This window comes from Stenella coeruleoalba (assembly GCF_951394435.1).
Source record: "Stenella coeruleoalba genome assembly, chromosome: 8".
In the NCBI taxonomy this organism is placed as follows: Eukaryota; Metazoa; Chordata; class Mammalia; order Artiodactyla; family Delphinidae; genus Stenella; species Stenella coeruleoalba.
In genome coordinates this window covers 88,466,045-88,538,133 of record NC_137154.1, presented here as the reverse complement: position 1 = coordinate 88,538,133, position 72,089 = coordinate 88,466,045, and positions in this window count along the sequence as shown.

Genomic DNA, 72,089 nt, shown 5'->3' with positions numbered 1-72,089 from the left:
AAGATCCCGTGTGCTGCAATGAAGAGCCAATGCAGCCAAATAAATAAATATTTACAGAGCACCTAGTATGTGCTAGGCTCTGGGATTTTGGAGTGAACAAAACAGGCAAAAGCCCCACACTTGGGGAAAGTATTTATATTATTTTGGGTAAGACAGACAGCAAACAAGAAAAACCAGCCCCTCTTTCACCTGAAAGAAAAGAACACAGGCTTCAGACTTAGACAAACCTAAGTCCACATTTTTGTTACCCGTTATGAGACTTTGAGACAAAAACTAAACCTCTCTGAGCCTCAGTGTCCCCATCTATAAAATGGGGATGCTACCTCTCAGGGTTGTTGGAAGAGAAAGAATGTATCCAGGCTCCCAAGGGGAGTTACACAGATGCAAAGTGGGTTTTTTTTTTCTTTTTTGATAATCCAGAAAGGAAATACAAAGTCAATCAAAATTTCAAAAACCCACAAGGTTGCCCACTCTCACCACTATTATTCAACATTGTTTTGGAAGTTTTAGCCACAGCAATCAGAGAAGAAAAGGAAATAAAAGGAATCCAAATTGGAAAAGAAGAAGTAAAGCTGTCACTGTTTGCAGATGACATGATCCTATACATAGAGAACCCTAAAGATGCTACCAGAAAACTACTAGAGCTAATCAATGAATTTGGTAAAGTGGCAGGATACAAAATTAATGCACAGAAATATCTGGCATTCCTATATACTAATGATGAAAAATCTGAAAGTGAAATCAAGAAAACACTCCCATTTACCATTGCAACAAAAAGAATAAAATATCTAGGAATAAACCTACCTAAGGAGACAAAAGACCTGTATGCAGAAAATTATAAGACACTGATGAAAGAAATTAAAGATGATATAAATCGATGGAGAGATATACCATGTTCTTGGATTGGAAGAATCAACATTGTGAAAATGACTCTACTACCCAAAGCAATCTATAGATTCAATGCAATCCCTATCAAACTACCACTGGCATTTTTCACAGAACTAGAACAAAAAATTTCACAATTTGTATGGAAACACAAAAGACCCCAAATAGCCAAAGCAATCTTGAGAACGAAAGAAGGAACTGGAGGAATCAGGCTCCCTGACTTCAGACTATACTACAAAGCTACAGTCATCAAGACGGTATGGTACTGGCACAAAAACAGAAAGATAGATCAATGGAACAGGATAGAAAGCCCAGAGATAAACCCATGCACATATGGACACCTTATCTTTGATAAAGGTGGCAGTAATGTACAATGGAGAAAGGACAGCCTCTTCAATAAGTGGTGCTGGGAAAACTGGACAGGTACATGTAAAAGTATGAGATTAGATCACTCCCTAACACCATACACAAAAATAAGCTCAAAATGGATTAAAGACCTAAATGTAAGGCCAGAAACTATCAAACTCTTAGAGGAAAACATAGGCAGAACACTCTATGACATAAATCAAAGCAAGATCCTTTCTGACCCACCTCCTAGAGTAATGGAAATAAAAACAAAAATAAACAAATGGGACCTAATGAAACTTCAAAGCTTTTGCACAGCAAAGGAAACCATAAACAAGACCAAAAGACAACCCTCAGAATGGGAGAAAATATTTGCAAATGAAGCAACTGACAAAGGATTAATCTCCAAAATTTACAAGCAGCTCATGCAGCTCAATAACAAGAAAACAAACAACCCAATCCAAAAATGGGCAGAAGACCTAAATAGACATTTCTCCAAAGAAGATATACAGACTGCCAACAAACACATGAAAGAATGCTCAACATCATTAATCATTAGAGAAATGCAAATCAAAACTACAATGAGATATCATCTCACACCAGTCAGAATGGCCATCATCAAAAAATCTAGAAACAATAAATGCTGGAGAGGGTGTGGAGAAAAGGGAACACTCTTGCACTGCTGGTGGGAATGTGAATTGGTTCAGCCACTATGGAGAACAGTATGGAGGTTCCTTAAAAAACTACAAATAGAACTACCATATGACCCAGCAATCCCACTACTGGGCATATACCCTGAGAAAACCAAAATTCAAAAAGAGTCATGTACCAAAATGTTCATTGCAGCTCTATTTACAATAGCCCGGAGATGGAAACAACCTAAGTGCCCGTCATCGGATGAATGGATAAAGAAGATGTGGCACATATATACAATGGAATATTACTCAGCCATAAAAAGAAACGAAATTGAGCTATTTGTAATGAGGTGGATAGATCTAGAGTCTGTCATACAGAGTGAAGTAAGTCAGAAAGAAAAAGACAAATACCGTATGCTAACACATATATATGGAATTTAAGAAAAAAATGTCATGAAGAACCTAGGGGTAAAGCAGGAATAAAGATGCAGACCTCTTAGAGAACAGACTTGAGGTTATGGGGAGGGGGAAGGGTGAGCTGTGACAGGGCGAGAGAGAGTCATGGGCATATACACAGTAACAAACGCAGTAAGGTAGATAGCTAGTGGGAAGCAGCCGCATGGCACAGGGATATTGGCTCGGTGCTTTGTGACAGCCTGGAGGGGTGGGATGGGGAGGGTGGGAGGGAGGGAGAGGCAACAGGGAAGACATATGGGAACATATGTTTATGTATGACTGATTCACTTTGTTATAAAGCAGAAACTAACACACCATTGTAAAGCAATTATACCCCAATAAAGATGTTAAAAAAAAAAAAAATTAAAAAAAAAAAAAATTTCAAAAACCCAATAGGAGGAGCTTTTAACAGTATAAATGTCAAACTACTTCTCTTTAGTATGAGACAAAAAAGGGAAGAAAAAATTCCAGATTAAAAGACACTTGAAAGGAAAAATAAAAGATACTTGAGAGATATTTTAGACTTTGAGCATTATGGTGCCGATAACTTTGAAAGTCAGCAGAACGAGCCTTCATTCAAGAAAGACTTCAGTTCCTAAAATGTGTATGGGAAAACACTTGCAACAAGGGGCCTATAGCCAAACAAATAGTAGGAACACAGCACATTACAGCTCTCTCTTAGAAAGTCACAATGCATGATAGTGTGACGAGTGCCCTAAGAAGTCCTCTGCAAGAAGACCTGTTCAACCCACAGTTTCCCAACTCACTTCATCATGGAATCTTCCACTCACTCTTGGCCCTATCCCACCTGACCATCCCCGTCCTCACAATTCTTCTGAGCTAGTGCTCAGCAGAACACACTTTAGAAAATGCTGAATTAGAGAGCTTGTGGATTCTGTTTAGATCAAGCTAGAGTTAACAGTCTTCATGGCTCCCTTGCACTAAAAATATTCACCAGACTTGAGCAAAGCCATGTGGCCAACCGCTGACCTCACCATGACCAAACAGGTTCTCTCCTAAAAGCCCTTAACACTCTGTAGGTGGCACATGAGCGGCGGCAGAATCCATCTGAGCTCAGAGCCGATATGTGCAGCCTGTGAGCCCTACTGAGGGGGCAGCAGAAACAGGAACAGGCCCCTCTGGGCTCCTGCCATCATGTCAGGTTTATTCTGAACCACCACGCCCTTCAGTCTAACCAGTGCTGGAAAATTCGCCCCAAGAACATCTATTCCTCAAATAGCCGGCTGACTGATGCTGCCCATGTTTCTAGAGCCTATCACACAGGACTGTGCATGGCAGCAGCTTCCAAAGGTGACGCTGGATACGCCCAGTCCCACGTGCCTTCAGCCACCTTCCCCTGTGCCCCACCCCCCTGCCACGTCACACATGCCAGTCACGCACGGATCTACCTCTTGGCTTCTAGCACATGCAAAAACCACTGTCCTTGGACAGACTGGCATGCCAGAAAAGAGTTTTGGAGACAAAACTGCTACTTCTGGGAAAAACTAGCAGATCAAAGGGCATGACTGGCATTCTCTTCTGTCTCCATGACATCTTCATTTTGAACAGAAAGTGGAGTTTGGATAACACTGACAGCTGCTGATGCTTCGGTAGGAGACCCGAAGCCCCCAGTCCCTCCAAATGGCAAGTCCTTTTGCTCCCTCCTCCCCCTCGGTGGCATGCAGGCTGCCACCTGAAGCCTTGCCTGGCTTTGTTCCCTCCACGACACTCGCTGGCCTCCAGGCCTGTGTCTTGCCTGACATTCACACCCCACTCTGCTCAAATCACATCAAGGAGCTGCGAAGTGATACACAGCGGAAGGTGGAAGAATAGGCAGCCGCCAACTGGGGCATGAAAGTCCTCTTCCCTCCCAAACATTCTCTCCCACCATCTGTAAGTGCCTCAGATATTACAGTAAGGCTTTCATTTCTTGGGCTGGAAGCAGGGACAGCAAGAGGGAGTTACACAGTGGATGCAACTCCTCCTCCTCTGCGTTGGTGGCAGGCATCCTTCGCAACCCAGGAATTCATTTCTTGTGAATCCTGACTCTGCACTCAGTTCCATCTCAACCCAGGCAGCCACCACCCTATTAAACGTTCCATGAGGTTTTAGTCCCATTAAATATACCTTCTCTTCCCCTATTTGTATATTAAATGAAAAGATTTGAAATAATTTAGAGGAATCCAGGGGGAAAAAGTATGCTTGGGGGAGACGGATGATAGATGGAAACGAAGATGGCAGATGGTTAATAAATGTTGAAGAAGATAGCTATGTGTGGGTATATTACAACTTTGCCTCTACTTTTGTGTTTGAAAATTCTATAATAAAAATTTAAATTAAAATATATTTGTGTGAAATCAACCTATTTATGATTTTTAAAAAAAACTCTCCAGAAAGTGGGCATAGAGAGAACATACCTCAATATAATAAAGGCCATATATGACAAACCCACAGCTAACAACATACTCAACAGTGAAACGCTGAAAGCATTTCCTCTAAGATCAGGAACAAGACAAGGATGCTCACTCTCACCATTTTTATTCAACATAGTTTTGGAAGTCCCAGTCACAGCAATCAGAGAAGAAAAAAAATAAAAAGAATACAAATGGGAAAGAAAGAAGTAAAACAGTCACTGTTTGTAGATGACATGACTTTAGGATAGAAAAGCCTAAAGACGCCACCAGAAAACTACTAGAGCTCATCACTGAATTTGGTAAAGTTGCAGGATACAAAATCAATATACAGAAATCTGTTACATTTCTATACACTAACAATGATCTATCAGGAAGAGAATTTAAGGAAACAATCCCATTTACCATCACATTGAAAAGAATAAAATACCTAGGAATAACTTTACCTAAGGAGTTAAAAGACCTGTTCTAGGAAAACCATAAGACACTGATGAAAAAAATTGAAGACGACACAAACGAATGGAAAAATATACTGTGTTCTTGGATTGGAAGAATTAATATTTTGAAAATGACCACATTACCCAAGGCAATCTACAGATTCAATGCAATCCATACTAAAGGCATTTTTTACAGAACAAGAACAAATAATTTAAAAATTTTTATGGAAACACAAAAGACCCAGAATAGCCAAAGCAATCTTGAGAAAGAGCAAAGCTGGAGGAATCACACTCCCTGACTTCAGACTCTACTACAAAGCTACAGTAATCAAAACAGTATAGTACTGGCACCAGAAATAAACCCACACACCTATAGTCAATTAATCTATGATAAAGGAGGCAGGAACACACAATGAAGAAAAGACAATCTTCAATAAGTGGTGCTGGGAAAACTGGACAGCTACATGTAAAAGAATGAAATTAGAACATTCTCTAACATCATATACAAAAATAAACTCAAAATGGATTAAAGACCTAAATGTAAAACCAGATACTATAAAACTCCTAGAGGAAAAGAGGCAGAACCCTCTTTGACATAAATCGTAGCAGTACTTTTTGGATTCGTCTCCTAAAGCAAAGGAAATAAAAACAAAAATAAACAAATGGGACCTAATTAAACTTAAAAGCTTTTTTGCACAGCAAAGGAAACTATCAACAAAATGAAAATAAAACCTACTGAATGGGAGAAAATATTTGCAAATGGTATGACCAATAAGGGGTTAATATCCAACTTATATAAACAGCTCACAGAATTCAAAATCAAAAACAAAATTTAGAAATAAAGGTCTTAAATTTAAAAATAAAAGGTCAGAAGAATTGAATACACATTTTTCCCAAGAGGAAATGCAGATAGCCAACAAGCACATGAAAAGATGCTCAACAACACTAATCATCAGGGAAATGCAAATCAAAACCACAATGAGATGTCCAGAATAAGTAATTCTATAGAGCAAAAAAATAGATCAGTGGTTGCCTAGGGCTGGGGGACTGGAGTGAAATGGGGAACAGCTGCTAATGGATATGAGGTTTCTTTTTGGGGATGTGTTCTAAATTTGATTGTGATGATGGTTGCATAACTCTGTGAGTATACTAAAAACTGTTGAATTGTACACTTTAAATAGATGAATTATATGGCATGCAAATTATATCTCAATAAAGCTGCTATTAACTATAAAAAAACCCACAATGAGATATCACCTCACACCTGTCAGAATGGCTATCATCAAAAAGACCACAAATAACAAATGTTGGCAAGGATGTGGAGAAAAGGGAACCTTCACACACTGTTGGTGGGAATGTAAATTGGTGAAGCCACTGTGGAAAACAGTATGGAGGTTTCTCAAAAAATTAAAAATAGAACTCTCATATTACCCAGCAATTCCACTACTGGGTATATATCCAAAAAAACAAAAACATACTAATTTGAAAAGATATATGCATCCCAATGTTCATAACAGCTTTATTTACGGTAGCCAAGATATGGAAGAAGCCCAAGTGGCCATCACCAGAAGAATTGATAAAGAAGATGTGATATATATATATATATAGAACTGAATACTACTCAACCATTAAAAAGAATGAAATTTTGCCATTTGCAACAACATAGATGGACTTGCAGGGCATTATGTTAAGTGAAATAAGTCAGACAGAGTAAGACAAATACTGTATAAATAAGTAGATTCTACTTATATGTAGAATCTAAAAATACCAAAAACTAGTGAATATAACAAAAAAACAAGCAGACTCACAGCTTTAGAGAACAAACCAGTGGTTACCAGGGTGGGAGGGTAGAATATCGGGGGAGGGAATTAAAAGGTATAAACTATTAGGTATAAAATAAGCTACAGGGATATATTGTACAACATGGGGAATACAGACAATTTTATAACAACTATAAATAAAGTATAACCTTTAAAAATTGTGAATCAGTATATTGTACACCTGTAACTTATATAATATTGTACATCAACTAAACTTCAATTTTAAAAAAAGAGGGAAAATAAACAAACAAATAAATAAAAGATGTGTGCATATACACACACACAAACATACCTTTCTAGTTTCCCTCTGAACCTGATATCATTTTAAACAGTTATTGGCAATTTAAATTGTAATGTGAACAAGTTTTATTTTTTGCCTCTTTTTTGAAAGTAGATTTTGACAGTAAAAAATAGAAAGATAGCTGAATTCTCAGCAGGCAGAAGAAGGTTATCAGTTGCAGGAGGGAGGAGGCAGATATATTTGGGAGGCTGGGGTACCTAAAAACATTTGGAAGGATGCTTGCTTTACAAATGTTGAGGCTGGGACTATTTCAGAACAATCATATTAGGATTGGGAAGTTTGGTGCAGAAATTGAACAGACGTTTGTTCTTGGCCTCGTTGATTTCTGAAGTGTTCATCTTCCTTGTTATCCACCTCTGCTTTTTGCATCAGCCAGTTGAGTGTTAGAGGCCAAAGTTTTGCTTTGAGGTATGAACTTTAAAAGTTTGTGAGCCAGCCTACCTGCTGTTTCAGGTTCATGACTCTTCATTTCTCTGATCCCAAGGACACCTGTGGATCTGGTCTCAGCCTCCAGCAGATTTAGAAGATTTCACTTCTTGTGCATAATTTATTGAACCATTCTTATTCAAGTTTCTCAAGTGAGACCACCATTCAAAATATTATGAAATAGAAGAAGTTGGTCTTCCCCACCCACCACCCCAATGACTCCTCTTGCCATTATGTCCCCTTCTAAACTCAGGCTGTTCCCCTATTTAAAAAACAATCAATTAAAAGGAATTCTTCTATAGGAACATCAATTCTTAAGGCATTCAGCAATTGGAGTCTGGTTAAATAAATTGGAGTTATCCACACCATGGGATATCTATGCAACTGTTAAAAAGGATGCATTAGATCCATAGGGACTGACATGAAAAGATCTCCAAGATATACTATTTAGAGTGCGGTGAAAATCCTGTTGCCCTATGGAGCTGAAGGGACAAATTCATTCCCCGCTGAGAGAGGAAGTGTCTTACCTGTTAATCACCAGAAGCGATCACTGACAAAGCCTGTGGCTCAGTGGAAAGCCAGATCTAAATGGTTGAGCACGGTGGGATGGCAGAGTTTGAAAATGGTCTTGTGCCTTGTTCCAGGAAAAAGCAAAGCTACTCTCCTCTACACAGAGATCTGACAGCAGCTGAAAGGATCAAAGTCAGGCACGATTTTTGTATACTTATGCCAGCCTTTGGGGGATGGAAAGCAGTTACCTTAAGATCCAAACCTATAGGATGTAAGTTTCTGAGCATCCAACATTCTCTTTGTTTATCTTCTTCTTTTCACACCTGAGTATTAAATAAAGATCTTTGAAAATGCCAAGGGATACCATCCATGCTAGGGACAAAGAAGAAAAAGAAGTGTTGTGCTTCTTGGTTCTAAATTCAAAGAGGTAATTCCATGCCCTCTACTAGGGTGACTACACCAGACAGGAGGTAAACCTCAGGGGGTCAAGCTCTTTCCGTTCACACTACGATCTGGATATTTTCATGTCTATCCTCTGATCTTTTGCTAGGCAAATGACTGTGTGGAACAAAAACTACATTTGCCAAACTCCCTTGCCAGTTGTGGCCAATTGACTAAGTCCTGGCCAGAGAAAAGTAAGAGGATATGGTAAGTGCAATGGTAAGTGTGATTTCTGGAAAGGGCCCTTAAAGAGAGGAAGACTGGCTTTTCCTTTCTTTTTCCTGCTGGTTGGAAAGTGAACATATGGCTGGAGATGGAGCAGCCATTTTGGACCGCTAGGTGGAAGATTCATGTTGAAGACGGAGGGCAACCAGACACAAGGAGCCTGGGTTCCCAATTTTAGAACTGCCATACCAGTTCAGGGGAGCCTGAAATAAACTACAATTTAGTTCAATTGGATTGTATTGGATTCTCTCTCATAGCCAAGCTTAAACCTGGCTAACAGAGATAGAAAACCACGTAAGGTCTTCTGCCTTAAAAGAGTCCAAGACTTTTATCAGATGTGTGTGTGTGAATCTTTTCAGAGTCCTGAAATAGCCCAGCAGTCTTGTTCATGCCATATAGAACTGAGAATAAGATTACCAAAGAGGGTTCCAGAGATGGGTCGTGTGCCTCCTCCTCTATTTCCATGGAAAAATCTCATTCCTGCAGGTGTCCTAGAAACACCATTCCTGTTCCCTCCAGCCCATCCTGGGATCACCAGCCAGGCTGCAGAATCTGTGGGCAGTAGGTAAGAAGGAGGCTCTCTCCTGCTTTATTTCAGAGCAGTTCCAGTTAGTTCCTTTAACAGTCCAAATGACTACGTCAGGATGGTCTAATTACAGTAACCAGTGTTCCCCTGAGTCCTTAGGAAAGAACCCCAATTGTGACACTGGACTCCTTATTCCCTTATCCTCCCATAACCCAGATTTAACCCAGATTAAGATAAATTTAAGCAACATTTCATCAGAAATGACTCTTCCTTTCAAATTCATTTATCTCAGGTAGACCTACTGCAGATTTTTTTAAACCCTAACAGGAAAGACCATTATTCTCAAGGTTGAACCCATGGTTAAAATTAAAAATGGAAAGCCAAGATTCCAACCAATCAGCAAGGACTGATTTTGCTGGAAAGCAACCAGAAGATAGATGCACCAGCAACGTCTGGTTACAACATTAAAAAAGAAACCCTTTTGGTTGTTAAGACTTCATGGAGGTGTTAAGAAAAATGTCATCCTACATACTACCGAGTAGAAGAAGCATAAGAGAAAGAAGGTGGAACTGATTTCCCTGAAATACCCTAAGGCTGATGAGATTGGCAACATTGGTCACCCTCTCCAGGAGTGTCTTCTGGTGGCATCTTCAAGGCGAGCTACTTTGACATACGTGACTTTGCAAGTGTTGTCTAATCCTTGTTTCAACAGACAGACTAGTAAACGTGGGTTAATACAAAACCATAACGACTTTAGATGTTGAATTTTATTCCAATGTTTTCAAAAAGACAAAAATATAGTGGTAGAGAACAGATCAGTGGTTGCCAGGGGTTACGAGTTGGGATGATTACTAAGGGTCAGCATAACACAGCTTCTTGGGGCGATGGGAAGTTCTGTATCCTGATTTGTGCTGGTGGTGGTCCCACAGATTTACATATGTGTTAAAACTCATATAGAACCATACATCAAAAAAATTTCAAGTTTACTGAATAGCTTTTTAATTAATTAAATTAAATCAAATTAAAATTTAGAAGGTCTTTTCTAAGCAGTCAAGAAATAAACAGACCCATAGGCTAGTTCATGAAGAAAGTATCATTGGAAGGGTCTAGACGGCCAGCATCCGGGTGCCAATCTTGTGCATTTCTTCACACAGAGGCCCCAGTGTCACTTGGAGATGGCCTCAGGGATGAGGACAGCGGGGCAGTAACTATTCACAAAAGCTAGTACATCTTTTTACAGAAAGGCATTCTCCATGCACAGTGACTCTCAGGGGATCTCCAAAGTGTGCAAAATAAAGCAGCTTGCAAACATGAAAAAGAAAATGCTCCTCTACCTGATTAGTTAACCAGAAAAGTCATCACCAAAAACAAAAAATAACCCATGTTTACAATGTAAACATCACAGTCCATTCTCTACAGATACCAGCACAAGCATAAAACTTGCTGCCTGGAGACATCCAATGACTCACAGAAACCCAGAAGCAACCATGCAGCTGGGAAGGAGGCTGGCACACAGGGAGAAAAGCCCCAAAATGAGATAAAATCTTCCATCAGCACAGTACGATGGGAACGCAGAATAAAACTCGGGTTAATTTATGGGCAGGGATAGAATTTGAGACTTCCTACCCATCTGAGATTGGTGCCTGCCATGCCAACAAAACTCACACCCTGATCACCGCTGATGACTAAGTGGTATTTCTTCTTCCCCTCCCACTCCATTTCCCCAGGAGTCACAGGGATGGTCTCTGTGCCGCACACAGTGACTTCAGCTGCAGCTGGGACAGCTGATTCCCATGCGTGGTCCAGGGAACCAACTCAAGCATCCTCCTTGTCTCTGCTTGTCTGCCTTAGGGATTTTTTTTCTCTAAATCCCAATTGTTAACAGCAGTCTGAAGGCATTAACACCCACAAGGGCAACCCTCAACCAATGGGGTTGGAAGTCAGTGAATAAAACCACCAGCCTCCCCTCCAGAGGGAGAATCCTGACAGGTACTCAGCAGAATTGAGCCCACTTGCCCATGTGGTAAGCAGCTCACTATGACTCTTCCTCCTTCTCTGTCTCCCTCGCCCCTTTTCCTTGGATCTCTGCCAAACAAATTGCTCCCCAGTTCTTTTTTCAGGCTCCTTAGTTTGGGGAACCCCAAACTAAGACCAATGGCTAGATTATTACCCTCTACTCCACCTCACTCATTCTGTGAGGTCCTAGAGCCAGCACCTGAAACATAATTGTGCATGGCCATCCAATGCCAATGGCTGGAAAAACATAAATCTCCTAATGTCAGTAAAGGCACTAAGAGTTTTTGGCCATTTCTTTCTAATGAGGAAAATGCAGCCTCCTCCCCTTCATCTCAGTCGCCTTTAACCATTTCAGGAAGCTGTTCATGCCTCTCACCCCCAGCCTGGGTTCCCTGTGGCCCCCTGACTGTAAGCAGCAGATCCTGACTGTTTGGGGTTTCTGCCCCCATTTGTGTAACGAGCCCCAGGAGGCTGGCACTCTAAGCATTTCAGTGCCCACTGAAGGGCTTGCAATTTCTTCACTAATTAGGGAGGTGAAAGGACGGTGCAGGGGAGACTCTGCTCCTGCATCTGACACCAGCATAACACCAGGTGGCCCATCCTTCTCCCCCTCCCTCATCAGTCTGTTCAAGCCCATTGCCTTCCAGCCACAACTGCTCAGGTTAAGATACACCAAGATGGAAAGTTGCCACTTGATTAAGATAAAAATAAATTAATCAAAATATGTAACACATTTCTCCCTTGAACAGATGGCCGGGGAGCTTGCCTCATAACGTTGAGCATCAAAAATGAATCAGAGGCTCATCTTCCTGCATAATCAAGAATTTCCTCACTGTCTCTACCACATCCAGGCGGGGGATGGAGATGCCATCAGCAAAGGCTGAGAAACATCGATCCCATCTCAAGCCTCTCCTTAGGCCTGTCCTCATCTGTCAGGTAACACTAGTCTGCATCAGACACCATGTCAGTGTGTGCATGGGGGCAGGGTGGGGGAGACAAGAGGGTATAAAATAAATGAAAGATGTGTCAGTCTACCCTTTCAGGAGTGATAAAGATACCCTTTATCAAACTGCACCTGTTGACATTTTTTCAAAGAAAAGGTGTTCCAGCCACCTCCTGTTTTTTATCTCTTGGAGACGTCCCAGTCCAGACACTTGTCACTTCACTCCAGTTACAATATTTGGGCACACTGCGTTATGATTTATTTGTTTACTTGTCTTAGCTCCCTTAAGCTCTTTGAAGGCAAGGATAATTTCTTATCCTGGTATCAGGATAAGATATCTGGTATCACTTATCTGGTATCACTGATCCCAGCAAAGACTTAAATAAATGTTTGATGAATGAATAAAAATAATCAGAATTTTTAAAAAATCTTTATTGAACGTATTACAATATTGCTTCTGTTTTATGTTTTGGTTTTTTGGCCCTAAGGCATGTGGGAACTTAGCTCCCCAACCAGGTATCAAACCTGCACCCCCTGCTTTGGAAGGCGAAGTCTTAACTACTGGACCACCAGGGAAGTCCCAATAATCAGAATTATAGAAAGAGCCTCTCAGTTGGTCTAGCTTCCTCCATTCTCTTTGCTCTATTCCGCATGGACACCCATTTAAATCCTTCCAAAACCTTCAGTAAAACAGACCTATAGTTGTTATGAAATTATCTCCAAGATATAGGATGAGGTGAAAAAGGAGGATTAGGAACAGTGCATGTATAATGCATGTACAATTGATTTAAAAGAAGAGGAGGGATGTGTATATATATGGTTTATATATTCCTAAATATTTCCAAGATATATAAGCAAATGAAAAAAAAAAAAAGGATGACTCTGGGAAGGGGGAACTGGGATCTGGGGATACAAAATAACCTTGCTTTTTTCTTACATATCCCTCTGTTCCCTGAATTTTTACCTTTATTGCGTGTATTTCTTTTTCAATTTAAAAAGCCAGTTAATAATAATTTTAAGAATCACTGGTTAAATTACCCTCCTCCTCAAAAACATCCATTGACTACCTACTTTCTATAAGCCAGTTAATCTCGTAAACCCCAACCTAACTTTCTAATCATTCCCTGATGGATACCCTCTGTAGACCCTCTCACTAGTAAACTTGTCACTACACTCTGGGATCATATCTGTTAGTCATTAGAGATGTTCACAAATATCCCTTCTTCCAGGCACGTGGTAAGACTGTATTTCCCTGCCTTTTCTAAAGCTAGGGGTGGTCATGAGCATGGATGGAATGCGGATGTGTTAAGAGCTTGTGGTAGGCACCTTCCAAAATGGATTGAAAGAATCCTCACCTCCTGACGTTTACACACTCATATTGTCTCCTCTCCTTGAGTGTGGGCTGGACCTAGGGACTTGCTTCTAACAAATAGAATAAGGCAAAAATAATGGGATGCCATTTCACTTGGCCAGCACACCTTGCATTCATAACATAGGATGCCTTAAACATAGCACAGGGCCTTGCTCATGGTTGGGGCCAGTAACGGCTAAATTAATAATATACCACAAACCCAACAAAGTATTGGGGAATACATTCATATAGAATAAGCATGTATCAATATAATGGAGTGAATACAATTCTTAAGGAAATAATACAGCAAATGAGTGCAGAATATGGGTTGAGAGCAGACAAGAAAGGCTTTCTGCAGGAGAGCCTGGGTACGAATTTGTAAGGTGGCAGAGACATGACCTCATATCCAATGGGTACTGTGCCAGGCACCAGGCTAAATGCTGTAAATGTATGATTTTCTTTAACCTTCAAATCAGCCCTGCATGGTAGGTTCTATTATCCTCACTTTACTAGTGAGGAAACAGGGGCTCAGAGAGGTGAAGTGATTTGCCAAAGTTCATGGAGCTAACAAATGGCAGAAATTACAACAGACCCAGATCTGCCTCTCTCCAAAACCCGTTTCTACCATGCCAGAATGTAAATGTGGATGCCAGCCTGGCTCTGCCTTTTATTGGGCAGTTTGCTTAACCTCTCTTGCCCTTGTTTCCAACTTGGGCTTAATCACAGATAGTACCTATCTCATAGGGCTGTTCTGAGTATTAAATGACATATGTGAAGTGCATAGAACAGTTCCTGGGCCACGGTAGGTACTCAATAAACGTTAGCCATTGTTACAATTTTTTTAAATGCATTTCAGAAAAAAGACTTTTTCCCCTCCACCAGAAAGGAATTCCTATTAATGCTCCTTTCACTGGCATCTGCTTTTATTTGGTATTCCTATAGCCTGAGTTTTAGAACTGCAAGAAGGGAACATAAAAAACCATGAGAAACCCAAGAACAGAGTTCATTTCACCTGCCCCCTCCCCATCTCCACCCACTTCTTGCCGACTCCACACTAGCACTAACTCAAGGAGGGGCTAATTCTGACAGATCCTCAAACAGGACTGGCTATACAATTTGCAGGGCCCATAAGGAAAATGTGGGATACATTTTTTCAAAAGGTATCACTCAAGGTGTCACTCAAAACAGTGACAGCAGAGTGTGAAACCAAGCACAGGCACTTCTGAGCATGGGGCCCGAGTGACCGCACAGGTCACATGCCCATGAAGCTGTCCCTGTCCTCAAACCTCTTCACAAGGGGCAAAATGGGGCTGGGAGAGCCTGATGGAAATAAGCCATCTCCCACCCTGGCTTCTCCATCCAGGCAAACCCTGATGTCCAAAGCTCCTTCCTGCACATTCACTCAGTATTTTGATTAAAAACCATGATAAATTTGCGGGTGCAACAAAAGAAGAAATTGATGTTTTAATACAACTCATTAGAGCAACTTTATTAACTCCAGAAATAAAAAGAGGATATAAAATAGAAAGATTAGTTTAAAATCAACACTGCACTGGTAAGGGCGGCTGCAATTACAGAAACATTAATTGCTGGGTCGTCTCATTACTGATTAAATAAGAAATCTCAAATACTATTAGACAATTGTGATTAAATGTATGTCATTCTAATTGAATGTGTGGTTTATTGCCTTCCCCTGGATTGGCAAGTCACCTTCCTGTTTGTGTATTTGGAAAGGGCACATCTATGCAGTGACAGCACGCAGAGCCATTATCCCTCACACAGCCCTGCAACCCTCAGAGTTGTATCCTAAAATGTGGCTGTATTGCAGGTGGGGAAGGAGTGTGCCGTACAATAGGAAGCCTAAGATGATGGAAATAAATCCCACTTAATGTCATGGCTGGGCATTTTCCCCTCTCATCTCATTACCTGGCTCTGGGTTTTCTGACGCTAGAGCTGCTGACAGTCCCTCTGGCTTTGGAACCATTTGAGGACTAGAGGGAGTGGGGCATCTTTCTGGCTCAGACAGGAAGCTCTGAGTCCTTGAAACTGGATCTGGCTGGGATCAGGGAGAAATGAAAAACCTTTGGCCTAACTGCTCCCTCACTCATGCTAAGGAACCTGGGCATAAGAGTCTTCTAAGGCCTGTTCTTTTTCATTTCCCAAGGACAAGGGTACAAAATTAATTTTGTCATCACTCTGACTGGTTTTTGCTACCCACCTATCCCATGGGACATGGACTACTCTCTCCCTTCCCTGGTCTTACTTTGCTTGGATTAAAAGCCAAAGTGAAGTGGGACGAGCATCAGGCTGTGTGCTTATGAGATCCAATGCCCCACCAGGCACATGATCCAGTTAGGACCTTGGATCTAGAACAGGACAGCACCAGTCCCCTGGGGGGATTATACAGTTGGTTAGTCATTTTTAGGAGCCTTTTGTGGCACACACACTACACACACACACACACACACACACACACACACACACACACTGCTTGAGTCTGTGCTTTGGAATTCAGGGGAGGGCGAAACAGGGAGTGGAGACGTGGAGGGTCTTGTACCCGGGAAGGCCCCACAGTGTCCTGCTCGGTTTCAGTCCCCCCTTTTCTTTGATACTCATCAATCCTGAGGGCAGCAGGGATGGGACAAGAAAGGGAATAAAGTTTTGGGTAGAAAGGTTACTCATAAACTCAGCAGGGGAACTCGGTTTTAGGGGGACTCAGTTTCATTTTCCTCCCATTTTGCATTCATGTCCCCTTCGCTCTTTCCCTTTTCTCCATCTAGTTCCTCCTTTCTCCCCTCCTACACTCAGGAAGAGCATGATATAGAAAGGCTAAAAGGAAAGCCTTGGGTCACTGCTATTGATACCGAGCAGGACCCTGTAGGGCTCCTGGGCACAGAAGCCTTTCTGGGTCCCCCACTTCTTGAGTACAGGAAATAGGCTTCACTCAGCCTCCATGACCTTCCCTGAGCTCCAATGGGCAGGTTCAAACGCTGCTAATTAGGGATTGAGGAGATGCAAGATAAGGGAGGAAAAGTTAAAAGAAACAATAGTGCAGGCTTGGGGCAGGGTCCTGGTTCCCCCTCAAGGAATATACATAACAATATCTTTGAGCTATTTTGCAGATATTCCCCCACCAGGTGGGAGAAATTAACAGTATGCTGCCCACAAGCAGGTAGACTCCAGACCAGTTGGAACCAGAAGGCTGATGATGCCGACTCCCACTTACGTCACCACCGACCAATCAGAAGAATGTCCACGAAGCTGACCACGTCCTCCTCTTTGAACCATTACTGTAAAACTTCTCACTACCCCCTCTAGGTAGGGACGCACACAGTTTTGAGGGCATTAGCCTGCTGTGGCCCCCCTTTGGCTGGCAAAGCAATAAAGCTATTCTTTTCTACTTCACCCAAAACCCTGTCTCTGAGAATTAATTCGGTGTCAGCGTACAGAGGCCGGATTCAGCTTCAGTTTTGTAGGTAGATCACAGACAGAAAAGGCTCTACCAAAATAGTTATGCTGCTTTATTCAGCCAGCTTCCTGACCAGCAATCCTCTGGGTAGAGAAAGCCTGAGCACTTCTGTGCAGTCTGAAATAAAGGATGAGGGAAGTACAATCACTGGGCTGACAGCACCTGTGAGATGCAAATGCAGGAAGGCTTTCTTTCCATTCCATCAATTCTTCTTTGGTACAGAACAAAAATCAATAACAGTTCACTTCAAATTTACAACTTTCGCAATTTGGAAGTTCAACTTTTAAGTCTCCTTTAAACATGCAGTCCTAACTGGGGCCTCAGTTCCAGAGCACAGAATCCCTTCACATAGTCCATAAACACAGCCAAGAGAGGGTCCTTGGGAAGCCAGGGCTGCAGCCACCTCTGAGAAGGGTGTCTCTGCATTAGAATCTGTCAAAGGCCCCAGTCTGCCCTGGTTCCGGAATCTCATTTCATTTCTGCTATGCACTTCGCAGGCTGGTAGGTGTGACAAATTGCCTTATCTTCGTCTAACCTTTGTTGGACCCATGCTTGCTTCAGGGTTTCACTTTAATATATGGCTTCAGTTTAATAGCAAAGTGGTTCTCTTAAAATGTCAGATGGTAAAATGCTGAATCATTCACCAAGAAAAGACTGGTCCTGAGTTAAAATTAGAATCACTGGGATATGCAGAGTAAGACCACACATCTTCAGTCTAAATAGAGGGAGATGGAGCTTAAGTTCAGAGTAAATTTAGAAGGTAGCTCTGAACTCCAAAGATACTGTGCGCTCTGTGAGACCAGAATGAATCAGCTAGAAGGATGAAGCATCAATGAAATATTGTTACACCTGAAAGCAAACATAGCGAGAGCAGAGTGGATGTGACGTTCAACGTTTTATGTACTTAACCACTGACTATGCTGTACTAGAGACAAAACTATGAAGACAACCTAGCAAACATATTAGAGGTGTAGGAAGAGATACAATCCTGCTCATAGGCCCAGAAGGTTCTTTTATTTTTGCTTTATAATTCTCTTGTCTTTGCGTTTGTAAGTGAATTAAACTCCCGAGTAATAATTGTTTCAGGCAGAACCATTAATGAATCCTAAAATCAGTGGGCAAAACCTGAGAAGAAACAGGATATTTATAACGTAACTCCCCACCAAATACTTATTACAGAAGTAAAAGCAGTAAGTTTACAGGGGAGAAACCTGGCAGTCCCCACCTTAAACAAGAGACCAAAGTGAACATCACAGGTACCAGAACAAAGAGAGGTCATGTGCCTCCTGATATGATGCTCTGAGAAGGACACAACGTCACTTCTGTGGTGTTTTTGCCAAAAATGCATAGCCTGGATTTAAATCACAATGAGACATCACATAAACCCAAATTAAGAACATTCTAGAAGATAACTGGCCAGCACTTTTCAAACATGAAAAGGTCATCAGAGACAAATTAAAACCAAAGAACTGTTTCAGATGAAAGGGCACTAAGGAGGCAGGACAATCATATGTAACGTGTGATCCTAAATTGGATCCTGGATTGGATCCTGGACCTGAGAAAGGGCATAGTGGGACAACTGGCAAAATCTAAATTAAGTCTACAGACTAGATAATAGTATGTATCAATGCTAATAGCTTTGATCATTGACCTCTAGGTTATACAAGATGTTAACATTTGGGGGAATCTGGGTGAGGGGAATTTTTGGTACTATTTTTGCAACTTTTTTCTTAAGTCTGAAATGAATTCGAAATGAAAAGTTAAAAATAAATAAAATGTTAAGTGAGTTAAAAGATCTCAATTTAGCAGTTGTAAGGATAGGCGGAGGGGACCCTTGTCCTGCAAAGTCCCTCCTCCCCAGTCTCAGAGAAAAAGAGTTTGGATAACGGTTGATAACATAATAGTACAATCAAAAATATACAAAACCAGCTATATAAACAATGAAGCATACGGCATGGGTTTCTTTTTTCCTGTAATTGTGTAAAATCTGTGCATTTTTCATCAAGATGGACAACCTGAGCTTTGAGGCTAGAAGACCCCAGTGTGAAGTGAGGCCGAGCGGCGCTGTCCCCAGTGAGCAAAATAGAGGCAGCCGCCACCACTGCCTGGAGGCCCAGGCACCCTGGCTGAGTTCCTCGCAGCTCTGTCTCCTCCTCCATTAAACAGATCCATCTCGGTTCCTGTGCTAAGAGGTATGAAAGGGCAGTGCAGGCTGAGTATCCCTGTCCCGCTGCAGAGCGGGCGGGGCTGTGCTGCCAGAGGAGCAGCCCGGGCCACTGCAGCTTGCCTGGCTGCAGGAGAGGGCCGCCTTCACTCCAGGACAGCCAGGTGTGAAGGCCCTGGCCTCAGCCTCCATGCCTCCAGGCCGGGGGCAGGCGAGGGTCCTCTGCAAGGGACAGCACAAGCCCCACCCTCACCACCAGAGTCAGGCCATTTGGGATTTGAGCTGCCAGCTCCCTGCAGCACCCCCACTCCCCTTCCGCGCTCTCTCTCTCATCAGCACATTCCCCGCTGCCAGGCTGCTGTGTTAGAGGCACAGTTTACATTTTACATCAACAACCTGGTGGCAGGCAGGTGCCGGGGCCTGGCAGGAGACGGGAGACTCACAGGCTTGGGTCCCACCGAGCTCTTTTTCACGGAGACTGGGGTGGGAGGCTGTCAGGGTGCCCCATTCTACCCCAGCCACAAGGAGATCTCATTCATTCCCCATCCACAGTACTCACTCCTGCTGCCACCGGCTCATTCTCAGCCCCTAGAGCGCGCGCGCAGGCGCGCACGCACACACACACACACACACACAGACACACACACACACACAGACACACACACACACACAAATTGCTGCTCTTGTGGAGGGCATAGAAGCCTACCATTCCTCCAGGTCCTGCACTGACTGGTTCACAGGGCAGGGACCAGGCAGGCTGTGCTTGTTAGTGACAAAGTCACTTTCTGACCCAGCCCATCAATCATTTAGCGCCTGCTCCTATCCACCTGCCTGTCCTCCAAAGGCAAATGGAGAGCAGTGAAGCTGCTTCCCAGCCTCTGGGAGCTGGTCTCCCTCTCCCCAAATGGCTAAGTCTACAAGTGTTTATGCAGCCCTCCTGTCTGTCAAATAAGCCACAACTGTCAAAGGGGATCTGCAAAAGCCTTCAAAGTCAGACAAATCGGGCTGCAAGTCCCGACCCTAGAGCTTGCTAGCTGGGCATCCTTGTCTGAGTCACTACCTTTCTGATTGCAATGACCTCACATGAACAACAGAAAAAATACCTACCTTGCAGGGTTGTTCTGAGGCTCAAACAAGATAATGTCTACTAATCACCTAATGCAGGAAATGGCACATACTGGACAGTCAGTAAATGTTTAGTTCCAACTTCCTTAATAATACAGTGATTGTTCATGGAGCATACCAGTCTCTGATGTGGACACTTTACCTAAATCATCTCGTGTAATCTCACTGTAAACCTACGAGGCAGCGATCTTTATCCCCTTACAGAGGCCAAGTAACTTGCCTAAGGCCATACAGGCAGGAAGTGGCAGAGCAGGGACACGGCCTTCTCATCCCAGACATGAGGCTTTCTGGTCTTCAATGCATGGGCTCCCTCCTGCTTTTTCACACATCAGGACCGGGCTGACATCAACAAATTGGGCGACTGGGAGGCACCAGATCCTGGAACCAGAAGCAGGGACAGGAAAGAAAGCCAGACCAGGATCCACAGCAGCAGACCCAGTGGTGGAAGGAAGGGAAGGCGCACCTCAGCTCAAAGTACAATCACACAAACTGAGAGTCGCACACCAGCTTGGTCGGGGGCGGGGAGCCAGCAGGTCCACCTGGCCGACTGAGCACAGCTGGGGAGCCTGGGTGGGAGGACACTCAGAGCACTGCATGGCAGGTGTGCTGGTCAGATCACCCTTCCATTCAAAGTGTGGTTCCAGGACCAGCAGCACCACCTGGGAGGTTGTTAGAAATACAGAACCTCAGGCCCTCCCAGACCACCTGAGTCAGAATCCCATGCTTAACAATATTCACAGGTGTTTCTTATGTACATTCAAGTTTGATAGGCACTGGGTCAGAAGGTGGCTGGTCCTCAGCCACTAAACTTGGGAAAGCATAGAGAAGCGGTTCTCAAGCTGGACTAGATATTGAATCACCTGGGGAACTTTTTAAAATCTCAATGTCCAGGGCCAACCCCAGATCACTTAAATCAGAATCGGATATCAGTGTTTTAAAACCCTCCGATAGGCATGAGAGTATGGTTGCTAAGTGGAAAAATTCTGGATTTAGGTTCAGATTCTGACTCTATTTACTGATGGCCTCACCTTGGGCATGTCAGCTCACGTCCAGGATCCTCATCTGGATAGCAGTGACAATGACATTAAGCGGTCCACAGGGTTGTTTGTAAGGATCTGTGACCCAAGAATCAGGAATTGCCCTGGCAAATTCTAAAGTGCTAGAAGGGTGGGGCCTACTCTTTTTGCTTTTCACATCACATTTCCTCTGCAGCTCAAAACCAAAGGAAGTGAGACCTTGTTGCTTTGGCTTTTATCATTTAACTTAACCTTAATTCACACCCCCCTCCACACACACACACACACACACACACACACACACACACACACACACAGAGTCCCTAGAAGGCACAGGAGAAGAAAACCATCCTCTGGATTTGCCTCACTTAGTCCTGAGTTTCCCACCTACCCCAATCCTTCTCATCTCCCTCTCAACACCCCAAGGTACATGATACACTGAAGCAAGGGGGGAAAGAGCAGGCAGGTCTGAGCTCCCAGGCCTTAGAGTCTGACAAACCAGTCAGAACTTTTAGCTCTGAAGTCTTGTCCAGCATGTACACGGATGTACGCAACACGTGGGCTGGGGGTCAACAGCGCTACTTCGATCTCAACACAGCCTCTTCCTTTTGGTCAGATCAGGATGGGTCAACTATAGACTAAGACAGGAGGTCCTGCTAGAAAGAGCAGATACATGGAGAAGACCTGTGATCACGTGAGAGAGTCTTCAGGTGGGGGAGGTCCAGAATTTCCTGCTTATCCCCAGCTCTGCCTCTGACTTACCTGTGCCACTGGATGAATTGTTTAACCACTCTCAGTTCCTACCTCTCCTCCTGGTGTTGCCCTCCTGCATAAATCTCTATTAACCCCTGAAATATTGTTAGAAAGTTACAAACAGTCCATCCAGTGTCAATTAATCAAGAATGGCTTATATTTATAGATCTTTGATCCTATTTAAAGCACTTGATAGATGGTAAGCAAAGTAAGTATTATTATCCCCATTTTATAAATTTAAAAACTGGAATTTGGGTCCACTGATAAAACTGCTCAAAGTCTTAAAGTTTTATGTGAAAGGCAATGTGGAGAATAAAACCCAGGACTTCTGACTCCTAGGCCAGTGCTCTCCCACACTGCTAACTCCAGCTGCATTCTACTAAATGTAGCCATGAGAAACATATTTCCATTTCTACCCCCATAGAGAAAAGCAATGGTGCAGGTGTGCCATGTCCAGTTGTGACTGGTCCTGCTTTAGAGCTGAAGGGAGTGTTTACTTTCCAAATAAAGTCACTGCTAGAAAGAAAGTTTGCAAAATCTGGATTTCATACGAAAGAGTTTTTCTGATTAGAGGGAAGCGGGAACAATGCCAAGGAAAATCTAATGGGAGACAGCTGGAGATGCAGGTGTGCAGACTTATAAATTACTCTGCAACTCTTCACGAGAGCTCCCCAAGACCCACAACTCAGTGGGATGAATGGTGCTCTATTCCACCCAAGTAACACATAGGCCTGAGAGGAGGGTCATGGCCTGGCACTCCAGCTCCCCTCAGGACAGGACCTAGTGGGCTTTCTTCCCAAAGCCAAGAGTGATAGGCACCTTTGGGGAGCCTGCCCAAGGCACAATGAGCCTCTTTCTCTGAGAACTGCTGGCCCCCTGCCACCCCCTCCAAGCCCTGAGTTGGAGCCAGCAATTACGGTAGTACCTTCACATACATATACATACCCAACCACAGCTGATTGGGCCAGACTGGTCACCTGACCCAAGCCAGGCCCGTCAAGTTCCCTCTCTCCCTGGAGTCTGGAATTAGGACAGACTCCAGGAAGAGCCGTCAGTCAGCCTGAGGTGGATTACTTGAACAGAGAAAATGCAGAAGCTCTGAGGCATGCATTTTACTCCACACCCATGAGAAGCAGACAAAGTCACATTACATCCTGAAAAGGCCCGTGTTTACGAATAATGTTTCTTTCACAGGAAAGCAGGAGTTAGAGAGTGAATGGAAGGTCTGGGTTCCTAACAGCTTTGGAGCTTCTAGTCCAACTGTCCTTGTATTCTCTAAGGTACTCCAGCATCCCAATATACGGGGTTTTTTTCTTTTCTTTCTCTCTTTCTCCCCCTTCCCCACCCTGCCCCCACTGCCTGTAATTAGTTTCTATCATTAACAATCAAAAATACCTTGAATAAGACCCCAATAAGAATTACTCTCGACTTGATGACGGTTTGACATGGTTACCTGCTATCAAAAGAAGTCTCACCCCTGCCTCCTCCAAAGGCCCATGCAATGAAATTTAGAAAAGTATCTGAAGACAACTTTGGACCCAGTGGATGCTTCATGAAGTGATTTAAGGTAAACAGAACATAAGTAAACTGAACAAATTCCCAGACCTACTTTTTAAAAAAATCAAATCAAATCACTTAGGGTTTAAAATGGCATCTGGCTGGATGCTCCTGATGAAGTGTCTCCAAACTTTTCCCTAAATTACTTACAAAACAGAAAAAAAAAAGGGAAAAATTCACAACAACATCAAAAGTGAAGATGAACCAACAAACTGTTACCTGAATCTAAAAGGAATTTCTATTACCTCAATAAAGCTAATGAAGCTAAGCTGCATTGAGACAAACAACCCATGTTTCACCTTGTAAAACAGAGTAACCCCACCCACCTGAAAAATGATAAGAATACGTTGCCTTTCTCCTACTTTCTACCTGCAGTTCAGAGATCCAGGACCTAACCCAACAAACAACTGGCTCTCTACTATGGGTGCTACTCTCTGGATAGGCCAGAGAACTATTCTGTCTCCCCCAATCTATCTACATCCATTCACAGACAATTCCTGGGAAACCATGGAACAGGAATTAGCAGAGGACCAGCAATAGCACATCACATTTTGGAAGGTATCTTTCCCACACATGATGCTTCATAGGCAGGACAAAGGCAGTTTGTGCTGGAGAGTAAGATTTTAACATACTCATCAGTTCTGACTGTTAGAGGACAGGCAGAAGTAGGAGGAGATCCCACATCAGATCAGCAGGGCTGCACAAAATGAATCCCATCAATTCTGGGAACTGCTGAGGAGCTATGCACCTCAGCTGGCCCTCCAGCTGCACACCTAAGGAACAGGGCAGTGAGGAAAACCAAAGACAAGCCACACTTCCTCTGTTAGCAAGCACCAAGTCTCCATAGAGCTCTACATGCTTTAAGGTAAATAAAGTGAAGAGGGTAGTGGGGTAGGGGCAATGGGACCTATAGAAAAACAATGTCATAAACAAGAAAAAGAGAATCACCCAGAAGACTAAGAAAAAGAACACATCTCTGAAGATGATTTACTACAGAAACCAGAAGAAAAGTTTAGGAAATTGGCATCTATAATATGAAAAACATAACATGAGGTTTTTATGTTATGAGGTTGAAACTGAAAACAAGCTGAGATAAAACTGATAGCAGGATAAACTTCAAAGACTGCCACTTTGAAATGACATTATAGGTCCTACAAAAATGTGATGGGGGGAAGCTCCTTTGTTTATGCAAAGCCTAATTGTGAATCTTTTAAAATAAACAATAAGATATAACTTTTAATAATAAAAGAGACAACAGTTAGTTAAAAGAGTGGAGTGTTTTAAAATGTCATCCAAAACAACATTAGACAATGTTCAGTTATTATCCATGCAGGTTTCAGTCACTTGCTTGTGAGAGTTCTTCTTTTCTTCTTTTATCAAATGTCTGAGCAAATCAGAACTCCATATACCCATTGGGGAAAGGTGGTATTCTGAAACTTTTTTTTTTGGCAGAAGTGACAGGAGTGTTAAAATCCAATAATTAGGACTTCCCTGGTGGCACAGTGGTTAAGAATCTGCCTCCCAATGCAGGAGACACGGGTTCAAGCCCTGGTCCAGGAAGATCCCACATGCCACGGAGCAAGCCCGTGCACCACAACTACTGAGCCTGTGCTCTACAGCCTGTGAGCCACAACTACTGAGCCCACGTGCCACAACTACTGAAGCCCACAAGCCTAGAGCCCGTGCTCCGCAACAAGAGAAGCCACAGCAACAAGAAGCCTGCGCACTGCAACAAAGAGTAGCCCCCATTCGCCGCAACTAGAGAAAGCCAACGCACAGCAACTAAGACCCAATGCAGCCAAAAATAAATAAATTTATTTTTAAAATCCATTAATTACTTCATTACCTCATTTGAGATAGTTTCAGTGTCTAAGTTACTCTCTTTTCTTAGCAGCAACAGTAATTAAGAAAGCAAAATTTAAGGCAGTTCTCATAGAAATTTTATAAGAATTTTGTAAAAATCTTTTAGAAAAGGTACATGGTGACTTCAGAATATGTATTATTAGAGTAAATTCAGCTGCTGTACAAATACACCCAATATTTATATATTGGATGAAATATAATAAAAGTTGATTTGTCACTTAGAAAACAGCCTAAGACAAATGTTCCAAGTTGCCAAGAGCAGCTCTCCAACCTTGGGCACACAGGATAACAGAAGTTCTGCCAACTTCATCATGTGGCCTCCAAGGCTGTCATTGTCATCTGCTGGCACTTAGCTGGAATAAGGAAAAAAAGAGCATGGAGAAGAGCTCAATGAATGCTCTTATGGGGAAGTTCTGTAAGTCACACACATCACTCGAATTCACTAGAACTCAGTTGTATGGTAAACATCCAGGGGCTTCAGGCCTATAAAAGAGAATCTGACCAGTGGTTTCCAAGAACAGATAGAAAGGAAGCTAGTTTTGATAAGAAAACTATCTGCAAGAAAATAAAATTATTCAACAATAATTAATAGGAAGCAGTAAATGAGTGGAATTGACATGGCAGAAAATCGAATAAGTATTATGGATGGCAAACTTGAGAAACACTTCCAAAATGCAGAGAAAGAGAACAAAGAATTGAAACTATCATATTTCACTGATTCTAAGATGTCCATTTTTGCACATGTTTACAATTCAGAAATCAGGTTACGTCTTACAATCGGTGGCATCTTACAATTGGTGGCATCTTACAATCATAGTGGACCAGGGGTCTGTCCTGGTGAGGTTGTCAAGTCCTGGGTATGGCCAAACGTGGTCTCAGTTGTTCATGTTGTAAACACTTTAATTGATTTATGTACATTGTTGTGATTACATGTGAGTTTAATTGCCATTTAAAATGTCTTTTATAAGATTACACTATGATTTGGCATTGAAACAAGAAGTTATTGTGTATGCAGAAAGGCGTGGAATTAGAGCAGCGGGATGTAATTTGATATTACTGAAGTAAATATCTGTTATTGGAGCAATGACTGCAATTCCTTTTTTTTTAAGCCAAGTTCTTTAAGGGATCAAAGAAAGGTAAAAGAAGTTATCCTTAAGTAGAAGCTTAGAAGCTGTGTTACGTTTCGTAACTGAGATACACGCAAAAGATATTGCCTGTCACATGCCAAACAATGCAATTGAAGGCAGGAGAAACTTCCAAATCTCTCAAAATAGATGAAATACTTCAAAACAAGAAGGAAGCTGGTGGATCAACTTACCAATTTCACAGGGCTATAATTATGGCATTACGTCATAATTTAACTGGCAACATTTTTTCTTCCTTAGTTGTACATAAAATATAAGTGCTTCTTACAATCAATACAATACAGAAATTAAAAAAGAAGATAATAGCTATGGAAGACCAGGAACAGAGATTCAGCCCAAGAATTATGTTTCTGAAGAAGAATCCAGAACAATCAAAGAAGAAGCCATCACTGAAGATATAGTAAAAGAAAACTTTCCAAAAAGGGAGGGGAAGAGGGGAAGCTGAGAGAAAGAAACGGGTTCACCAGGTTCCAGGAAAAAGAAACTAACAGAGACTCACACCTAAAAATATTCTGACAACTTTTTAAATTAAAATAGAAAACATGTTTTCTATGTATCTATCTCTAGACCAATAAAAGAAGATAAAAATATCTATAAAGGAATAAAAATCATGCTGACCTTGGTCTTCTCATCTATGATAGAGTGATGTCTATAGAGTTTTGACATAGAAAAAATTTAGATTCAGGTATTTTACTCACAGGTAAGTTTTAGTTTTTGAGAGGAGTTAACGAAAAAGACATTCATAAGAGCTCAAAATGTCTGCCACTCATATACTGTTTAAATCACTTTAAAATATATTCCAACTGCTCAAGTCATGACAAAATTAGGAGCTCAAGAATGGGAAAATCAAAATATAAAAGGACTAGCAGTGAGCATTGAAGCCAATCACACATAAAGATAGGTCTAAGATAGTTCTTTAAATACAGTTACAAGACAGAATGTAAGTGTCAAAAATATGTGTCAAGAACATAAGTGTCAAAAATCTAGATCCAGGACACACAACATCAAAAAATAATTTAATAATAACCCAGGTTGTAAACCCATAATTAACTCATAATCTTTCAGGTAAGAAGGAGGAACAGAGGGAAATGAAAAGATACAAAAGTCATTATCCTACACAGTTGTGAGCCTAAAAATACTGTTTTACTCTTGACTTTACCACTGGGAGAAATATTGATTGGTGTTCACATACATTTTTAGAAACACATTACATATGAGAGTAGGGGGCTGTCCTTAAAAAGATTAAACTTCACCCCTGACTCAAGGTCTTTAGTCTGAAGACAGAGGATAGATTTTAATTTGTTACAAGACTAAACAAATGTTAAATTCCTGGAAGAAACCTATGGAGAACCAGTCTTCAAATGGTGATTAGACTTTACTGCTTACCAGTATTTTCCATTCCTTCTGGTAAAAGATTCCTAAAAATCTGGTATGTAAGGATGCAGAGTTCTTTACAGTTCTTGTTCACATTGGTGCATCTATACCTGAGAGCACCACACACACACAGATACACACACACACACACACCACAGCCCATGTCTGTGTAAACTGTGACAGTCCTCAAACTGGACAGCCTTGTTCAACAGCATCACTGGTGTCACAGAGAAAGAAAAATACAAAACTTCAGACCGCAGGGAGGTGTTCCATGGTGACTATTGTGACACACACATCACTTGAGCCTGAATCAGTACATACACCAGATGTTTTCCATGTGCTATCTAATTTAATGCTCACAACAACCATCCAAGTAGGTACCATTTTTCCAGCTTTACAGAAGCGAAAACTGAGGCTCAGAGAGATTGTTTTCCAGAATTACACAGCCAGTAAGCGGGTGGCAGAGGCAGATCTCCAAGCCAGGAATTTCTGGAGTAAAAGTTTCATCACACCATACCATACCACTTCCCTAATTCAAAGAGAGAAGGTAGAAGGAAAGAGAAGAAGAGATTAATTTTATAATTTATTAAAACCTTAGTACAGGTGCTTCCTCTTCTACAAAATAATAATAATAATGCAACGCACTGAACTAATCACCCTGTGCTGGGACCACATTAATCCTCTCTAAAGCATTCACACAGTGGATATGGGGCTGCTTTTTCTCTAACATAAATGGTTCTGAAATATTCCCAGGGAGTGCCCTGGTCTCTGGGGCGTGATTAGCAAGTACCAATTAATGTGCCTTCACGCCTCTTTGTTTCTTCAGTATTCTGGGCTTTTCTCTTGCCAGGAAGAAAGATTAGATTAAGTCATTGATTTATTCTAAAGAGTTCAAGTTCTATCTAATGCATTGATCCTTCCCAGGGCCTTGAGGAGCGGACAAGACAAAAGAATGCATCTCTAACAGTGGAATTTTAGACACCAGCAAGGGAGTTATTTTTAATCCCTGCCACCCCTCCCCCACCCCCCCAAAAATTCTTCGCATCACACCATATTGAGCCAGTGGTTGCTCATCTCGCTGTTCGTAACTCAGTGTCTTGCACCCCTACAAATCCTGTGTAAAGAGACTCAACCAGGGTGTAACCAGACTGGTCCAACCCCAGCTCTCAGACTCCGGGAGACATCGGGCCGTCGCTGGGGGCACCCCGCGTCCGTTTCCGCGGTTCCTCCCCCGCCTGCCCCCGCCACCGGGGTCAGCCCGGCCGGCCTTGGCGCCCGCATCCCCGAGCCACTCGCGCGTCCCCGAGCAGCCCGCGTCTCCGCGACCCCCGCCCGGCCTGACTGCAGGCTCGGAGGCTGCGGGCGGGCGGCTGCTGCCACCTCTCGGCCGCCTCCCTCCCAGCTGCACTCAGCTCTCTCCCTCTCCCACCCCGCCCCAGGAACCCTCCCTAGGCGTCCGGCCGTCCGCGGCAGGGGCGAGGAAGTACGTGATCCCTGGGCCGGGGAGGGTGAGGACCCACCCCGCAGAGGCGTCTTCCTTTCGGGCCGCTCCCGCTGCGCACCCGCAGTGGATGTGGGGATGAGCGCGGCTAGCACCCACCTACCCCCGCGTTCTGTGACGCAGCTGCCCGTGCCCCTTCCCCGCCTGGAGATCCGGAAATGCCACGTCGTTTCCCCGGGCCACAGCCTGGACCCCAGTACACCCGAAAACAACCAGGACCCCGCAAATCTGGGCCTTCCTGGCTGCCTAAAGGAATGCGGGTTGGAGCAGAGGCTTTTAAACTCAGATTCCTCCGTCAGACACCCCTGAATTCGAATCTCCAGGGCAGAGGACAGGAAACTGTTTTTACAAAGTTCCCAGGTGATCCAAATGGCAGGCAGACTGGGGACCCACCCAGTTAGAAAATCTACATGACCTTTTCCCATCACCTGCTCTCATGCACAAACAAGCACTCCGCGGCTATCAAGAGACATCCAGTATCAGGCCCAGGGCTTGGAAGGAGAAGTGTGTGACTGACAGCACTGTCACCTAGCCCAGGGGTGGCTTTCCAACCTTCTCTGTTCAAAGTGCTCTTAGAGGCTCAGAAGTTTTTTTCACAGTCCTCTGAGGCCGAAAGAAATACCTAAGGGTTCTGTTCATTTAGTTAGGCCCAAACCATGTAATAAGTATTTATGTCCTAATAGCTGAGTAGCCGTTCGAAAAAATAATACATATAAATTAGGGAATAATTCCTTCTTAAATAACCACAACTACTTACTAACGGGATGTGTGGTGTGCCGGTTGGGCAGTGCACAACCTCTCAAAACTCGGAATCACGTTAGACACTGCCACCCTCATTTCCTGTTCTGCACTGATTTGCCCATGGTGCTTGCTTTTTATCACAGCAACCACTGAAAAGCCAGCTTCACAAAGATATGTCATCGAAAAGCATGTAGGGCAATCTCATGGTGAAACTGCAAGCTATCCTGAGCTAGTTAGTAGCTTGCATGGAGTCCAACAGACGTTGAGTGTTCTCTTAAACGTTTAGCATCCCGTGGAGCGCTGTGAATTAATCGCAGGGCTCCAGGACACCCCGGAGCAGAGTTTGGGAACATGCTTAGCTCTTGCTCTCCATCTCATCTCACACCACACCCCCCAGGGTTCACAGTGCTTGAACTACTAGGACCTTCTTTCTTCCCTTGCATGAGCCAGGCGCTTGCCCTCCTTGGCACGTTTCCTGCATCCTTGCTGTTTTCTCTGCCTTGAATGTTCTTCCTTCCGCAGGTCCCGGCAAGGCAGACGCCCCCTCGGCCTTCAGGTCTCAGTTCAAATATCACTGCACACCCCGAAGCCTCCTCGGGCCTCCTACTACATCACCCTCTATCAGCCTCTCTCCTTGTCTTTGTAGCTCTTATCACTATCTGAAATTATCCTGTTTATTTATTTGTTGGTTTACTTATTTTCTGGCTTCCCCGTCAGAATGTGAGCTTTATGAGAATTTTGTTCATTAGTTTTCACAGAACCCAGAACAACGCTTAGCAATAAACAGACAATCGGTAATTGTTTACTGAGTGAATGCAGCCACCTTGCCCCGCTCCGAGAGGTAAAGGTATGAAGAATGTGCTTTACATGTGCTAATTCTTTTGATCTTCACAACAGCTACTAAACAACAGATATGATGAACCCCACTTTATAGATGAGTGAATCAAGGTTCAGAGAAGTTAAGTGTTCAAGGCTGTCAGAGCTAAGAGTCAAATTCAGGGCCAGCTGACTTCAAGGCCGCTTTTCCTAAAATCACATTGCCTCCCGTGGATTTCCCATTACCTGCCCAGAAGAGCTAAGGCCGTGGCAACGCCAGGAAATGGAACATGGAGTTAATCCCCAGAGTCCTTAAAAGAGAAACTGGCCCAGGTTGGAGTTCACCGTGTAGAGGGCCCGGCGCCCACCTCCAGAAGAGACCAGCACAGGTGGCCCTCCCTGGGGAGGTCTTGCCTCTGCAATCCTCCTCCTGCCAGTGCCAGGCTGAGGGATGCCTCTGGCAGCCGTATCTTTGGCCTGGCCCATGTTCCATTGTAAACTTGACTTGTGTAACTGGTGGCTGCCTCTAACTGCCAAGTTCCTGTTGATCACCCTGACGGGTAGGGGGCCCAACACACACAGATGCGATCTGTGGATCTGATGGGCACACACCGTGCTCTCTGCACTGCACTGGGTGCTGAGGGGCCCTGCCTTTCGGACAGTCCCTGAGTGAAGCAAGGATTATGAGGACACACTCATCTGCAGTCCCTGCAGGGAATTTTAGGTTGCGTGACACACCCCCAGGAACTGTGAAGGGACTCACAGGTCAGACACTGGGTGGCTGGCCATTGAGTTTGAGACGCTCGTACAAAGGAGAGGAGATTAAAATTTGGTCTCTAAAATCAAGGGACCTGTCCCTTCCTCATATGCTTTGCTTTTACCACTACTAAACTGGGTGGTTCAGACAGGAAAACAGTTCACCTTTCCTCTCCTCCCCTCTACGCTCCCCTTTGCCTGGCCTAGCCAGCTCCTGCTTCTTCTTTCAAACTCAGTCTCCTTGATTCCTCTTCCAGCAAAGCCTTCCTGAGACCCCACTGGGCCAGGTACCCCTCCTCTGGGCTCAAAACACCCCACGAGGGCTCCCCTGGTGGCGCAGTGGTTGAGAGTCCGCCTGCCGATGCAGGGGACACGGGTTCGTGCCCCGGTCTGGGAAGATCCCACATGCCACGGAGCGGCTGGGCCCGTAAGCCATGGCCGCTGAGCCTGCGCGTCCGGAGCCTGTGCTCCGCAACGGGAGAGGCCACAGCATTGAGACGTCCGCGTACCGCAAAAAAAAAAAAAAAAACACCCCACGAATGACTGGATCCTGGTCCTGACCACATTGCACTGTAATTACATGCGTGTGCGGCTCTGTCTCCCCCACCAAACTGGACGCTTATTCACTATTGAATCTCTAGCCCTTAGCACCATGCCTGGCACAGAGAAAGAGTTTAGCGGTAAATATTTGTGATGGGTGAGTTACTGAATTCCCAGACCACATGTTCTAACATAGTTGGGAAGATCTGTCACCCCTGTTCTAGTCTCTGTGCTATCAGCATTCGTAGGATCTTAGACAAGACCTCAAAGATCATCTAGCCCAGCACACAGGCACCTGTACCCTGAGGTCCCTGCACTGGAAGGGTGGCCCTTGAAAACCACAAACAGCAAGAGAATGGTACCCTGGGAAAGGCTTGGCCACAGGCTGCTGAGAGCTCCTAAGGCTCTGAGCCTGCATCGCTGACTGTTTAGAACAAGCTGTAGGTGACTGGGTCCGGGACCGGGCCCCCCACACTGTGTGACACTGCGATTGCTCCCTCTCGGGTCTGTGACATCACCTCCACACACAGCAGCCACTCTAGCCTCCCTGACGCACAGATAACCTGCCAGACAAATTGTCAGAAAACAATTAACCTGAGACTGGGTAACAAGAAAGTAGAAACATGTAAGAACAAAGGAGATGGCTCCTAATAGCAAAGTTTGCCTTGGGCTGCCAGCACCAGGAGACCTGGGGGTCAGGGCTTCAGTCATCAGGATCTGCCCCTGATGCTTCATCTCAGGACAACAGAGCCCCCCCCTTTCATCATGAGCTTGCTGCTTGGCTGGCCTGGGAGCCTGCAGGGACCCCCTGTGGCCAGTGACGAGAGGAAAAGGCAGCAGCTCAGGAGAACAGAAGACAGGCTCCCCGTTGCCCGTGGAGAAACAGCAGCTTCTCTGCAGCCGGACTCGGAGAGGCAGGAAAGAGAAGAAACATTTAGGAAACATCAGGTGACCGACTGCTGACTGGCAAGCTCGTGGGGAGAAATGAGAGACAGAGACAGAACAGCGGGGAGGCGACACAGACACGAACACAAACTGAGAAACAGAAGTCCAAAACTTCAGAAAGAATTGCGAAAAAGAATGAGTTTTCACAAGCAATGTGATCCTGAGAGCAGGAGGGGCCCTCCTGAGGGTTGGGAGGGGAATATGAAAGCATAACCAGAATGTTCCGGACCTCATCCCCGGAAACTGCAAAGCCAGAGCACATTTCCTTTCAATTCCCAAACTGTGATCACCTGAGGCTTAGGTTCCACGCCCCCGCCAACCGATCTGTCGGCCTGTCTGCAGCTCCAGCCTCCCCGGGAGGCCACCCCCATGGAGCCCATGAGCTTACGGCTCTGCGGGGAACAGCGGGCTTCTGCCAGGGGGTGCCGCCACAACTGCCACGCGGGCCACTAGAGAAAGGGCCTTGCTCTGCCCCTGCTTCTCAGTCCTTACCGTGGGATCCACCACACAGCACGCCTGAGACCAGCTACATTTACCCTGAATTCCCCAGAGGACTGGAGGTACAGAAGGACCTACATAGGCCCCTTACCCACCTGCCTCCCACCTTCTGCCCACCCACCTTCACAGGGCCAGCTGTCGCCCACCTCCCATGACCAGAAACATGCCAGGCACCTGCACGCTCTGGAGTCTGAGTCCGAGAGATATTGCCTCACCCCAGTCTAAGGCCTCCTCCCGAAACCAATGTGTGCCCTGGATTGCCCCCTTTCACACCCCACCCCTTCCAGGGGGCACCACTCCCACCCACCCTGTAGTCCAGAAGTGCGCGGGCAAGACCATCTCATGATATCAGAAAACAGTACATTTCCCAAAGGCTGGCTGATCCTTAAATAACCTCGGGTGGGGAGTGTCAAAAGCCCAGCTCAGGGGGCTTCCCTGGTGGCGCAGTGGTTAAGAATCCGCCTGCCAATACAGGGGACACGGGTTCGATCTCTGTTCAGGGAGGATCCCACGTGCCGGAGCAATTAAGCCCGTGCACCACAACAACTAAGCCTGCACTCTAGAGCCCGCAAGCCACAACTACTGAAGCCCATGTGCCTAGAGTCCGTGCTCCACAACAAGAGAAGCCACTGCAATGAGAAGCCCACGCAACAAACAGTAGCCCCCGCTCTCTGCAACTAGAGAAAGCCAGCACGCAGCAACGAAGACCCAACGCAGCCAAAAACAAAATAAATAAATCTATAAAAAAAAAAAAGAAAAGGATGTGATGATAAAATGCTATAATAATTTAAAAAAATAAATAAAGCTCAGCTCAGTTTCCTTTTAGTCTCTTAAGAGTTAGGGGCCTAATCCCACACAAGTTCCTTTTCACATGTAGATGCCAGTGAATTCACTCCTCAAAACTATCAATTGAGGGACTTCCCTGATGTCCAGTGGTTAAGATTCCCCCCTTCCTCCCTGCCGATGCAGGGGACACGGGTTCATGCCCTGGTCCGGGAAGATCCCACATGCCGCGGAGCGACTGGGCCCATGAGCCATGGCCGCTGAGCCTGTGCGGCCACAGCAGTGGTCTGCATACTGCAAAAAGAAAAAAAAAAAAGATTCCCCCCTTCCAATGCAGGGGGTGTGCATTTGATCCCTGATTGGGGAGCTAAGATCCCACATGCCACGTGGTGGCCAAGAAAATTAAAAAAACAAACAAACAAAAAAACTATCAATTTAAAATTTGCAAATCATCAGGGAAATTCGAATCAAAACCACAATGACTTATCACCTTATGCCTGTTAGAATGACTATTAGCAAAAAGACAAGAAATAAGTGCTATAAGGATGTGGAGAAGAGGAAATCCTTGTGCACTGTTGGTGGGAGTGTAAATTGGTGCAGCCACTATGGAAAATATAGTGAGGAGGTTCTAGAACTACCTACCGTATGATCCAGCAATCTCACTTCTGGATTATATCCAGAGAAAATAAAATCACTACTTCAAAAAGATATCTGCACCCCTGTGTTCACTGCAGCATTATTTACAATAGCCAAGATATGGAAATAACCTGTGTGTCCACTGACAGATGAATGGATAAGGAAAATGTGGTATATATATATACAATGGAATATTATTCAGCCCTAAGAAGAAGGAAACCCTGCCATTTGTGACAATATGGATGAAACATGAGGGCATTATGCTAAGCAAAAGAAGTCACATAGAGAAAGACAAATACTGTATAATCTCACTTATATGTGGAATCTAAAAAAATAAAATAAAATAAAAAGGACACACACACGAAACTAACTCGTAGATACAGGGAACAAACTGATGGCTGCCTGAAGCTGTGGGAGGAGGGGGCTGGAATGGGTGAAGGTGGCCAAAAGGCACACGCTTCCAGTTATAAAGTAAATAAGTCCTGGAGATGTACTGTAAAAAGGAAGGGAGGGAGGGAGGGAAGGAGGAAAGGATAAAACAAACCATGTTGCCCACCATCCAGTTCCACCTACATACACCCTGAAAGGAACGAAGGGCAAAGATCGGGAATGAGGCATGCTGTGCTCCAGGAAAACAGGTAGAACAGGCCCTCAGGTAGTTAGATATTTTCAGGAGAAAATTTCACGCACCCAGATTCTTGCGTCTTCCTGTATGTAGAAAAGCACTAAAACCTTTAACTGAGATATCTATTCCTTGTGATTAACAGTAACCTACCAAGATGTGTGCTTGATCGCACATAACCCCTCGCCAAAATCCCGTATCTACTGACCTCCCCCTACCTCTTCAGAGCAGTTCCTCAGAGCTATCTGAGAGGCCATCTCCCGGCTATAGTCCTCAGTAAGTCCCCAAATAAACCCAAATCTCACAGCTCTCATGTTGTGCATTTTTATTTCAGTCAACAGAAGGAAGAGAGGGAGGGAGGGAGAGAGAAAGGAAGAAAAAAAGAAAGAAAAAGGAAGAAAGGAAGGAAGGAAGGGAAGGAGGGAGGGGGGAGGGAAGGGGGAGGGAAGGAGGGAGGGAGGGAGGGAGGGAGGAAGGGAGGGGGGAAGGGAGAGAGAGAGAAAGGAAGAAAGAAAGAAAGAAAAGGGAAGGAGGGAAGGGAGGGGGAGGGGAGGGAGAGAGAAAGAGAAAGGAAAGGGAAGGAAGAAAGAAAGAAAATAAGGTTACTTTGCACTCTTTGGCTTCAGAATGGGAGTCCACATGGTCTGGCTTTGCAGAGTTCTCTCCAGTCCTCCTCCAGCCACTTTGGCGCATTCAAACCTTCGTCCCATCCACTTCCATCTACTTCCAGGCCTTTGCACAGCTGTGTTCCGCCTGGCATATCCTTCTTTGCAATTCCTACTCATCTTCAAAACTCAGTCCAAACATTTCTGCCTCTAGGGAATGTTCCCTGACTTAAAACATACAACCTAGTCACCCCTGCTCTGTGCTCCCATCTCCCATGCCTGCGCGACTCATAAGAGGTACTTGAAAGTGCTTCTTGACTGGAAGAGTGATTGAAAGAGGACACCAGGATTAAATTCCCTTGAAGGCTACCAGGGAGACACTCATTGGTCACTAAAATCTTTCTCCTTCTATTATAGGAATAGAACTGTAGCTGGGCACTGGCTACAGGAAGGGAATACTTTTCCCAATGCCCCTTGCTTCCATGGTACTAAATTCTCACCATTGGAAAATGAGCAAACATGATGGGCCACTTCAAATACATCCACATGCTCCTCGTGTTCTTTCTGGAACCCATTAGTGCCTGCATGCCAGCTTTAGGCAGCAGTTCTGGCTAACGCCCTAGGGATGGTTCCAGGTTCCCGAATGCCCTTGTGGAATAAATGAGCTCATTGATTCACCATAGACTGTTGAATGAGAGAGAAATAAACCTCAATGTTCTTTAAGCCACGGTGTTCTTGGGTGTTTTTCTTACAACAGCTCTTCCTTTCGCCCTAACTAATAATAAAAGCAAGCAGTTTCCTGGCATGAGTCACACCTGGTTCCAGCTCACAGCAGCGATCATGCCCTCTAAGGATCAACTTCATATGACGTGATGGTTAAAAGCACGTACTGAGCACAGGTAAGTGCCTCTCCTGTACCAACTATGGCCTCTCTCTTCCAACAGGTGACCCATCCCTTCCCTGTCCCTTCCCGGCACAGCAGAGGATCCAGTAGGAGACAGCACACACTCAGTAGCAACACTAATCGGCAAGTGGTCTCAAGCAAGTCACTGGCCTCTGGGCACATTTTCCCTCCTTCTCTACAATGAGGGGCTGGACTAAATCAGTGCTTCTCAGCCCTGGCTGCTCAGTAGAATCACTCAGGGAGCTTTAGAAAACTGAGATGCTGAGTCTCATGCCAGACCAGTTAAAACCACATTTCTGTGGGTGGGGAACCTCTGACGTGGAACTAAATTCGGTTTTCAGGTTGACTCCATCATACCCTGGAGGCGTATCATTCCACTCCCAGTCCAGCCCAGCACAGCCTCCAGTGGGATCTGAGTCTTGCTGATAACCCAACACCTGGGACAGTAGTAGGTGTCACGCATAGTAGATGCTCATTTTTCCTTCTGAGAGGTGGCCGTCATTTTGGATAAAATTCCATATTTCCTGCACTTGATTTCAGAATATGTAAACGGAACTTTCTCTAAGGAGAAGGAAAAAGCTAACTTCATTTGCTTTTACTCCTATGGGGTCCCCAAGAGAATGATGCAGCAGGAAGAGCATTAGCTGTGTAGTCATTCAGACCTGGGTTTGGATTCCGGCTCTGCCCCTCCCTCGCTGTGTGGCTTGGGCAAGTGACTTACTGGCCCCACCCCTAACCATCATGCCGCTTTAACTACAAAGTGAAGAGCATCTCCTAGAGAATGAAAATATACAACTTGCAGCAGCCCTGGTGGAACCTCTCAGCCCAGTTTCCTTACCTGTAAAATGGGAATAATAATAGTTACAACAGACTTGATGCAAAAATATGAACAATGTATATGAAACAGCGTAGCACCTAGAGTATAGAAAGTGTTCAATAACTGTTTATTTTCTCCCACTCCCCCCTCCAACATTTTCTATATGGCAAACCTATGCACATGTGTCCCCTGAGTGGGAAGGACCCCTATTTCATAGCCATGTGGGATCCTTGCGAGGACCTGGTAGATGCAAGGTGGCTGAGATGCAGGTGTCAAGGAGTCTGTTTACTGCAACTAAAAGGATTCGACTAAACCACTTAGCAAGTAGGAACAGGCAGAGAAAATCATGAAAGGAGCCAATTATTAAGGAAGCCACCTAAAAGAAGAACAATTATTCTGGAGTTTCTGGGAATAATATTAACATATGTATAACCGTTTGCAAATTTTGGCTTAGGAAATTATGAGAAACATGGAAACTGAAGCCGAGCTCTCTCACCCTCACCAGTCACCACTGCAAAATCAGTTCATTTTAGTCAGAAAGTCAGATGAGGGGCTTTGCAGTCTACAGCTGATCCACCCACAGCTCAGTGGCTTTTCTTAACCTTATAAGGGAATCCTCATGGACCAAAGAGCTAGGAAAGGGAGGACAGCATCTTGCGATACACCCTGGTGGCCACTAGAGGGAGATGCTTCCTTGTGAAACATGCCTTAGCCGGCTACCTACCAGGGAGGATTCTTAGCTGAGACCAGACGATGTGAGGGAATCCATTTTCCGTCTTCCTCTTTTAGAGACGTCAGGAGGCAGCATCCTCTCAGGGACTAAATGTCTGTCTGTCCACTTTGGTCAAGGCCAGGTGGTGTTTTACAAAGTCCATGTGATAACCCAGAGTTCCTGCAGAGCAAGAGAACACGACAGGCGGGGTAGAGGGAGGTTGAATGAGGGAGCCAGGAGAAGAAAAGTCTACTGCTGCCCTCAAACAGCTGAGAGGGAATGCAGAGGGGGCATACCTACTCAGTGCTGCTTCAAATGGCAGAGAGCATTCGTGGGTGGGCGCTACAGAGAGAAACAGATGCTCAATACCAGAAGGACTCCTTGAAAACAGAGCTGTGCCAACGGGGAGTGGATTCTGGACAGGGAGCTAATCCAGCTGGCCTTGACCACCTCTGGAGGTAGTGTAGAGGGGATGCCTGCGCTGTGTAGGAGGTTGGTCTCATAGTCTCTGAGTCCACGGGAAGGAGGAAAATAGTCTGAGTGTCCCCTCTGCCCCCGCCCCCCCCCCCCCCCCCCCCGTTATACTACTGGCAAAGCAGTCTAACTTTCCCAGTTACGCTACTCATGCCACCAGTGGGCGTGGCTGCTCTGAGAGAAGCCATCCCAACCGAGGTTTTCAGAGCCACACCTGAGACCGTGCCCACCATGGATTAAAAGACTACCGACTGGGTCAGGATAGCACAACGAGTCCAGCTTTGTTGCCTCCCTGCTGCTCCAAACACTTTGCAAGATATAAAAAGGGAAAGCCAAAAGATATAGTTGGACTGAAAAAACATCTCTTTGGATGACAAGGGAGCAGAGCTGAAGCTCGAGGCTCCGGGGTGCCAGGTCTGGAAGCCAGCAGAGTGTCAGGGGGCTCAGCTCTAACAACAACAACAAGGGTCGGGACACCCGTGCAGGGTCCCACAGGCCCCTCTGGACCTTCTCCATGTATTTCACCAGCCCGTCCTGTGCGCCCCTCCCCCTGCCCTTTCTCTCCGCTGGTGAACGTTTTACACAAAGTACTTCCGGACGACACTCAACCAGAAAGTCATGGAAAATTCGGCTCTCTTGGCTTGGTGTCCCTGACAACCACTCCAGGTGACCCTGTGGAGGCTGCAGCAGGACTGGACAGGCTGCAGAACTCCAGGTTTAATGTTGTGGGATCGCCAAGGGAGGGGAGAGGAAGGCCTGGAAGCGCTCTGCTGCTTAGACTCAGCTTTGGGTAGGTCGCCCCTAATCCAGAAAGGAAGCTGACGAAAACTGTGGCCAAGTACAGCCTGGGGCGACAACTTCCTAGGAAGCCGTGGGCCCAGGGAACTGGGGGACAAAGCCTTTCTTCCAGGAACCAAGTTAAGACGGCCCACCGTGCCATCCCCATCTCCAACCACCAGCCAGCCGTGTAAGGCCTGTTTCTGGACCAACCAGAGGTTCAGGGGGCCAAGAGGAACCAACCACAACACCTTTAGACAGGTAGGGTTGAACACAGAGGAGAAAGAAAAAAAATCCAAACACTTCCTATTCCAAATGAACCTACAAATCTAAAATTACAAAACACATGAAAAAATGGAATGCTAAGCATAACAGCCAAAAACATCAATAATCCAAACGTGACCCAATCCAGATGAAATCAGTTTTAGCGAGCAGTGTAACAGACATATGTAAGTATGTTGAGGAAGTTCCAGAGATAAATGAAGGTGTAATGTCTGCCCCGCAAACAAAGGCAATGACCAAGTAGCACACGCACTGGCCCGCTGGAGCGGCAGCCACTGCAGTAGATCACAGAGAGGAGCAGGTCCCTGTGCCCTTTTCTCTTAGGGCCGCACAGAGAGGTCCAGCATGGCCAAACCTGAGACTGTAGGAGAGGCACCCTGACTCTCAGCTGTTGACTGGAGAAGGCTGGGCCTCTTTCCAAAGCAATCAGAGGCTGGGATGCAACAGCAGTAGGACGTGGCGGAACCTGGGCTCAGTGTTCTTGATGGGAAGAAGCACCAGCCCAACCCCTTTTCATTGAGACCGAGGTCCAAGCTGAGTGGTTGCAGCTAAATGTGTTAGCGACCTAGTGCTGGGGATTCCTAGCTGTGGAAGAACCAGCCCCCCTCTCCAGGCATGATGTGGGAGTGAGGGCATGGGGCTGGTACCCAGTCCTTGCTGTTGATCAGGATCAACTGTCATAAGCCCTTGGGCCAGTTCCCATGGATTCCTGCAGGAAGACAGCTCCGTTTCTGGGAGGCCCATCTGTGGGGGGGGGTCAGTCCTAGAGAGACCCATTTTTACCTCTCAATATCTACTTCAAGGAGAACAAAAAAAATTATGAAACCAAAACAGGTAGATATGAAAAAAATGTTTTCATCTTGGAAATGAAAAACATAGTGATTGAATTTAGAATTCAGCAGCCACAAAAATCTCTACACTGGTCGCAGTCAGAGAGGGAATTAGTAGGTTGAAAAAAGGCACTGTAGAATTCACCCAGAATGCAGCTAGAGCACAAAGAGATCAAAGGGATGAAAGTTTAGTTAAGATGGCGGATGGACTCTATGAGGGTCTAGCAAACATACAGGTAGGAGTTTCAGAAGAGGGTGAAGGGAATAGTGGAGGTCTTAGTTTTCGCTCACACCCCACATCCAGTCCGTCAGCAGGCTCTCTTGACTCAACCTTCACAATACACCCTGAATCTGACCGCTTCCACCCTCCCTGTTCCTCCCACCAGGACCCAAGCTGCCATCATCTCTTGCTTCTTAAGTGATCTCTAGCCCCGTGACAGTTTTGTCTTCGTGTAGCAGCCAACGTGATCACTAAAAGACATAAATCTGATCCTGTCACTCCCTGCTCAAAGCCCTCCAGTGGCAGCCGAAGTTCGAAGCCCTTACTGTGATCTACAAGCTCCTTCCTGACCTGGCCTGGCATGCAGTGAGCATGCCATGCTGCCTCTCATCCCAGCCTCCTGGCCACAGCACTGCCTCCTTGATTTCCCTCCAACACTGGGGGTGCTTCACCCCAGGACATCGGTGCTTGTTTTGCCCTCTGCCTAAGGGAAGCACCCCCAGATAACTGCATGCTTCACTCAATTCCTCATTTATTCAGCTCTCTGCTCAATGTACCCTCATCAGAGAGGGCTTCCCTATCTTTCTATCTAAATACCCCACCCCACGCCCATCACTGGCATTACAGGTCCATGGAGATGGAATGCTTTTGATGTAACTGGTTATCCATATGGAAAAATATTTGATTCTTATCTCCCACAGTCACAAAAATAAATCTCTGGTAAATTCTAGGCCCAAAGGTGACATGTAAAACTTCCCAACTTCAGGAGAAGATACAGAAGAATAACTTTTTAATACTTCATGGAAGGAGAGGATTCCTTTTAAAAGACTCAAAGACACAAAAACACTGCCCATAGGAGAAAAGGTTAGAGATGTGACTACGTTAAAATTAAAAACGCATACGTAGCAAAACACACCATAAAGAAAGGCAAACGACAAGTCACATTTTGAGAAACAATATAACACATGCAATCAACAAATGCTCAGCACCTGTAAAGAACTCCTACAAACACATAAGAAAATGACAAGCAACCAAATAGAGCAGTGAGCAAAGGTTATGAAGAGGTGCTTCTAGAAGAGAAAGCCAAAATGGCCATACTATAAATGTTATATAAAGGAAATATTCCTTGAAACAATGAGATACTGATGCACACCAAATTTGCAAAATTAAAGCACGACAATTACAAGTATCAGCAAGGTTGTGGAGCACTTCCCATCACCCCTGACAGAGGGACATTAACCCGGAGACCTGAAACAAAACCGAAAAGGAGCCTGCAATTCAAGGAACTGAGGGAAGGGCTTCCAGGCGGAAGCTTGTGGGAGGCCTTGAGCTGCGAAAGAATTTAGAGGAACAGAGAAAAGGATGGTGCCGCCAAAGCGCAGCCACAGGAGGAAGAGGGAGGCTCTCGGTGTCACACCTGCAGGATGCAGAGTAAGAGGTGACAAAGGACAGCGTGTGCTGAGCAGCCTGCACTGAGGTTCTTGGTGCCATGCCCATCTGAGAAGGCTTCCTCCCTACCTCCTTACTCTCTATCCAGAGCACCAGGCACAACCAGGTTCTATGGGAACTGAAGCTCAGGCCACGTGGAAGGCTGACTTGAAGAAGAAGTTTACAAAATCACAAATTCAAAACAGCTAGGGCCCCGTGCAAGGGAGAGACATTGAAGGGTAAGCACCATTAGCTTCGGGTGAATCTGCTTCCTTCTGCCTACACATATCATAGTTTGCAATTCATGTGTTTACTTCTTAATTGCCTGTCTGTACCACTAAACTGTATGGTCCATGGGGGCAGGGGTGTCTTTCACACCATCTAGCCTAGTACTTGTCACAGAGTAGCACTCAATGAGTCTCATAGAATGAATTAAATAGATTGCACCGGCATCCCCAAGGAATGAAAATGATGTCCTTGGAATCTTCTCTGCCTCATCACTCAGACCTATGGCTCCTCTGGTCCTGGGCTCTGCAGTTAGGAAGCCTGTATATGAAGTCAAGGCCTTCTGCAGGCTCACACTAGCCTTGCTTTCCTCATCTGTTTCCCACTATCATCCTCCTCCTTCCTTCTCCCACGAGGCTCTACTCCTCCCTGATCAACCCCTGGTCCTTTCCTCACCATGCCTTCATACATATCCAAATCCTACACTGTCCTCAGTCCAGATCAAGTGCGTCCTCTTCTCTGCCACCAAGCGCCCACTAGAACTGATCTCCCCTTCATCTCAAGCCCCACATCCCACTATCTTCCTTTGCTTATGGTGACCATCCCTCTCTACCTGATTTTACAGCTGTTTATGTACCTTAAACCCTCTCCCAAGGATAAGCTCCTCGAGGACAGTTTAGTTCATCCTCCTGTTTCCTCCTATCTACCCACTATGCAGATGGAGAGTGCCTTATGCTAATCAGTACTGATTGCATGAATGTGAGTTGTTCATGGGCTATATCAGCAAGACTTAACTAATCAATAAGGGGTTAGAAGATATGATCCAGTAATCCCACTCCTGGGCATATATCTGGAGAAAACTATAATTCAAAAAGATACATGCACCCCACTGTTCATTGCAGCACTGTTTACAATAGTCAAAACATGGAAGCAACCTAAATGTCCACCAACAGATGAATGGATAAAGAAGATGTAGTACATATACAAATGGACTACTACTCAGCCATAAAAAAGAATGAAATATTGCCCTTTGCAGCAACATGGATGGACCTAGAGATTATCATATTAAGTGAAGTAAGTCAGACAGAGAGAGACAGATATCATATGATATCACTCATATGTGGAATCTAATCTTTAAAAAAAGACACAAGTGAACTTATTTACAAAACAGAAGTAGACTTACAGATACTGAAAACAAACTTATGGTTACCAAAGGGTAAATGTGGCGGGATCGGGGTGGGAATCAGGAGCTTGGGATGAAAATACAGACACACTACTATGTATAAGATAGATAACCAACAAGAACCTACTGTATAGCACAGGGAACTCTACTCAATATTCTGTGATAACTTATATGAGAAAAGAATCTAAAAATGAATGAATATATGTATATGTATAACTGAATCACTTTGCTGTATACCTGAAACTAACACAACATTGTAAATCATCTATACTCCAATAAAATTAAAAATTTTTTAAATAAATAAAGTTTTTTGGGTTTTGTTTTTTGTTTTAAAAAAGTAGGAGGCGTGGAGAATGACACCCTGGATTCTGGTGCTGCCACTTTCCAAGGTGGAATATAGGAGGAGAAACAGGAAAGACAATAATTCCATTTTAGACACAAGGGGTTGGACGTACTAGCAGAACACACATGTGTCAATAAACAGACGGCTCCGGCCCCCTGGAGAGAGGGCTGGCCTGGAAATTATGCCAGACATTTCCAGTGACATCACTGTCTCCATTTAATGAATAAAAAAATAGAATTTGGAGAAGGAATTTGTTCAAACTTGGACGGTAGAAAGTAAATCCCAGTAGTGGACCCTATCTGACACTACTCTGCGTGGGGAGAGGAGAGGACACAGAAGTCTCTCCCCAGGAGATTCAGAAGATTCTAGAGATTCCAGATTCTACTGGTGACTCCAGAGGTTTGGGGGATATCCAGGGCTAAAGGCACCCCTCTCTTGAGCCCCAGGTCCTCAAAGACAGACGAGTGCAGTTGGAAAAGCACAGGCTCAGGAAATGTGACACCCTCTACTAATTTATGTTTTATCTTAGATATTTCCCTGTCAGTGCCTCAGTTTCCTCAGCTGTAAAATGAAGTTAAACAAATGATCCTTAAGGGCTCTTGTAATCCTACCATAGATGAATCAGTAGTTCATCTCTTTAATTCTTTTATTTTTTAATACAAGCCCAGGGCCATTTCTTTTCTAAGCACTTTGTTTCTGATTATATTAATATCATTTCCATAATGTTCACTGTAGAAAATTTGGTAAAAGAAAAACCCAAAGAAGGAAAGAAAAATCACTACAATATCACCAGTCAGAGACAACACTGCTAACACTTTGCTGTAATTTCTACTGGTCTTTCTTTCACCGTGCAAGTATACGTCTTGTCTTTTTTTAAAGCAGAAATTGGGTAATAAAAGCCACTACTAACTGAGCATCTGCTACGCATCAGGCTCAGAACCAAGTGCTCTATGTACACATCAACAGTCCTTACAGCAACCCTGCAAAGAAAACAGCCACGGCTCAAATTTACAGAAAAGAAAACCGAAGGGCAAAAAAGGCCAAGTCACCTTCCTGAGGCCACACGGCCAGTAAGGAACAAACCAGAATTCCAGAATGCCTATTGTTCTAGCTTTCTGAGCTGGTTTTTTTGTGATATTTTAAAATTTAATCTATCTTTAATATGCTCCCATTTTTCAAATACTTTTCTACCACATTATTATAGGTTGCTCCAAGATACTAATCATACCGTCCCTTAAGATGTTTTTGACTTTCACTACCATGACGAATGCTGATTATCTTCCTTCCATATAATTCTTTCCTCTCAGCAGTAATTTTTGCCTTAGGGTAAATTCGTAGAGATTGAAATCTAGGCAAAGGGATACGTGCATGCTTAAGGCTATTGACAAAGAGTATCGGTTTGCCTTCCCCCAAAAAACTGAACAAGTTTTCTCCCTTTAACGATTTATAAATGCTCCATTTACCTGCAGCCTCATTGATGTTGGGAATTATTTTTATTCATCTTTGCTGATGTTATAGGTGAAATTTCTTATCAATGAAGCTGAACTTCTAACATCATTGACCATTTCATGATTCACCTTAATAATCGTTTATTGTACAAATCCTTGGAAGACAGGAGAGAAATGAAGGGATGGGATGAAAGAGAGGGAAAATTAATTTTATTCATTTAAGAAAACCAAGTACCTAACACATGAAGAGCATGTTTTAAGCCCTGTAGGCATTGAAATGGATAGGAGGGAGCAAATATTGAGCACCTACTCTGTGCTTAACCCCAGGCATGTAGAGTATCGTGGGAGACACAAAGGGAGGTACAAGATTTATCCTCCAAGAACTTGCAATCTTTTTGGGGAGGAGAAAAGAAACAACACACAAGAAGGTGTTCTGAACTTAATTCCCCACTTTCCTGTTCTTTCAGAGAACTGCCTTTCCATGTCCAACATGGCTTTGGGGAGTTAATCTTGAACTACTGTTACGTGTCCACATACCTCTCTTCCTGGATCACCTGAGAGCCCCAGAGGGCAGGGACGGTGTCTTACTCACACTCCCATCACATCATGTCAGGGAATGATTTCATAATTCCTACACAATTAATTATTCCTTTTTGTAAAATAGTGGCAGGGTGCCTACTGCCCTGCCCACCCCTGCCCCCCATCAGTCCACTGTATGCCCGAGAGCATCAGAAGCACAGGCAGGCACTCGTCTACAGGGGTATGGGAATATTCAGTAAATTAACATGAAGAGCATGAAGTGATTGGTTTGATTAAGTAACCACCACACTCCCTTCTGCCGTCAGATCCTAGGATTTTCCTCTATCCATTCATTTACATGGCTGAACGTGCAGGGGGATTCAGGGTCTGGGGTTTGTTTGCAAGCTTGCTTGCTTGTTTTTCACCTTCTCATACCTTACTGATGTTCCTGTCCTCCCAGGCCCCACAGACCTCGTGATCATCTCCTGCCCCTCTTCTGAGTATCTGACTCAAGAAACCAGCCCCTCTGCACGTAGGCCAAACAAGGCTCATTTCACAAGCCCTCTCGGCTTGTTTTTCCCCCTTTCACCTGCTGCACTTTCTCCAGCCCGTCTCTCAGCCCCACTCCTGACAGTTTCAAACCCAGCCTTGCAAGGTCTCCTTTCTCTTTTCTCTAAGGCTCAAGAGTTTTCCCTTTACTGTTGACTGATGTATATCATCTGTGTGGCCCAAAGCATCTAGGGCCAGTACAACTAAAGAAACATTCGCTTCACTCAAATTCTGATGTTGTATTGAAATTGAATTAATTCAAATTCTGCTTAGAATTTCAAGAGAGTTTCAGATCAGTGCAGGCTGAAGGGTCTGGGAAGAACTGGTTGCCAAGGTGGGACTGGAACCCAGGTAAAGTGTAAGATTTAGGTGACAAGGTGAGCAGGTCTTTTTCTCCTAGGCTCATTCTTTCCTTTTCCCTTCCACCCCCTTCTGAGGAGCCTTCAGTAAGACAGAGACAAGAGGTAAATTATTAGCAAAGTACCATATTTTGAAGGAAGTGAGGGTAGGCCATTGGTACCCCTGCCTTGTTCACGGTCCATACACCAGCCTCAGAAATGACCCGGGCCCCGGACTTGCAGCACAGCCGTGAGAGAGGCTGAGAATAGAAAAGACTAAGAGGCCTGTGGAAGAGAAAAAGGGGGAGACCAGAGCAAGAAGGGGATCCCCAGAGGTATGACTGAGAGATGCTGTGAAGGGAAAAGTGAAGCAATATTCTGTCCCACCCTCTGGATGGCATGTGTATCAGCTAATAGTAAAGTCTCTTTCTGGTGCCTACACACCTACCGTGTCACCGATACAACCAAGGAGTTGTGTGTAAAAACTGTCATTGCCCAGATACACCCTGCACAGGTGCTGTATCGACGTTACCTCACTGAATACCACCATGCGCTGTGCACCCAAGACCACCAAGACTCCCAGTCAGGGGTTCTCAGACTTTGGGGTGCTTAAGAATCACATTGGAGCTGAGCACAATGGCACACAGGGGTGTCACACCCTTAGATCTGGGGTGGGGTCCAGGAACATGCATTTTTAATAGGCGTACTGACACTGATGTAGATGTCCAAGGACCACAGTAGTCTATCCAAATGGGATCCTTCTGGAGCTCCAGACTGGCCCTGGGAGGCTAGTGGCTTCCCTTTGGACCCTTGGAATCAGCCAGTCTGTTAATGCCTCAGAGCCTGCCATCCCCGGTCACCGTCCCAGTGAAAGCCCCTCTGGTTACCCCTGCTCCACAGGACACTGCAGGGCTGCTCCTCCCTCCCCACCCCCACCTCTCTGTTTCGCTCTCTCACCAACCTTCCCTCTGGGCCACTTGAAGCCCCCGCTAACTGGTAAACGCCCCTACATCTCGGACCCATTTCCTACACCCTGTGATCTTAGATGAAACCCAGCTGTCTGCTCAGGACACCACTCCCCAAGGCCACCACTAGCCTTATAGTGCCTTTGGTAAATTAGAAGGTGGCCCCTCTGGTTAGAAGGTCACATTGATTAAAAGCGCCCCCCTAGGCAGTCCAGCTTCTGAGGACCCAAAATGTGATCAAAGCTCAGATTTCAGTCCCTCCCCTCCTTGGACAACGTACTAACTGACAGATCCCAGTCTGACCACTTCCCTGGAGCCCTTCATGGAGATGGCTCAACATCCCCACTCCCCACCGGACCCAAGGTCAAGAAGGGGGGTGCTCTCCTCTTCACTCCCCACTTCCAAAGCTTCACTCTTCCCCTTCCTGCAAAAGCCTCTGCCACGAGGTTGTATGAGCCTCCAACGTTCCTCGCGACCATCGACCACCAACCTCACACTGAAGACCGACAGCCCTTCTCACTCTTCCACATCTGCCATCTTGCTGGGAAGCCTGGCTCGTCCAGCACTGAGTCACAGCTCACAGACCTCCTCAACCCAGTGGGCTTGGTTTCATTCCTTCAGACTCCCCCAAATCCAGGAACCTTGTCAGAATTGTCCCACATCAGAAATCTCAAACTCCAGTAGCCCAGCACCCAACAGTAAGTCTCCTGCGCTCACTCCCTCTACACCTGTTCCTCAGCCTGAGGCTCCTGGCCCGAGTCCTTCATGTTCTGTCCCCCAGTCTAGACCACACAGTTGACCTGAAAGCATCTACCTTCTATCTCCTTCTTCTGAGAAAACCAATGCATCCCATCATCTGCCTCAACCCTCCTCTTCTGTTGAAGAAAAGCACACAATTCTATCATGGCACCAGGGGCTCCAAATTCAACTGTGTGCTGAGCGCTTCAGACCAAGGATCTTCCTTGTGCTTTGTAGGCCACCTCTCCCATTCTCCTCAGGAACTGCTCCAACCTCCACAGCCCTCTTCAAGACCCCACCCACCCACCCAACCCCAAGCCCTCCATCTCAGCAGACAACAACTCTTCCTATCTTAGTGAGAAAACTGAAGCCCTAAGATGAGAGTCTCCCTAACTCTCCAGCCCCCACCTATACACTTACCCATCTGCACTCCTTCTTCTCCTTCTTCCCCAGAGTGAGTGTCCTTCTTCCTACCCCAGGCCAGTCCCTACCTCTGTGTTCTCCACCTTTGGAACCTGTTTGTATCAGTTGTCACTCCTTATCTTTCTTTTTTTTTTTAATTTTTATTTATTTATTTTTGGCTATGTTGGGTCTTCGTTTCTGTGCACAGGCTTTCTCTAGTTGAGGCAAGCGGGAGCCACTCTTCATCACGGTGTGCGGGCCTCTCACTGTCGCAGCCTCTCTAGATGCGGAGCACAAGCTCCAGACGTGCAGGCTCAGTAGTTGCGGCTCACTGGCTTAGTTGCTCTGCGGCATGTGGGATCTTCCCAGACCAGGGCCCGAACCCGTGTCCCCTGCATTGGCAGGCAGATTCTCAACCACTGCGCCACCAGGGAAGCCTCTCTTTTTTTTTATTTAGAGTATACTTTATTAGTTTCTGTAATCAAACCCATGTAGATAAGACCTTACATATTTAATATAGTGTGCTACCCCTGTACAAATGGAAAAAAATGTTTGATGTGTTTAGACCAAATGCTTGTTAATTTCTGTACAATGCCAACCAAACATGGTACAACTGGGATACTTCTTCCAAAGTTGAGGGCACCACTAATGTTTCTAAAAATTCAAATTTTATGTATATAACAATGAGTATATATATGAAGAGAGGGAGAGAGACCAATAGCAATATGTTATGCGTTGATAGCAGTGACAGCTTTTCCAGGTTCTGCAGTCATACAGAGACATCCATTAAAAAAAAAAAAAGATAAAAAACAAAACCCCAGAAAACAGCAAAGTTCTGTTACTGTTGTGGTACCTGGCACTATCTTTTTTATTGGCTTCTCAATCATCATCTGAAAAGAAAACAGTCTAGAATAGCCTCATTGAAAACAGCTCTGATAAAGCACAGTCACTACTACACATCATAAAGCAGGTACAAGGTAATTCACAGGGGTAGGATACAGTACTGTCCTACATCTTTAATACCGGAGGATACAATTTAAAAGGCATTATTTGAGACTTGATTCTACTTTTCCAGCAGAGGGCCCAAAGGTTGGTTATGACACAGCTCTGGCACAGAAATGCACCTTCTTGGATAGGATTTCCTTTCTTTAGTGGCACTGTTCTAGGTACTCACTGATCTTCATGAACATCAGTTAAAACCCATGTAAAAAAACAACCAAAAAACAAACACTGGATTCATACAAAGATGACCGAGGAGAGGCAAGCAAGACTCAACAAGTATTTGACCAAATCTGTCAGATCTGAATGGGAAGAGCTCCACGGAAGAAAGGACATGCCAGGTAGAACTTCAAAGCTTCGGGCCACAACCAAAACCCAGCATCATTTCAAACAGAGGCAGTGGCCAAACACTGCCCACTTGGATATGTTCAAGGATGCTGACATTAATATTTCCCTCATCCAGGAAGAGGGGGAGATCAGTTGCTGAACTTTGATTGTGTTCAATTCAATCACCATGTTACAAAAATAGCAAGTTGTCATAATAAAAAATAAGGCTCCTCTCTACCAGTTATCTTATGTTTTCACCACCAAGCCTACAAATGCTACCGCCATATCCAAAGAACACAGGGAGCAAAGAAACCACATCTGATGTCTTAGCTGAGACCACATTGTTCAGGCTGAGCTATTCCTCTGTGGTGTCATTTCTCTCGTATTTCTGGTGTGTCATCTAACCATAAGGATTTTAGTTCTAAATTATATGCACTCAAGGAATGTGTGCACATATTCGTACATAAATTCTGGTTGAAGATGCATGGCCATCCAGAGTGCATGTTACATGGTAGGGGCGAGCTGGCAAAGCCTCGTTTTCCTGGGGCAGCAGCTGTGTGTCACTGTAAATTGCTCCTACGTCCCTTGTGCACCTCCAAGCTCTGGGCAGGATATTGTCCCAGACCGTTTTATCCCTGGCTGCTGGCATTATCTGACTTCATTCTCCCTCTTTCCCTGTCCCCTCCCCCAACCCTTGCAATAAACCACATTTTTGAGCCTTTATTTCTTCCATTTTGATTGCCTGAGGTTTAACTGGTCCAGTTCTAACAGGTTTGGTGACTATGGTGGGTGCAGGGGGTGGCTTTTCTTCAGCTTTTTCCTGACCAGGAGGGTCAGTCAGTGTTTCAGGAGGTTTACTGTAACCACTGTCCACTTTCTGGACTTTGCCTCCTATCTGTTTGCTCTGTTGCTGTTCAGCGAAGAACCACTGCATGGACTGAAAAACCTCTGCTCTCTGCCAACACCTAGGACCAAGCGTCTTGTGGCTGAGTCCTGTTCTCACAGCTCTCTTCTGGGGTGCCAACTGTGTAGGAAATGGTTGTGTCATTCTCACAGTGGCAGGGGCTGACCGGAACGGCTTCTCATAGACAATGCTGTTTGTTTTGCTGGACTGGCTGTGCAGACTTGTGGAAGCAGCCCGGAAGGGACTAGAGGTTGGTATGGTGCTTCTACTGCTGATTGGAGGCATGCCTGGTTTTATATCAGTGCCACTTCCTAAGGCTTTTAGTTCCATTTCAGACATTTTTTTACTGCAGTTGTGATCATGCTGTGCTGAGTTCCAGCAGGAACTAATCCTCTGAAAGGCTGGCTTATTTGCGCAGGACGACTCATGCTCTGTGCCTGCACTTGTGGGGTGGGATGCTGTAATGGGGGCTAAAGAGTCTGAAGCAGAGCAGTTAAAGGCTGTCCCATAGACCCAAAATTAGGCAAGAAAAGCTGGAATGCTGGTAAAGGTACTGCAACCTGCTGGAGAGCCCTCGGTGACTGGGCAGTGTTATAAAAATTTGTCTGACCAGGCTGTTGTAGTTGTCCAGAATAAAGATTTGAAGCCTGGGTGAGATCCACTCTAGCCTGGAGAAGATGTGTATCAGTCAGTTGGGAACCTTCTAGTCCTGATGCCTGACCCAGCTGATGTTCATACAATACAGGAATAGGCTGCATATTTGAAGTTTGTTGAAAGCCAAGACCCAATTGTGCCCTGGCAGGTCTCCGGAGTTGGACAGCTGGAAAGTTGTGGATGGCAGTACCAGAAAGGACCATAGACAGCAGGGATAGACTGCTTTGAATAAAGCCTGGCTGAGATACATACAGTTGAAGTGAAGAACTAAATAATGTCTGAGCCTGGGAAACAGCAGGTCTAGCACCCAGTAGGGCTGGATGCTGTCCTTGCGGTGGTGCATAAATAGGGATTGGAATCTGCTGGACTGAGTTTGGCTGAGAAAGACCTTGTTGGAAGCCTCATTGCTGAGCCAAGGATGGTGGAGCCAATCGTGCATGTTCAGTGTTGAATAATGACTTGGGTCCATAGAGAAAGCTGGGATTTGAGCTGCTGCAGACTGAGACACATAGACTCGTGGACTCTGTTGCTGCTGGGTGATGAGCGAAGGCATACAGCTTAACTTGCAGAAGGCAGGCTGCTTGTCTGGGGTTTCACGTTACAAGTATTAGGAGGGTGTGATGTGGTTGTATTCACTTCTTATCTTTCAACCTCTCCTTCTCTAGTGTTTTCCTGCCTCTTATCCTATAAATACATTCAAGTATTGCAACATTTTAAAAACAAACAAAAACCTTCTTTCACTTGGGTCTCCCAGCCCCACCTTATCTCCCTTCTTCCTCCTTTATTAAAATCTATACTGCTCTCCCCACTTCCTTCCCTCCCCAATTCAATCCACTGCAGTCTCTGATCCCCTAGTCACCACTCCTCAGTCAAAAATCATCAATACCTTCCTATTGCCAAATCCAGTGGAGAGCTTTCTATACTTTTCTTATTGATGCGCTTGACTCTATTATTCACTTTCTCTTTCTTAAAACTGTCTACTCCCTCATGACTGTAACGCCATCCTTTCTACACAAGTGTGTGTCTCCACTTTGGAATCCCCCTCCACCCACCACTTAATCATTGGGGTTCCCTGTCAATCAGCCCTTAAACTACTACTCTTCACATTCCACACGGTGTTCTTGGACAATAGCATTCAATGTTGAAGTTTTCACTATCACCTATATTCAGGTAACTCACAAGTCTATATCCCAGCCTGGATTTCCTTCCTGAACATCAGATTCGTGTATACAACTCTGTGCTAGGCATCTCCACCAGGACATTTCACAGGCACCTCAAACTAGATCTGTCTCGAGCTGAACTCATCCTCTCCACTCTTACCCCAAACCCGATCCTCCTGTGTTCCCCATCTTAGTCAACGGCACCATCATCCACCCTTCCGGTCATCCTTAACCCCACCCTCTCCTCAGCAATCTGCCTCTAAGATCTGCTCTCTTTATTGCCCTGATTTTTAAAATCTATCCCCTCCCCTCTATGCCCTGCACCTGCTGCTGATGAATTGTGTGGTGATTCATCACCGCTCACCTGGACTATTAAGACAGCCTCCTAACTGGACTCCTAATTCCAGATTTTTCACTTTCACATCTGTTCCCCACATAATCGCTGAAGTGTGTGATCCAGACCAAGATCTGGCCATGTCACTCACTTGCTTTAAAACCCATTGCCTATAGGATAGAGTTTTAAATTCTTGGCATGACCTACAAGGCCTCCCATTACTTGGCCTCTATTCAGTCTCCAGCGTCAGCCCCATCAATCCTGGTACTGAACATTATGTCGTAGTAATTCTCTGCTCATAGCACACTGTTTCATCCTCCACACTTCTCTCATTCAGGAAAACCTCCCCCCACCTCTCCCACTTGTCTGGGTCATCTCCCCCCATCTTTCAAAACAACTCATCCACTGTTTACTCCAAAACTCATTCTTGCCCTTCATTTGTATTCCTAAAGCATCCTGTGCTTACCTCTATCTTAGCATTTACCCATTACTTTGAAGCTACCTGCTTATGGACCTACCTCCCAACACTAAACGAAATGCAGAATCAGGGATTGGGTGCTGGGTGCTGGTCTTTGCTGGGTGATTGCCCACTGCCCCCACCACCCCCGGGCTGAGCAGAGTGCCTGACACGTACTAGGCGCTCAAATAACAATTACTGGATTGACTGTCACAGCAGGGCTATGAATCAGAGACAAACAAAAATACGCAGCCTCAGACAGCAAGTCACACACTAGTAGGTGGGAGAGCAGCAACTTGAAACCAACGCTAAGGCCTGTGCTCTTTTAAGCACAACCTGGAAAACATAAGCTAAGTGTGGAGGAGATGAGAATGACATGTCAGGGTACCAGCCTAGGGGTGATGGTATATGTGGAGCGATCTAGGGAAATGAAGGTGAGCTAGATTCTGGGGGCAGCAGCATAGAGTCCTAAGGCCCTGGCGTTGCTGATTCTCAGCAGAGCCCTGATGTGATAAGCTGCCAGCAGTGCCAGGCCTGAGCTGCCCGGTAGGTAAATCTAGATGCTAGGCCTGAGGCAGCCAGTGTCCCCACAGACACTCAAGACTGTGCTTCACAGCCACCTTCTGAGTCCTGCGCTTACCCCTCTCTCGGGCACAAGCCTCCAGGAAGTTCCTAGTGTAGATCAAGACAGGGAATATCCAAAGGGTATTACAAGATAAATAAATGTGGACCTGTGTGAACAAGAGCTGCCATGTCCCTCAGCCTCTCTTGAGGGAGGTTCCCATCCTTCTCCCACCCACCCTCCAGCAGCCTTCCCATACGACCTGAAACAGAAGGCGGCCACCAAAAGGAGTCAAGTGGCAGAGGCTGAAATAAGCCAAGGAAAGCTCAAGTCCAGGACCCCACAGAATGAAGGGAACATTCTGAGACAGCAGGCAACAAGGGGGACCGTTAGATGTAGCTGAAGGGCTACATGCATTGAAACCTGCATGCATTGAAACGGCCCTCCCTGCCCTGGAGGAGGATTGTTCTGGACAAAGAAGGTACAAGGGCATGGGGTTGCAATAACACCAGTGAAAGAAAACTAAACATATCTATGTTTACAAAACACAGGAAGCCAGTAAGGGTGTGGACAACAATGGATAAAGATGGGGTGCCCTTCTCTGGTAAAATCCATGTCAAAGGCAAAGAGCCAGAATGACCCCATTAGCAGAGAAGCTGGCAGGTATCCAGGGCATGAACACCCCACCCTTTGTCCTCACCTGAGTGTCTGGGGGCAAGCCAGCCTATCACCTCCCCTAGAGAGTTCTAGAGAGCTCATGTCCTGCCTGGGGAAGAAGTCTGGAGCAGCCTTGGCTCTAAATCATGTTTCATTCACGGATGGAGACATTCACACACCTCTCCCCACACTGCTTCTGCTCTGCAGACTGCAGTGAATGTTTTCAGTTTACAAACTTTCACAGGAAAAGAGAACTTGCTATCTATCCTCTTTCCCACCTCCCCCAGCCAATCAAGCCCAGCGCCACCCCAGTTCGGCTGCAGTGAACAGCTCATTACCAGCTGGACAGGTTGCGTCCTAGAGCCCAAGTGGAGCACCCACAGCCCTGATTCGCCTGTCATCGCTCAAGGAGGAATCCTCCTCCGGAGGAAGTGTGGGCAGCTCCCAGGCCCCACCTCAGTGGACTCTCTCCAATAATAATAACAACAAGGAAAGCAAGACTTTACTGAGTGCCTCTCTGTGCCAGGCATTGTGCTCCACATGTATCAATATTATCTCATTAAAATCTCCCAACAACCTTATGATATGGGTGCTACCATTATCCTCATTTTATGGAGGAGGACTTATCAGAGCAGTTCAACATATTGGTCTGAGGTCACATGGATAGCAAAAGGTGAATCAGGAATGCAACAAAGATCTTTCTTCCCAACTTCAGAGATGCTGCGCTTAACCACTCACATAGAAGGGACCATCTTCCTTGCCATTCATTGTATGGACTATGATTTTGATAGCTTCTGACAGCTGCTCAAGTTTTCAGAACTTTCTTGGTTTCCCATTGGAGTGTACGCTTCCTGAGGTCAAAAACCATTTTTAATGGACCTTTGGACGTGATACCAAGAACATAAATGCTGACTGATCAACTGAAGGGTTCAAAACACCACGGATGTTTAATAAATGGTATTTATTGGTTGTTATTAAAAGTCACTAATATTTCACATACCAGGTAATTCCTTTCCTCTAGAGCAGGTTTTCACAACCTCAGCACTACTGACACTTGGGTCTGGATAACTGGTGGTCATGAGGGTTGTCCTGTGCATTGTAGAATGTTTGCAGCACCCCTGGCCTCTACTACTCACCAGTAGCACCCCCTCCACAAGTTGTGGCAACAAAAAATGCCTCCAGACATTGCCAAGTACCCCGTGGGTGGCAAAATCACCCCCAGGTGGGAACTACTGCTCTAGAATAAACAAATAAAGCTAAATGCACTTATTCTCTCAGCATAAAACACAAGAAAGCTTATTTCCACCTACAATAAAACAGCACTCTTATTACTCAGTTAATAAATATAGAGGTCCTGAGAAGTACTTACTAAATAAAAGCCCCAGAGCACCAATTTCAGAAGATCAAGATAATGTTCTTGTTATGCCTGAACCGAATCACTTTCTGCTGCTAGAATCTTGTGTAGTGGGATGTCAAGCCCGTGGGAACCCACAGCCAAAAAGGAAAGGCCTGATTTCAAATCCCAGCTTGTAGCCCCAAATCATTTTTTTTGTAACAAGATGGAGTAGACATAAATGTTTTTAAATCTCAGCTCCTTTACTTACTAGCTTCTGGTCAATTCACTTAATATCACTGGGTCTCAATTCCTGTAAGATGGGAGTGATGGTTCCTAGCTCATGGGATTGTTGTGAAGATTAAATAAAACAGATGCAAAGCAAGGTCTGCCTCAGAAGGGCTTAAAAATAGTCACTCCTTTCCCTGTCCTCACTTGGCACCAGGCCCTTCAGAGCATGATACATACCAATTTATTTTTGCTTTCTCCATGCCATCCAACAGAGCTGGCCTCAACTCTGGCTGCACCTGAGAATACCTGAAGAGTTTTCAGAATGCTTTGCTGCACCTGAGAATACCTGCAGAGCTTTCAAAATGCCTTGCAGCACCTGAGAATACCTGCAGAGTTTTCAAAATGCTGATGTCTGAGCCCCACTGCATACCAACTAGATCAGAATCTTTGGCTTGAGAGTATATATTGTAAGCATTAAAAATTTTATTCATGATAAAAGGAATACATTATCTTTCACATAATTTTCTTTATGCCAAATAATAAAACAGTAATAATGTTTGTATCAGTTCTTAAAACATGGCAATATTATATTATCATTAATAATCAATACATTATAAATAATTTAAATAAATCAGTATATCTCCAAATGGCATCTATTGTATTCTTAGGATTCACATGTTCCATTAGAATTTTTAGATTTTATGTTTCAATTTCAATCATCATTTAAAAATAGCCCTTATAGTTGGGGGGGAGGGATAAATTAGGAGCTTGGGATTAACATACACATACTATGACATACAAAATAGATAACTAACAAGGACTACTGTATAGCACAGAGAATTCTATTCAATATTCTGTAATAACCTATATGGGAAAAGAATCTGAAAAAGAACGAATATATGTATATGTATAACTGAAACTAACACAACGTTGTAAATCAACTATACTCCAATAATTTTTTTTAAATAGCCCTTATGTGTTATTTGTTAAAAAGCATCTTTGAAATGGTAATTCTCAACTGAAAGATATGTTAGAATAAGATTTTAATTTCTTAAGTCAATGTTTCTCAAAGTTTCAGGAAACAGTGCTACAAATATTGTATCAATAACAAATTACATAAGTGACAAAACTGCGTTTGTACACAGGCTAAAAATAGAGCCTATTTGTTATCAGGAGAGTAGATACTGTTATTTGTTTTGTTTTTAGGAACGATAAGAAGCTATAGTATACAGTAATAATATTTAAAATGTTGCTACATCGTATCAATTCAGTACAAAAGGAAAACAATCAGAGTTCACAATTAATGGCACAAGTTAGTAGCATCTAACAGAATTAAATGAATTAAAGGATGTTCCTGTGACTCAACTAATGAAATGATATTGAAAAGGGAAAGGTATGGGCTGGATTCAGGGCTGTGTTTCAATAGGGTTGTATATTACATCAGCACATCATAAATGCCATTGGAGCAGGGGTTTGTCATTCCCTCAGTGCCTACAACAGTATCAAACCCAGAGAAACAGTCAGCCAACGTCTCTAAAATAACGAACCCCACCTTCCTCTTACTGTGTTATTCTTTCTACTCTTATTACCCTTAGATCCTTAATTTCTTCTTTTTTAAATCTTATATTTCTGTTAGCTACCTGAAATCCTATATGAATAAGGTAGGATTTTAGAAAATCAATACACTTTTAAAGAATTGGATGTAAGGGAATTCCCATAAGTAGCAACTTTCTTTGACTTTACCTCTGGAGAGCTGTCTCCATCACTTTCTCATCAGACGACCACATAGATCCATGGCTCATCCACGGAGTCCTAAGTCACGCCCCACTGATTAAACCATCCTATGTTTTCTCACTATTGAGCTGTCCAGTTAAACAGTACGAACAAGAATGTGAATTTCTTGATAAATACTTCACCCTGCAAAGAAATTTCAAAGTCTAGCTAACAGGAACTAAAGAGAGAGCCAACTGTTTCCAGAGGTTATTGACCAAGGCTGGCTAAACTCTCTCCAAGCACCTTGCAATGCACCTCCTCTCAGGCAGAGCTCTTGCCTCTCCAGGGAGAAACCAGTCACCAAACCAGGTGCATGTGCACAATGTGCAGCAAGCTAAATGCTGAAATGCTGAGGTTTGTAACAAAGAAAGGGTTTATTCACGAGGCAGCCAAATGAGGAGATGGGAGAAGGACTCTCAGATCTGCCTCGCCAAAGGCGAGGGGCTTGAAACGTTTACAGGATAAAGAAGCAGAGTGGTCTTAGGCATGAGGAAAGATGACTGGAAGTAGGGAAAAGGTGAGGTAATCTGTGTTCTACCCAGGTTCAGTTTTAGGGTCAGTGGTCCCAACTAGTCTTAGCTGACTCGAACTGGACAAGAGTTGACTCCAAATTCCTAGGCTACGTGAAGCTTCAAGGGTATGCAATCGGCAACAAAATAATTAAGGCGAGCTTGCTCTTACGCTTTGCTCAGAGAGGGCAGGCTATAAGCGGAGAGGGGTTTTAACAAGTATTCCCTTACCTGCTGTTCTGTAAGATAAGCTCAAATATTTCTGTTAGTCACCAGTTTCTGTTAACGCCGTGGGGCATGGTTTCAAATGCATGCTGGCCGGCCACATGAAAAGGGTGTCCAAACCTTCCTCCTTCCTCTGCCTGGGATGCAGTTTCGAGTCCCTTTTCTGCTGGGGGTTGGGGAGCATTGAGCCTGGACTTCTCTTCTTGTCTCATTTCACTTCTTCACCCACCAAACCAGACCACAAAGTGCCCTCAAAAATGAATGAAACCAATTTTCAGTTTGGGGGGACTGTGGATTCTAACGTTGGAATCCATTAAAAGCTTCAACCTCGCACTCAATGAGGAAGAGTTCTTTGACACTCACCCTGAGACAGCTTTCCAGTCCCTACTTAAAAGCCAGCAATCCCAGCTTCTTTCCACAAGGCATTTGGGGAAGATATGAGGCAAAGTCTTCACAGACCCTGGTTTCCAGACTTTGGATTTCAGGGACCTAGATAGGGTGCTAATCTTTCCAAATAAAGCCAACTTATTTCTTACTTTACCAAATAAGGACATTTTAAAAATAAACAGATGAGTGGGAGGGGGTTCTACTATCTACAATCTACGAGGACGGTATTTTCATTTAAGAAAAAGGACATTTTAATAATAAAATGTCAAAAAGCTGTAATGTCGGAATAAAAGGCAGACCTTTAAATTAAATAAATTTTTGTGTTTTTTGTGTGAGTTTTGTTTTTGTTTTTGTTTTCTGCGGTACGCGGGCCTCTCACTGTTGTGGCTTCTCCCGTTGCGGAGCACAGGCTCCGGACGCGCAGGCTCAGCGGCCATGGCTCACGGGCCCAGCTGCTCCGCAGCATGTGGGATCTTCCCGGACCGGGGCACGAACCCGTGTCCCCTGCATCGGCAGGCGGACTCTCAACCACTGCACCGCCAGGGAAGCCTGTGTTCTCTTTTAAAATCTCACCATCTTACTCTCATTTCTCTCATTCCATGAAGACAAGTGAACGTTGATCAACCCTCTCCCTGGTGGCCCTTCCTCTTAGATTTGCACTGTGACCTGCCATCAGTGGCTAAGAACCACTCCTTACAGAGCACTGACTGTGGCAGGCACATTATCGCTTAAAGCTTGACACAGTCCTGCTGTGTCAAGCTGGTATTATTTTCTCCATTATATGCATAAGAGAACTGTGGCTCAGATAGTTCTCTTATTCGTAAGTGAAGTACAATCCAAGGTTACGATGAGGTCTGAGGCCTCTCTGACTCTAAAGCCTGCGCTCTTTCCCCCATGATGCCCATGTTGCATCCCAAACACCTTTGACATACCCAGGACACTGGATCAAGAACCCCGAAGCACCTCAGGCTGATGATCCCTGCAGTCGCCAGGGGTTGCTTCTGGTGAATTTCAGGGGACCTCCTCTCAGACTTTGACCTTAGAAGAGCAGCTGCCCTCTCCTCTCTGACAGCTCTCCTTCCCAGAGAAAGCAACCAGGTATTGAAGTGCCCACCACACTTTCTACAGCATGAAGAGTTTCAGCAGATAAGCTCTAGGCGGACTGGAAAGTTCGGGGTGCACGGTACAGTCATAGAACCCAGCTTTTTCAACTTTAACAATTAGTCTAACATTCAGCTTCAATCTGTTTTATGCAGATCAGCTGCTAAACCTTTGCTATTCAAGGTGTGGTCCATGGATCAGCAGCATCTTGGCATTACCTGGGAGACTGTTAGAAATGAGGGGCCTCAGGTCCCACACCAGACCGATCGAATCAGAAACTGCATGTTAGCAAAATGCACCAGGTGATTTGAATACACGTTAAAGTTTTAAAAAGCACTGTTCTAGAATCACCTATGGAGTTTTTTCAAAGTGTGCATTTCCAGGAAATAGAGTCCAAAATTTCAGAGAAAGGGGTGGAGGAGAGGGAAGCCCAAAGGAGTGCATTTTTTAAAAACTAGTTTTCTTGTGTTCCCTGTCCTGAAGAAAAATAAAGTCATTTCTGGCTGGAATCAAAGAACAACTTTGTTTTGTCAACAGCTATCCCTGTAGCTAATAGCTCCCTCCTTCCTAGAGGCAAAGTTGATGACTTCCTACAGACCCTCTCTTGGGCTGAGCTCCACATTGCAATGAATAAATGGAAGACTTCTGCTTAAATCAGAGTTTTCCCCTCTGAGTTGTCCCCCATCCCCCCAGTCTTCTGCCCCAATTCACAGGGAAGGTTAGACTATTGTCTCCATATAATAGCAGGACTCCTATATTTTTTTTTCTCCTGATCCAGTGCCTTAATCCAGTATGAAGGAAGAAAGGAAAGAAGGAAAGGAGGGAGGGACAGAGGAAGGAAAGAAGGAAGGAAATAAATTACCATGCGTTATACACCTACTATCTGTCAGACCCACCCCATCCCCCAAAACAGTTTACATATATTTCTCATTTAATGTACATAAAAATATGTAAGATTGGTATTAATGCCTCAATTTTCAGCAGTGGAGACTAAAGCTCAGATAGATTAAAACTCTCCTAAAGCCAGGTTTCTAAACAGGATCTAATACTAAAGTTCTGTCTCATTCTTTCTACTACCCCAACTTGCCTTCACAGAATAGTATATAAATAAAAGAATTTACTGAGGTATAATTCACATACCATAAAATTCAATTCAGTGGTTTTTAGTATTTTAGTATTCACAAGATTTTGAGACTGTCACCATGATCTAATTCCAGAACATTTCCATCACCTCAAAGAGAAAACCCAAACCAAGTAGCAGTCACTTTCCATTCTCCTTGTTGCCCAGGTCCCTGGCAATCACTTTCTATCTCTATGGATCTGTATATTATGGATATTTCATAGAAATGGAATCATAGGATAGATGCCTTTAGTGTCTGGCTTCTTTCACTTAGCATAATGTTTTCAAGGTTTATCCATGCTGTAGCATCTATCAGTACTTCATTCCTTTTTATAGTTGAATAATATTCCATTGTATGGATATGCCACATTTTTTTACTCATTCATGAGTAGATGGACATTTGGAGGTTTCCACACATGTTGGCTATTACAAAAAATGCTCCTATAAACATCCATGTACACGTTTTTGTGTGGACAATGTTTTTAATTATCTTGAGTACATACCTAGAAGTGAAGTTGCTAGGTCATATAATAGTAACTCTATGTTTAATTTTTTGAAGGAAAGCCAAACTCTTTCCCAAAATGGCAGCATCCGTTTACATTCCAATCAGCAATGCATGAGAATTCTGATTTCTCCATATCCTTGCCAACACATGTAATCATCTGTCATTTTGATTATAGCCATCTTAATGGCTGTGAAGTGGTATCTCTTCACAGTGGTATCACTTTGTAGTTTTGATTTGTATTTTCCTAATGACGAATAATGTTGAGCATCTTTTCATGTACTTATTGGCTATTTATACATCTTCTTTGGAGAAAGTATTCAAATCCTTTGCCCATTTTTAAATTGGGATATTTGTCTTTTAGTTGTTGAATTGTTAGTGCTCTTTATATATTCCAGATACTGGGCCTTTATCAGATATATGATTTGCAAATATTTCCTCCCATTATTTGGGTTGTCTTTTCACTTTGACAGTGTCCTTTGAAGAACAAAAGACTTCAGCTTTGATGAAGCCCAACTTATCTATTTTTACTTTGGCTGCCTTTGCTTTAGGCATTATATCTATTAAACTGTTTTGTTTTGTTTTGTTTTTACATCTTTATTGGAGTATAATTGCTTTACAGTGTTGTGTTAGTTTCTGCTGTATAACAAAGTGAATCGGCTATATATGTATACATATATCCCCATATCCCCTCCCTCTTCAGCCTCCCTCCCACCCTCCCTATCCCACCCCTTTAAGTTATATCTATTAAACTGTTGTTTAATCCATGGTCTTAAAGATTTACATCTCTGTTTTTTTTCTAAGAGTTTTATAGCATTTAGGTCATTGATCCACCTTGAGTTAATTTTTTATATGGTATGACATAGGAGTCCAATTTCACTCTTTTGCATATGAATACCCAGTTTTCTCAGCACCATTTGTTGAAAAGACTAGTTTCCCCCCATCGATTGTCCTGCACCCTTGTCAAAAATCAGTTAACCATGTGGTGATCATTTTGTAATGTATAAAAATATCAAATCACTATGTTGTACACTTGAAACCAGTGTAACACTGTAAGTCAACTATACATCAATTTTTAAAAATAGTTTTTAAAAAAAGAATGTGTGATGGGTAGAAGAGGTTATAAGGTTCAAGACAAAATGGAGTTTGAGAGTGTTTCCAAGCACATAAATATATTATTTCATAAGAATTCTTAATTACATAAAAGGAGTCATAGGACCAATAAATTAGCAAATTGTTTTAATTCTAACATTCAAAATGATTTCACTCTTTTTTGAAGCAACCTGCAGCAAAAGCACTCTAGAAGATACATTCAGTAAAATTCATTTACTCAGATTCATTGGGAAAAGGCCTTTAATCTTGTATGAATCTCCTCATAACAGAAGTTTAATCTTCATGTAATAGAATTTATCTTAAATGACCAAAAAAATCAGTTGATCATAAATGTATGTGTTTATTTCTGGACTTGCAACTCTGTTTCATTGATCTATATGTCTATTCTTATGCCAGTACCACATTTGTCTTTTTTTAATTAAGGTATAGTTGATTTACAATATTACATTAGTTTCAGGTATACAACACAGTGATCCACAATTTTTATAGACTATATTCCATTTAAAGTTATTATAAAATATTGGCTACATTCCCTGTGTTGTACAATATATCCTTGCAGCTTACTTATTTTATACATGGTACTTTGTACCTCTTAATCCCCTACCTCTATCTTGCCCCTCCCTCTTCCCTCTCCTCACTGATAACTACTAGTTTGTTCTCTAAATCTATAAGTCTTTTTCTGTTTTGTTAAATTCATTCATTTGTTTTATATTTCAGATTCCATATATAAGTGATAACATACAGTGTATGTATTTTTCTGTATGATTTATTTCACTAAGCATAATAACCTTCAGGTCTATCCACATTGTTGCAAATGGCAAAATTTCGTCCCTTTTTATGGCTGAGTAATACTCTATTCTATTACATATATATATGTAATAGTAGATAGATAGATGCACATACACACAATAGAATATAAATATAAATATAAATATAAATATAAATATATATATATATATACAGAACAGATTCTTTATCCAATCATCTGTTGATGGACACTTAGGTTGCTTCCATATCTTGGCAATTGTAAATAATGCTAGTATGAACACTGGGGTGCATGTATCTTTTCAAATTAATGTTTTCATCTTGTTTGGATTTCTGGATCATATGATAGATTCTATTTTCAGTTTTTTGAGAAATCTCCATACCATTTTCCATAGTGGCTGCACCAATTTACATTCCCCCCAACAGTGTACTAGGGTCCCCTTTTCTCCACATCCTCACCAACATTTGTTATTTGTGGTCTTTTTGATGATAGCCATTCTGACAGGTGTGAGGTGATATCTCATTGTGGTTTTGGTTTGCATTTCTCTGATGATTAGCAATGCTGAGCATCTTTTTGTGTGCCTGTTAGCCATCTGTATGTCTTCTTTAGGAAAATGTCCATTCAGGTCCTCTGCCCATTTTTTAGTTGCATTGTTGGTTTCTTTGATGTTGAGTTATATGAGCTGTTTATATGTTTTGGATTTGGATGTTTTGGATATTATATATTTTGGATAAGGATATTAGTCATATCATTTGCAAATATTTTCTCCCACTCAGTAGCTTGTTTTTTTCTTTTGTCAAGGGTTTCCCTTGCTGTGCAAAAGCTTTTAAGTTTAATTAGGTCCCATATGGTTATTTTGGTTTTGTTTCCTTCGTCCTTAAGAGACATCCAAAAAATATTGCTACAATTTACATCAAAGAGGGTTTGCCTATTATTTCTTCCAAGAGTTTTATGGTTTCCAGGTTTACATTGAGGTCTTTAATCCATTTTGAGTTTACTTTTGTATATAGAGTGAGAAAATATTCTAGTTTCATTCTTTTACATGTAGCTGTTCAGTTTTCCCAGCACCATTTATTGAAGAGACTGTCTTTTCCTATCGTATATTCTTGCCTACTTTGTCAGATTAATTGACCAAAAGTGTTGGTGTTTACTTCTTGGCTCTCTATTCTGTTCCATTGATCTATGTGTCTGATTTTGGGCTAGTATCATACTGTTTTGCTTACTGTAGCATTGTACTGCAGTCTAAAGGCTGGGAGCATGGTGCTGCCAGCTCTGTTTTTCTTTGAGATAATTTTGACTATCTGGGGTCTTTTGTGTTTCCATACAAATTTTAGAATTATTTTTTCTTGTTCTTTGATAAACATCAGTGGTATTTTAATAGGGATGCCACTGAGTCTGTAAATTGCCTTAGGTAGTATGGTCATTCTAACAATATTCATTCTTCCAGTCCCTGAACATGGTAAATCTTTCCATCTGTTTGTGTTGTCTTCAGTTTCTTTCATCAGTATCTTATAGCTTTCTGAGTACAGGTCTTTTACCTCCTTAGCTATTTTATTTGCAGGTATTTTATTCTTTTTGATGCTATTGTGAATGGGATTGCTTTCTTAAATTTTCTCTGATAGTTCACTGTTAGTGTATAGAAATGCAACAGACTTCTGTATATTAATTTTGTATCCTGCAACTTTACCAAATTCATTGATGAGCTCTAGCAGTTTTTTGGTGGTGCCTTTAGTGTTTTCTATGTATAGTATGATGTCATCAGCAAACAGTGAGTTTTACTTCTTCCTTTCCAATTTGCATTATTTCTTTTTCTTCTCTGATTGCTGTGGCTAGGACTTCCACAACTATGTTGAATAAAAGTGACAAGAGTGGGCATCCCTGACTTGTTCCTGATCTTAGAGGAAGTGCTTTCAGCTTTTCACCATTGAGCATGATGTTAGCTGTGGGTTTGTCATATAGGCCTTTATTATATTGAGATATGTTCTCTCTATGCCCACTTTCTGGAGAGATTTTATCATAAATAGATGTTGAAGTTTGTCAAAGCTTTTTCTGTATCTATTGAGGTGATTATATAATTTTGATTCTTCAGCTTTTTAATATGGTGTATTACGTTGACTGATTTGCAGATATTGAACCATCCTTGCATCCCTGGGATAAATCCCACTTGGCCATGGTGTATGATCCTTTTAATGTATTGTTGGATTTGATTTCCTAATATTTTGTTGAGGATTTTTGCATCTATGTTCATCCACGATACTTGCCTATTATTTTCTTTTTTGGTGATATCTTTGTCAGGTTTCAGTATCAGGGTGATGCTGGCCTTGTAGAATGAGTTCAGTGAAGTTCCTCTGCAATTTTTTGGAATAGTTTAAGAAGGATAAGCATTAAGTCTTCTCTAAATGTTTGGTAATATTCACCTGTGAAGGAATCTGGTCCTGGACTTTTGTTTGTTGGGAGTTTTTCTTTATTACTGATTCAATATCACTATCTGTAAGTGGTCTGTTCATATTTTTTATTTCATCTTGGTTCAGGCTTGGGAGATTGTACATTTCTAGGGATTTGTCCATTTCTTCTAGGTAGTCCATTTTTATTAATATAGTTATCTGTAGTAGTCTCTTTAAGCTCCTTTATATTTCTGTGATGTTGGTTGTAACTTCTCCTTTTTCATTTCTGATTTTATTGATTTGGATCCTGTCTTGGGCCCTGGGACCTCTGGCTGCAGGGCCCTGGGCATTCCAGGTCTAGTGCATGTGCACTAGTGTGTGGGGCCAGGTCCTGGGCCTTCTAGTGGACAGGGCCTTGACCGGGGTGGCTGTGGGCTCTGGGGGTATTAAGGTAGCCTGCCTGCTGGTAGGTGGGACTGTGGCCCCCACAGGTAGTTGCTTGGCCTGAGTTGTCCCAGTATTGGTGCCAAAAGCCTGGTGGGTAGGGCAAGGTCCTGGCATTAATTAGCTAGAGGGAGGATCCCAAAATGGTACTTGCCAGCACCAGTGTCTTTGTGGTAGAATGAGCTCCCAGAAATGGCTGCCGCCAGTGTCTATGTCCCCAGGGTGAGCCCCAATTGCCTCTTGCTTCTCCAGGAGACTCTCCAAGATCAGCAGGTGGGTCTGACCCAGGTCCCTTTCAAATTCTGCCCTGGGTCCTGGAGCATGTGAAATTTTGTGTGCACCCTTTAAGAGAAGAGTCTCTATTTCCCCCAACCCTGTGGGTCTCTGCTGGCCTTCAAAGCCAAACATTCTGGGGGGTTGTTTTTCCAGTGTAAGACCCCCAGGACGGTAAGCTTGATGTGGGGCTTATATTCCTCACTCCTTGTAAAGAACCTCTGCAATTGTCATTTTTTTCTCAGGGATATGGGTCTTGATAACTCCTGACCTCCTACTTGTCTCCTTGTGGTTCCTTCTTTATATCTTTAGTTATAGAAGATCTTTTCTGGTAGACTCCAGTGTTTCTCATCAATAGCTGCTCTGTAAATAGCTGTACTTTTGGTATGCCCACGAGAGAAGGTGTGCTTATTGTCCTTCTACTCCACCATCTTTCCACACGGTCTTGATTACAGTACCTTTGCAGTTTTGAAACTGGTAAATGTGAGTCCTCCAACTTTGTTGTTGTTGTTTCAAGATCATTTTGGCTATTATGAGTTCTTTGTTATAGTTTTCAGTATACAAGTCTTGCGCTTCGTTTGTTAAATTTATTCAGTATCTTCACTGAATATCTTCAAGATTATTGATACTTTCTTCTGCCAGTTCAAATCTGTTCTTAAGTCCTTCTAGTGAATTTTTCATTTCAGTTATACTTTTCAACTACAAATTTTCTGTATGGTCCTTTTTACCATTTCTATATCTTTATTAATATTCTTTTTTGTTGAGACATCATTCTTAAACTTTTCTTTTATTCTTTAAACATGGCTTTTGTTAGTTCTTTGAACATATTTATAATGACTGAGTTAATGTTTTTGTCTAGTAAGTCCAACATTTGGACTTCCTCAGGGACAGTTTCTATTGGCTGGGAGTTTTTTTCTATATACAGAACACACTTTCTTGTTCCTTTGTATGTCTTATAATTTTCTGTTGAAAATTGAACATTTAAAAAATATAATGTGACCATTGACCATTATGCACACCAGATTCCCCTCCTTCCCAGGGTTTGTTGTAGTTCACATTAGTTATTATTTGTTGTTGCTGCTGCTGCTGCTGTTTATTTAGCAGCTTTTCTGAATTAATTCATTCTGCAAAATCAGTATTCTTTATTATGTGTGGTCACTGAAGTCTCTGCTTAGTTAGCTTAGTGGTCAGCTAATGAATAGACAGAGATTTCCTAAATGTCTTGAACCAGTAAGTCTCTCAATCTTTGCCAACTTCCTCTCTGTGTGCATGCCTTCACTGGTCAAATAGGCAGTTTACAACTCAGCCTTTGCCTACATTTCTTACTTGTATAGACCCTCAAGGTCAGCCAGAGATAAGTGATTAGGGCTTTCTCAGATCTTTTCTGGGCATGTGCATAGCTCTGTACATGCAGATGACCTTTTAGATCCCCAGGAATTTGTCAGAGCTTTCCAAGGCCCCCAACCAACATCTCAGTCCCAGTTTTTTCTTTTAAATTTTGTGCTCAGCTCCTTGTTAGTCCCAGTTGCAACTACTGCTTCAGACAGCTGCAATGTTAAAAACTTCCCACTGATTATTTTCAACAAATACCCTAGCAATAAGGCTGTTTGCAGAGAAAGTTCTGAAAGCCCTGAGAATTCAGCTTTATAGGCAATTTGCAGACAGGTCATATAGGGACAATTCTCTGGAAATGAAGCTTTTTGGAGCACTCCAAGCCCATTCTGTCCCCTCCCTATTGGCTGCTAGTTTGCTGGTCTTCATGGCTATCATAGTTGCAAGGCTGTTGGTTTCTAAGGCTACTTGAAGAGGTGGGGTAAGAGGGATGGGAACAGGGCAAGTTAAAATGCCTCGATGCTCACTATGTTTAAAGAGATTCAGCCATTTTTCTTAAACAAATGCTCCTTGAATTGTTGCAAGTCTTTGCTTAATTTCTAGAGTTCTGAAAAAGTTGATTTAGACTGTTTTTGCTCATTGCTTTTCTGGAGGAGTAGGTTTTTCAGAGGTCCTCACTCCACCATTCTGTAAGTGCTTCTCCTGAAAAAACATTTATAAATATCTCTTTGATTCAATTCTACATTTTTTGTTTTCTTTCCACTCACACAGAATACATCTCTCCTCTTTTCTCCTTCAGTGAGTGAATTAAAATCAGAGAAGAAGTATGAAAAAAACATATTTTCTGATTTTTTTTCAGTAGTTTCCTTGTGCTACAGTAGTATAGAGGAAAGTGTCAGGCAGAAGCAAGGTGAACCAAAGCTGTTTCTTTCCAAAGAAACAAATATAAATCCAGAAGCACAGTCTTTCTAGTTCTATGATAGTCGCTAAATGAACTGGGACAGGAGACACGTTCGATTAAGGAGACTTGGAAAGGATACGTAATATTCCATGAAGAAAAGTGCTTTAATGCCTGAGTTTCCTGTAGCGAGAAGAGTGTAGTTCCTAAACAGGACAGGTAGGTGATGATTACTCAACTCTGAATTTCACTTTGCCAGTATTAACCCCTCCTCACAGCTTGCTTCAAATGTCAGATGCTGAGGTGAATGAGAGGCAAAATAAAACCACGATCAGTACATTCCCCTTCATGAGCAAAACTGGAATTCGCAAAGGGTCGTGGTGACAGATACAAGGAGATTCATTCCTGGTGATATCTTGGGCCAAATTCCAGAAGCCCGTTCATCTTAGGGAGGAGTGGGCAGGAGATTTGCATGTATGACCTCACCCAGAAGTTCCAGCCCCAGAGCATATAAACAGGTGAGTTGTAGCTCTTACCCAGTTTCAGGCCCAGTAGTTTCCAAACAGATCAAGACCATGGCAATCCTCGGGTCCCTGCTGCTGCCACTGGGGCTGTTTCTGTGCCTTGGACTGCTGTGTTCTCCTGCCAGCTGCATAAGTCACAATGGCAACTGCATGCTCTTCAATAAGGTCATTGTCGCCACTTGCTCAGGAATCCATGCCAACCCAAACGTCTATAAAAGCAATACAGTCTACACAGGTAAGTAGAAGCCATTCCCTCTGCTGTCCTCTGTTTTCTGAGGGTAGATAAAACCGGAATTGCAGAACATACCCCTCCATCCCTGCTCTCAATGACACAAACAAAACATGTGTTTTTGACCCATCTGGGACACAGAGGCAGAAAGAGGGAGAATGAGAACATGTGAGAGGATGGGTTGGGTGGGACTATTTCCTATTTCTGCATGTCCCCTGTGTGAACCTGAGCCATGGGAGTCATTACCTCCCAACACTCAGGTTAACCGAGTCCCAGCAAGAGCACAACTGCGGCAAGTTCTCTCACTTAAATAATTTGGGCTTTTTTTTTTTTTTTTTACTTAAAACAGTCTGTATTGGGGGGGGGCATTTTTATTATTTTAAGGGATTAAAAATTGCACCACAGTTTGTAGTCTTTTCCCATCCACTTGATGAAACAATGTCACCATGGATGATTGTATACGGCACAACTCCAGGAGACGCTGTTCACTTTTAGTCTGTGGGTGGAAAATCTAGTGAGCTAGACAGGGAAAGTATTACTATCCCACCTGATAAATGAGGAGCCTGAAGCTGAGAGAAGTTAAATGACTTGCTCAGGGTCTCACAACTAATAAGTGGCAGAACTGCCTCTTGAATCTTGGTCTTTTCATTCCTAATCCAGTGCTTTTCTTTGAGGTGCCTAGAAATATTTTACAGACATCCCTTTTGGGATCAGTCAAACCTACAAGTCAAGGCAAGTGCTCTCGAATAACTTTCATAATAACAACAAATTTAATATGGCTGTTTACATGTACTAATGTATTTAGTCCTCACAATGACCTACTAGGTAGATACTGTTGTCATTTCCTGTGTGTCAATGAGAAAACAGAGGTAGAGATGCTAGTGACTCGCTCAGGTCACAGAGCTGCTTAAATGATGGACCTGGGACATGAACCCAAGCATTCTAGCTTCAGAGACCCTGCTCTTAACCACTAGACTATACGCCTCTCGGTTAAGGTAATGAGAGCTAAGACGTCATACTGTGTGCTGAGTACTGTTCTAAGGGTAAATGCTATTATCTTCCCCATTTTACAGATGAGAACTGAAGCACAGGAAAGTTAA